Source organism: Parambassis ranga, chromosome 5 (assembly GCF_900634625.1).
Source record: "Parambassis ranga chromosome 5, fParRan2.1, whole genome shotgun sequence".
Taxonomy (NCBI): domain Eukaryota; kingdom Metazoa; phylum Chordata; class Actinopteri; family Ambassidae; genus Parambassis; species Parambassis ranga.
Window position 1 is genome coordinate 2,080,222 of NC_041026.1, and position 72,089 is coordinate 2,152,310.

General features: G+C 44.4%; 1 protein-coding gene and 2 long non-coding RNA genes across 4 annotated transcripts in view; 1 reads left to right on the forward strand and 2 right to left on the reverse strand.

Moving 5' to 3' along the window:
* Window positions 1-32,198: 32,198 nt before the first annotated feature.
* On the reverse strand, window positions 32,199-32,937 carry LOC114435298 (uncharacterized). The gene is made up of 3 exons (XR_003670575.1): window positions 32,802-32,937; window positions 32,641-32,720; window positions 32,199-32,505 (listed from the first exon to the last, which is right to left on the reverse strand). It is a non-coding gene; the product is annotated as an uncharacterized LOC114435298 (long non-coding RNA).
* Window positions 32,938-42,071: 9,134 nt separating this feature from the next.
* LOC114435288 (uncharacterized) lies at window positions 42,072-49,223 on the reverse strand. 2 transcript variants are annotated; one of them, XR_003670567.1, is made up of 4 exons: window positions 49,120-49,223; window positions 44,065-44,114; window positions 42,863-43,266; window positions 42,072-42,697 (listed from the first exon to the last, which is right to left on the reverse strand). It is a non-coding gene; the product is annotated as an uncharacterized LOC114435288 (long non-coding RNA). The 2 variants fall into 2 exon arrangements; XR_003670566.1 differs by having other exon boundaries at window positions 44,061-44,114.
* A 21,963-nt stretch (window positions 49,224-71,186) lies between these two features.
* LOC114435397 (uncharacterized protein K02A2.6-like) overlaps window positions 71,187-72,089 on the forward strand; it is a 3,197-nt gene continuing 2,294 nt past the window's right edge. The window contains 1 exon segment of the mRNA XM_028405053.1: window positions 71,187-72,089. This exon segment is cut by the window's right edge and continues 600 nt beyond it. Coding sequence (XP_028260854.1) covers window positions 71,200-72,089 — 890 coding nt within the window. The 5' untranslated portion in view covers window positions 71,187-71,199.

Here is a 72,089-nt window from a genome sequence, read left to right on the forward strand (position 1 = left end):
GCTCGTGGTTAAGCTGCACCGTCACACACAGCTGGAGTAAAGGGAGACCAGAGCACTTTCCTGTCCTTGCAGGGCGGCAGCTTTATTCTCTTATTCTTTACGCTGTACATATACTTCTTGTTAATAACTCACCCCTCTCTCAAGCTAAGAACTCTCATCTTCTCTCCCACTCCTACACACATACACTCTCCTGTATCCTGCACACTCACATACACACACCGCCACAGGTACACACATGTAAGGAGGTAATAACTTCTTCATTTACTTTTGATCCCATTATTTTCCCTGTATTATGTTGATTGTATGGTTTTTCCATGGGACAGTGGGGTTTTGGCGCCCTCTACAGGGCCCTTGCAGAGTTGGCAAGGGATACTCCACCCTTGTCACCAGTCTTACATGTGCTGTTCGCGTGGTAAGTCCGAGTCTAATAAGCTCTGCAGAAATTAGCAATTTACTTTGTTGTTTTGCTGTCATAAGTCCACATTCCTATTGTTATATGTTGTTGGAATAATAACCATAAGTTTCCTTTTAATGTTGGTTGCTAAGCGTTGTAAATTAAGCAGTCCGTTTGACAAGCTGTTAGCTGCTAGCTTAAATGCAGTAGCAGTGCTGTCTCGTAGTACAGCGCTATATGCTAACTTTGGGTTTATTTTTCAGTGTGTCACTGTGGAGCTTGTTAGAACTCTGGATACAAGATTTCTGTGTCCAGCCTGACCCTAATAAACGGCCTGTCGAGCCAAGAAAGAAGTTGGTTTTTGATTACACAACGCAGAAGAAAGTATACACCCACTACACACACGTAGGCTACTCACTGCCATCCTCTTAAGAAGGCATATACCACTCTCATAACACCCTGAACTGAACTAAAGCCCTGAAACAGTTTACATGTACACATAAACCGTATGCATGCATGCAATGAAGATGACGTCTTGGAAACGCAACACGATTCGTGACCAAGAAAAACGGATATAAATTTCTGAGTTTTTTTCTCACAAATTTGCTACTTTAATCTCAGAATATTAGCGCCCCCCCCCTTTCCAGGTCAGTATTTCTTTTTCTTAAAATGGCCCTAATATGCTGTCGTACATAACAGAGAATGCAGCTTCTCACCTTCAGCATGAGGAGAAGACAAAGTCTGAGTTGAAGGTCCAGGGTTAGTGTTCCTGATGTCATCCAATGTCTGCTGCAGGTCCTTCCTGGGGATCTTCCCTAAAATGTTCCAGGTGACCTGCACTGCATTAGGAATTCCATATGTCTGCTCCATCACAGTCACTGTTTCCAGCCTGTGTTCCTTTTGCAGGTGGCATGTTTTGATGGGTGCGTGGCCCTCTAGGCAGCCGGGCTGCTGCAGAAACCAGTTGAAGGTTTTGAACTCTTCATCTGTCAGATCTTGCAAAATGTTCAGAAGGTCCTCTGACGTCATCACAGCTTCCTGGAAAAGCCAGAGGACATCAGCAGCAGCAGTATGTATGAGATGAAGTGACACCATGTCAGATTAGCTTGCAGTGGGAAAACATTCAACAAGAGGCTGTCATTGCACAAAGAGATCTTCAACATGTCAACACAGTGACAGTGGCATAGATGAAGATGTTGACAGGGGTGGACAGCATCAGAGAGACAGCTCAGATTGTTCTGGGGGACAAAGTCAGAGAGGCCAGAGTGAGAGGGTTTGGGAGAAGAATGTTGAGAATGGAGCTGCCAGACAAGAGGAAGACCAAAGAGGAGATACTGCGTATGGATGTGCTAAGAGAGGACAGGAAGTTAGTTGGGGTGAGAGAAGAGTTTGCTGAGGATAGATGTATGTGGAAACAGAGGATTTGCTGTGGCGACCCCTCATGAGAACAGTGATGCGCCCCCTGCAGCTACAGACTCCACTGCTGCTGAGAAGGTGCCATGTACAGAAGCTGTGTGGGGAGGTCACATGCTGTAAGTGGAACAGTGCACACACACATTCAGTGTTTGCTTCAGAGTTCTGTCACTTCTCTCCATGTGTGAACATGTGAATAAATGAACATGTGTTCATGTGTGTTTCTGTCACAGTGTGAACAGACTGAGTGAAACACTGAGACCTTCCTCTGTAACAGTCTGTGGACTGTTTTCTATAGAAAGGACAAACACATGAGCAGCTACTGTCTGAGCTCTGAGGACTGACACACTTCTCCTCATGGCAAATATTAGATTCACATATTTATGAACCCTTGAAGAGAAAATGTTTCTTCTGATGAGTTTCAATCATCAATATGGATTCAAGAAAAATAAAACATGACAAATTGATGCATTTAAATGTTTTAGTTTTAGTAATAAGAATTATCTGAACTCAATTAACCGAGATGCACCTGAACGCACCATGAACAGTAAACCAACCAAACTTACGTAACGCGGCGCGCGGCTGTTGCGCAGCACAGGTGTGTTAAACCGGAAACAGACTGATCTGATAAAGTCAGAATAAAGCGACCTTTTCTCCGCTTGAAGCTTTGAACGAGTCGATCTGAGTTTCAGAGCAAATGAAGCTGCTGAACTTTACAGAGAGAACGATCAACAGAGACGCTTGTTGTTGGTTCCGCGTTTCAGGGACTTACTACAATAAAGATCCATCAGTTACAGGCAGTAAAGATCAATGAGGTGATCACACTGATGATTGATCAGATATCGACAGACTCACCTGCTGAATCAGTCCTGACTTCCAGAAGTTTCCACCTTCATGTGTGGAGCTGCTGGTTCTGCTGCAGTCTGTCTGTCACATCTGGTTGAAGTTTATCAGCTTTAACTTTAACACCCAGGAACTTGGTGCTCACCAAACAGGAAGTACGAGACACTGAAAACACTAAGATGAACATTACCTACAGCTCACAATGACACAATAACAGAACACAGGTTAACCCAGAGACCAAACCTAAGAGGACATAAAAACAATAAGACTGGAACAGAATCCAAGTCCTGACACTAATACACCGTCGTACAAACCAACATGACTTTTTCTATGTTCATTAAAAGTGTTTTATGTAAACTATATTTAATCATTATCAATTATATGCACATACATTTTTGTGTGTAGTCTGTTCCTCAGTTTATATTGAGTCATAAAACTTAGCTTCAAATATGCTCTGAATATCCATTTTACATTTACATTAGTCGTCCTTAACAAACGTATTCACAATGTTCACACAGTAACACACTTAAATAGTCAAAGATTCTTCATTTAACAGCAGTGTAGATAATACATATATATAAAACTTACAGAACGTCAGTTTCTCACACCAGTTGCTCTGTGGTCTGTGTCTCTGTACAACAAACCACTTCCTGTTGCATGTTCCTTATTTCAGCCCTGACACATCCTGAGCAGTGAAACCAGCCTGAACGTGCAGCATGAAGTGAACAACAGTCAGATCAGTCTGATGGATCATGTGTCACATTCAGACACATCACAGTGTAAACATGCAGCTTCACACACTGAAGCTTCATCTCTGTTGTTTCTCTGTGCTTGAAGGAGTCACACAGACACACTGTGCTGTCGCTGTGTCCTCACACTCCTTCCTCTGTTGTGTTACTGTTGATACAAACACATGTTAACAGAAAGAATAAAAACCAGCATGAGCTGCTGTGAGTGTGTTTATCTATTCATATTCACAGTCTGTAGTGTACAGAGGGGTTTAGGTCATTTCTATCATCATGTGTCGTTGTTCCTCTTTCTCAGAACGAGCATGCTGCTGTCAGTTTGACTTTTTAAAACACACAATCTGTGGTCTGTTATAAAGGTGTAAAAACTTTACAATTCCTGGATTTTATAGACTCAATGTTTTGACACACAAACACTCATTTCACTACATTATTTTGCACATGTCAAAGTTTTCTTTCAGCCAATCAGAGACAGTGTGTGTGTGTGTGTGTGTGTGTGATGAAGAACAGTGTAAGTTATATGTGTCAAACTCAAGGCCTGTGTGTGTCTGTGTCTGTGCGTATTGGGGCGAACTCCACTGTGGTGATCCAGAGACCAGAGAAGTGTAAACCCAGGGACTGTAGAGACGGTGGAGCTCTCTGTGACGTTACATTGATGTTAGACTGACCTTAAAGGAAACGCTGGGAGGAAGCTGTTGTCTACTTAAAGTTCCAGTAGATGGTTTTATTTGGTAGAATGGTAAAATTCTGTAGCTGTTTAACAACCTGTTAAAATCCACCAGAATGCAGGAAATGGCCTCTGGTAAATTAGGAGACTCAGGACTGAAGACTCTGGTCTGTATGTGTGTGATGTGAGGACAGCTTCTGGTTCTGGTTCTTCCAGCTGTGAGCTCACAGTCTCTGGTGAGTAAGTTAAAGCTGCTGTCTGCTGAGAACTGTCTGATTTCTGTTCTTCTGTGCTAATTAGTTTTACAGTTTTACATCATCTGTCGTATTCTAGCATTGAATAAAACAATATACTATTTGTGTTTCATCAGTTTGATTGGGCTCTCTTATCTGATAATGAAGACAGTCATTATATGTACATGTTCCACTCAGTTCTACTGATGATGATAGTTCATATTTCAGAGCTCCTTCTTCTGTCTCTTCCTCTCTTTGTGGAAGACTTTCCCATCAGGCTGTTCTCTCCACTTCAGGGTGACTCCAGTCACTCCTTTCTCCTTCAGTCTGTCCTGCAGCTGCAACACACACAGTAACAGGAAGATAAATCAGTGACTGAACATTAAATGAGCTGCATGTTTTTCTGTTTCTTTACCTGCACTGAGCACAGTGAACATTTCAAAAGATAAATGTTGGAGAGTTTGCAGACTGACCTTTTTCAGGAGCTCTGCTTTAGCAGCAAGGTCGTTCAGATCCACAGAGGAGTTCTCTGACTTTATCCTCACCTGAACCACTTCAAACACACGAGAGACAAAAACTGAGTGTGAGTTTGTTGTTGTTTTAAAGGTGTGACCTCACAACTTTAACAACGTACCTTTTTTATGAAGCTCTTCTTTTACAGGCTTCTTTTTTTTCTTTCTACGGTCTAAAACATTTTCCTTGTTTCCAGAACAGACAAATGGTAGTTGGGTGCCAGATTGCAGTAACCTCCATCTTCCTGATTTCTGCACAGCTGCAGCACCATACAATGCATTGTAGTACATATCAGTTATTTTTTCATCCCAGTACCTGAATGAAGAATTGCTGCGATCACTCCAATAAACATAAGGGTAGGAGATGCGACCACTCCATGCCTCCACTCCACTCGGAACCAACACATAGTCACTGCTGGACCAGCTATACGTCAGATACGTGTAGTTCTCCCTGCAGTACCTCCAAGCTCTGAACCAGCTCATTGATTGATTCACAAAAATATTCCTGTTTCCACCAGCTGTAGAAACAAAGTGTTGAGTTCTTTAATAAGGATGTACTCTACACATTATATACAGTACAGAATATATTGTGTGGGCAGCAGTGGCTCAGTGGTATAGCAGGGTTGTCCAGTAACCAGAAGGTTGGTGGTTGGTTGGTGTTGTGTGTCCTTGGGCAAGACACTTTACCTGCATAGCCTCCAGTGTACTCACTGGTGTATGGTGCTCTTTGCTGGGCTGCCTTAAGCAATTTCCCCATTGTGGGACTAATAAAGGTTTCAAATTGAATTGAATTGAATTTAAAATACATACATATGAACACACAGAATGCTGAATGTGTGCTGTGTACTCACCATCATAACAGAGGAATGGACGTTCCTCTGGGCAGTAAGTCCAGCCCCCTGATCCACTGTATGTGGTGAAATTACATACAGAGTACGCATAAGGTAAGAAAGATTTTGTGTCTGTTTGGTTTATCGTGTTCCAAACATCATCAGTGCCAATAGTAATTTACATAAAGGCCAATCCAGACTTCAGCACTGTAACCAGCAGATGAAGCTGTGTTGACAAGTTGTTCCATTTCTTCAGTGGTTTCAATAGTAGCCAGGTCTGTGTGGTAGTTTCTGCAGTAGGTCCGAGCCTCAGACCAAGTCTTATATTCATGAACAAAGTGGTACTGATGGACAAGACGAGAAGAGGAGAGGACGAGTCCCCCTGTGAGGAAATCAAATGTTTGAACATGTGAGGTGGCTCCAGATTAAAAAAGAGGATTTTATCCAATAGATTCTAGCGAACAGAAAGAGTTGACTGACCTGAGAGGAACAAGACAGCCAGCAGGATCCTCTCCATCATGAGGAGCTCTGTGGGCTCTCAGAGGAAACTCTGCTTTTATCAGCAAACATCAGGGAAAGTCCACACTGCTTCACTTCTCTGCCACACAGACACATTATTGTAGGTCTCCATATGCAAAAAGAACTGCAGTGGTTTTATGTAAATGTCTGCGTACAAGTCAGGTGTGCTGACAGTTCTCATGTGATAACAGTTGTTATCTGACAATCAGTGTGAGCACACTCATGATTATACAATAGGATGATTTCATTTACTGGAGTAAGATTAAAAGTAAGTAAAACATGAATAGACACAAGTTTTTTCATATGCAAGGACAAAAACTACAACCACCACACTTTTTATAAACATATTTTTATGAACATTTTTTGCAAAGCAGGTCTAGTACGGAAAAACATAGCACTATAAAATGCAGGTGATACAACCTGCAAACAATAAAAGAAAAAAAGGCAACATAGGCAAGATAAAGGTTCAGGAGTCCAAGGAAGACAGCCTAACATGTACTGTTGTGTGATTTCATGTCAAACTATAGCTCTTCGTCCCTTTTCCAGGTCAGATCTATAAGCCCTGACCTCATCCTACAAGGTGCAGTGGAAAGATAACACCGATGACAACATTTTTTCTGACTACACATCATGCACTGGTTTCCCAGCTTGATGCACACAGTCCAGCTGTAATATCTGTTTCATTGTATTCAATCCAAGTCATCAACGCTGCTGTTTTGAGTCTTAAAACAACAAAGCAAAGTGTCACAAGTCTCTTTGTTGGTCCAACGATCCCTGCACTTGTTATCAGAAGCTTTGTGTGGCATGACTTGATGATCAAGGTCCAAACTCATCCACGTTTGCATTTTTACTGTGAGGAGTTGTTTAAAGTTCTAATTGTTTAGGCTGGAAAGACACTATAGATTTATCTTAAGCTGCAGAAGGCTGTGAATGTGTTCAGCTGCAGTTTGAATGCAGAGCAGGAAGCAGGAAGCTGAGCTTAATTTATGGATATCTGTGGATTTTGTGAAATACAGACACTATCTGTATTCATCTCTGAAACAGGAGAGCAGCATAACAAATAGGAGAATTTACTATAAGCCAACAAACTGCACTGCAAAGGTCAGGGATCCATCAAACTGAGGGAAACTCGTCTTGTAATGTGTTGCAGGTTTTTGCCATCATTCTGTAATAATATTACAATAATCGTATTTGTGGTGTTCACAGGGTTTGGCATTAGTGATTGTAGTCATGGACAGATACATGGATGAATGGTTGAATGACAGAGGCTGGGAAACCCAGACACATGTGACTGTGGGGCTGTCATCAATTTGCAGTGTGGCAACAAATCACTACCATGATTTGACTTTAGTGAGGCTCCTTTATGATAACTGATAACTGATCCTGCTTCATCCTGCAGTGCAGGGTCACGGGGGGCTGGAGCCTATCCCAGCTATCTACAGGTGGGAGGTGGGGTACATCCTGGACAGGTCACCAGTCCATCACAGGGCAACATGCACAGATAAACAACCATTCACACTCAAACTCACACCTACAGGCAATTTAAAAGAGGTGGAGCAGCTGACCAGGTGGTGTGACAACCACAACCTGTACTTAAGTGTGGAGAAAACCAAGGAGATGATCTTGGACTTCAGAAGAGGCAGCAGTGAGCAGCCACCTCTGACCATCAAAGTTCCTCATGTTGCTGCCGACACCACCTGGTCTACCAACAACCATGCTCTCATCAGGAAAGCCCAGCAGCACCTCCACCTCCTGCACAGACTGAAAAGTTCCAAAACCCCTCCACACATCATGACAACCTTCTACTGAGGGACAATAGAAAGCATCCTGATCCACTGGTGTCTGTGGAGGCTCTCATTTCATCTTGGTGAAAGTAGCTGCACAGAGACAGTCTCCATACTGAATGCAGTCAAAGAAGCAAGAGTGAAGAATCTCATTGTAGTATCAATATGTGAATCCTATTTGATCTAAACAGCAGATTTAATCCAGTTCTTATGTAGCTTATGTATCTCACAGAGAATGGGGGCTGGACTGCTTCAACAACATCTGAAGTCTGTGTCTGTCCATGTTCTGTTTGTTTTCACTCTTTAGGGTTTAAACTAGTTTATAGTTTTATCTGAATACTGATGACGCTGCAGAAGGCTGCGAATGTGTTCAGCTGCAGCTTGAATGCAGAGCAGGAAGCAGGAAGCTTAGGTTATGGATATCAGGACAAACTGAAGAAGAACTTGTAATGTGTTGCAGGTTTTCTTATGTTTTGACTTTATTGAGGCTCCTTTATGTGACACATCATACATAGAAAAACAACCATTCACACTTAGACCTACGGGCAATTTAGAGTCACCAACTGAGACGCAGTTCATGAAATTATACATCACACTGAGCACAGGCTCCACCCCGGACTGTGTGCTCAGCCCACTCCTGTTCACGTCTCTGACTGCCAGGTTCAGCTCCAATCACATCATTAAATCATCAGATGATGCTGCTGTAAGTCTCATCACTAACAATGACGACACACTGTACAGAAAAGAGGTGGAGCAGCTGACCAGGTGGTGTGGCAACAACCACCTCACCTTGAATGTGGAGATGATCTTGGAATTCAGGAGAGGCAGCAGTGAGCAGGCTGCTGATGACACCACCTGGACTATCTAACATCAAAGATAAATCAGTCTGTGTGCTGTTATGCCGGGGGTTTCTTCCTGACGCGTCTCCTGTCCAGCGTGTCATAAATCACAGTCCAAACTTCATATGATTAATAAGTGCATTTTTATTCTGACACCATCATGTCCACTCAGATATTTGATCATTGATCCACATATAATTAACGAGAACCACTGGTTAACATGCTGAAATAAAATCAAATTTATCATGACACGCTACCTGAAAAAAAACTGTGTGCTTCCTCCGGCCAACAACCCTAAAATGATTACTTCCTACACACCTTATACCTTCACAACACCACGTGCTCCACCTTCTGGTCAAACAGGGGATTGACACATTTTAACCCAGACAGAGGTCAACCACAGTGGCTCCAGCACCATGTGCACCACTGCTCGCTGTGTCATGTGACATGACTGAAGGCTCAGCCACGTATGAAATGTACAGTGCAGATATACACTCTGAAAATACCATCATAGGTTATATGAGTGGCTAACCCTAACTTCAGTGTTTAACCCTTCATGTGCTGTTGATATCATTTCTTATTAATCACTCAATTAGTATCTTAGTTTCACCACTAACTGCATCGTATGTGGAGGGTTGTTGTTCTGAGACACAAGACTTCAGATTCTCTCTAAACACACAAAATAAAACTACAAAGACCATCAGCAAAACTCCTACTGTCAGTCCAATGATGAGTCCTGCTCGTCCTCCTGTGTCTGCTGGTGGACTCAGAGCTGGTCTGTCAGTGTGTGTCTGAGCAGCAGCTGCTGTAAAGGACAAAAATGTGAGTTGAGACTTGTTGATGTTTAAATGAACATGTGGACTGTTTGAATTGAACCTGATGCTGTCTGTCTGTACAGAATATTATATGTTACAGTTAGAAGAACAGAAATCAGACAGTTCTCAGCAGACAGCAGCTTTAACTTACTCACCAGAGACTGTGAGCTCACAGCTGGAAGAACCAGGACCAGAAGCTGTCCTCACATCACACACATACAGACCAGAGTCTTCAGTCCTGAGTCTGGACAGATGAAGTCTGATTCGTCCTTCTCTGAGGGCATCTGTGTCACTCTGGACTCTTCCTGAAAAACCTTCATCCACAGACTCTGAGAGCTCAACACCAGCATGGACCAGATACAGGACTGATTCTTTCTGTTTGTCTGAATGAGAACAGAGGACAGAAATGTCCTCAGTCTTAGTCTGAGTGTCTGTGTGGAAGGTCCACTCCAGTGTGATGTTGTGGTTCTCCTCTGCCTGATAGGAGCTCTGTGTCTCCTTCACTTCAAGTGCTGCTGCTGAGGAGGTGAGGATGAGGAGCAGCAGGATCATCTTCTCTCTGTGAGAGGACACAGAGGTGAAGAGTCATCAGGTTCAGTCAGTACGGCTACAACAACATCAATCTACAGTCTGACTGAAACTCACAGTCACACTCTGTGTCAGCTTTTACAGTCTGCACTGCTGCACACACACACCTCTGTCAGCAGGTGGCGCTGAAGGACAGTTACATGCTACGACTCTTATAAATGTAAACATCATAAATGTTCATGTTCAGAACAGACAGCAGCTCACATCAGGTCTGAAACATTCACTGGATTTACTTTGTTTCACTGTTACAACACACAGAGCTGCTGCGAGTGAAACTAAACCTGACCTCCTGTGTGCTGACACAACAACACTGCCATTATTTATAGAACACACCTCTGTGTAAATTGAAAGCAGTAACTTCAGCTGATCAGACAGAAGCACAAAGAGCAGAGGACAAGATCACAGTCTACCAATGATACAGCACAGCTGTCACTCAAAGTGGTCATGTTCATAATTATACATCCATGTAAAGCCTGACACATCAAAAACTAGCTAGAAAATTCTATTTTTTTGGAACTGAGATGTTTTTATATATATATAAATTATATATATAATTATACAGCTTAAGTCCTGATATAAATGAAACAATAATAAAAGGAAGGAAGAAACTTTTCAACAGAGAGCAGAATATTGATTTGAACCAGTAAACCTGTTTGTTTGTCAGAATCAGAATCGTGTTTATTGCCATGTAAGTGAAGGGGATTCACATTACTAGGAATTTGCCTTAGTGATTGGTGCATACAAAGAACATATAATAATTAACATGCAATAAGATAGAACTAAGATAAAATTAAGGTAAATAGACTAAAGTAAGGCTAAACTGACATGACATAACAGACACAATGAACAGAACATAAAATGAGTGGCGGTTGTACTGGCAAACATAGACCCTTATATGAACGAGTGGAACAGTGTAATAATGTCATAATGTAACAGGTACCACATGGGTCAGTGAGGTGGTACTAGTGTACAAGTAGTGCAAGATGAAGTAAACAGTGCAAATAGTCATCATTGTGCAGTGAATATACTAAAGTGACCTTGTGAAGTGACAGTGCAGAGCAGTGCATTAATTACAGTTCAACAGTCCAACAGCAAAGGGGACACTGTGTCAGCTTTTACAGTCTGCACTGCCGCACACACACACCTCTGCCGGCAGGTGGCGCTGAAGGACACATTCAGTCTGAACTTAGTGTGACAGTGTGGGACACTTCACATTCATTTAGAAGCTGTGGCAGCAGGTCTGTCTTCTGAAGAGTTGTTGGGCTCTTTCTTTGTTGTAGTCACAGCAAACACCATGTGAAGCTCACAAAGAATGTAATGATCGACCTCGACCACTTTCCAACTAACAAATAAATAAATAAATAAATAGAAGCACACACAGAACTTTAGAGGAAGAACAGATGCAGTCCAACAACACAGTTCTTCCTCCAAAACACAGCGCAGGTTTTACAAACTAATGACACAGAAAACAAATGAGATATTCAATCAATATATTTGATGGTGCTCACACTAAGCTTGTGTTTTTAAAGTCCTCAGACTGAGCTGTGACGATGTGCCTTTGTACTCACAGCCCTTCCCTGGATCCGCTTCATTGAGAGCATCTGCAGCTTCTCACTTCACTTGAATCCTCCAGTTATATACAGCGTGGACTGAACACATGTTTAGTTGATTTCTGTGGGCAGGGTTCTCCGGGCTGCCGGACATTCTGAGGAAACATGACCCAAAATACCTCCGACAGCGTCACATGCTGTGTGGGAAATGTGAAAAATGTCTGTAGCCCCAGTCACTGCCCCCAGAGCTCACTGATTGGACATGAAAATAGATCTCAGAGTTCCCCTCTGCTCTGGTCCTGCTCTGGTCCTGCTCTGGTTCTGCTCTGCCACTCCCACCAGCAGCAGAGTGCTGTAACAGATCCAGCAGAAACTAACAACACTCTTTACTGACCCCTGTCCAGATCAGTGAGACAGAGTGAGACAGCTGTCCTCTGCTCCTTCTTTGTCTTCCTGTCTCAGCCTGTGTTTGTAATAAAGCTGAAGACCTTTGAGCAGCTGTACACTTAGCTTAGCATTAGCTTTAGGTTTGGCAGCTGTATTGATGACCTGTATTGATCATCTGATTTGAGTGAGTGCAGAACATAGAGACATTAACAACAAACTGCTGCTGTCAGTGCAATGCTGAGTCCTGTCCATCCTTGTGGGACACACTGAGGGTCCCATATGGGCTCTAGAATTTCTCACTAAGAATTCGGACAGCAGTACAACCTGGTGGAGGCTCTATATAGGGCCATATACAGTGATTAGGGAGTGATCTCAGACTCAGCCCATAGCTTCCCTGCACGCCGGTGTGGAGCCAGCTGTGCACCGGCCTCGCTCCACCGACCAGAACCAAGCTCTCCAACCAGGTTTGTTCCTCCGTCCTGAATGCATGTCTGAGCCTTTACCCATCCTGCAGTCATGTGCTGCAATACCTGAAGGACTGGATCCTTCTCCCACAGCTCTGGGGCTCCCAGCAGTGGTGCAGCAGTTACTGCAGTGTATTCTGGCATGAGCAGCATCCAGCATGACGCGGCCCCCTGAACATTCAGTGAGTGTCTTCTTTCACTGACCGGAGCCATGCGCCCCCTGTTACATGACGAATCAAATGTCGTCCATGCAGTGGTGATTCCAGAGCCTCTGGGCACCCTAGGGGCCAAACCTGCAGACCTGAACGGGTTTGATGCTTGTTATGCTTTCTGTCTGTTCATGCTTCAGGAGGATGTGAGGACGCTCATTATGAGAAATATCAGAATAGCATCATTAACCCCTACATCCCCAGAAAACAATCAAGTCACATGACCTTGACGTCAGCAGTTTGTTTCTTAGTGTGGCACAGACGTGTCAGTGACTGAGGCTGCTACAACTACACACTGAGTCCATGAGAAACAGCCAAACCAAATCATCACTCATACCAACTCAGAGTCTTTATTAAGCAGAGTGGCACTTGTGGCGTGCATGACACTGAGACGAGGCACACCAGATGCCATGCATACTAAGTGTGAGTCCACGTTATAAAGACCCACACTTGTGCAAGTCTTTATCATCAGGTCTCTGAAACATTCACTGGATTTACTTTGTTGGTTCACTGTTTCACAACAACACACTCAGAGAGAGAGAGAGAGAGAGAGAGAGAGAGAGAGAGAGAGAGAGAGAGAGAGAGAGAGAGAGAGAGCGCTGCTGAAAGTGAAACTATTTTTGGATGATTCCAGGAACTCTGCAGCCATTTTGTTTGTACATCTGTACTGAACCTCCATGAGAGACCCCCAAACATCTGCTGCTGCCAGCAATGAGCTCAGATCATAGGTGCAGTCAGGGAGGAGCCTGAAGACAGAGCAGCATCCTGGCTGTGAACATGTGACACACAATAAACTGTCACCAGTCTGAACAGAACTGTGGGTCAATAGAAACAAAGCAGCAGTTCAGTGTGTGACCCACAGAGAGGAGCTGCAGACTGTGGCAGCTCTTTACAGTCACACAGCAGCAGTCTGCTGCAGTGACCTCTGACCTCCTGCTCTCATCATGTTCTCCTCTGAACCCACACAGCAGCTCATCCATTTCCTGTCAGCAGGTGGCGCCAGAGAGTCGAGAGTCAACAGAAGAAGCTCTGGAGCATGTTTGAGGACACGGACACTGAACAGTTAATTACAGTCTTTATTAGAGCACAGCAACATGCTGATTCAGCAGGTTCACAGCCTGAAAGAGTTAAAGGATGAGGAGGAGGAGGATGAAGAGACTGAAACACACAGAGAGGTCAGACTCTATAATCATGACGTGGTCTTGTTCCTGAAGTTAATGACATCAGTTATCTCCTCTTGCAGCACAAGAATAACACACTACATGTCAACACTTACTGTGCTGAACTTCTTACAGTGTAAATACTGTTGTATGACAGGGGTTAAATAAAGTATAAAAGATTTACAGTTCTTCATGTCAGAAAATAAAAGTGCAACAGTCTGAACACTGACATGCATCATAACAGGAGACACAGAGCTCACTGCTCTTATCATCAGTGCAAACATCAACACTAACAAACATTTTCACTGTTTGCTTCAATGTTTACTTTGAACTCCACCATCTTGTCTGAATGGTGAGTTCCTCATCAGCATGTAGTGTGTGAAATGTGCAGAGGAGACTGACAACAGCAACACAACACAGTACCTGAGTGGACAAGCTTAACTTCAGTGTGTAACCCTTCATGTGCTGTTGATGTCATTTCATATTAATTACTCAAGTGGTATCTTAATTTCATCAGAAGCAGCATCGTATGTGGTGGGTTGTTGTTCTGAGACACAAGACTTCAGTTTCTCTCTAAAAACAAAAAATGAAACTACAAAGACCATCAGGAGAACTCCTAGTGTCAGTCCAATGATGAGTCCTGTCCGTCCTCCTGGGTCTGCTGGTGGACTCAGAGCTGGTCTGTCAGTGTGTGTCTGAGCAGCAGCTGCTGTAAAGGACAAAAATGTGAGTTGAGACTTGTTGATGTTTAAATGAACATGTGGACTGTTTGAATTGAACCTGATGCTGTCTGTCTGTACAGAATATTATATGTTACAGTTAGAAGAACAGAAATCAGACAGTTCTCAGCAGACAGCAGCTTTAACTTACTCACCAGAGACTGTGAGCTCACAGCTGGAAGAACCAGGACCAGAAGCTGTCCTCACATCACACACATACAGACCAGAGTCTTCAGTCCTGAGTCTGGACAGATGAAGTCTGATTCGTCCTTCTCTGAGGGCGTCTGTGTCACTCTGGACTCTTCCTGAAAAACCTTCATCCACAGACTCTGAGAGCTCAACACCAGCATGGACCTGATACAGGACTGATTCTTTCTGTCTGGTTAAATGATAACAGTAGACATAAATGTCCTCAGTCTTAGTCTGAGTGTCTGTGGGGAACGTCCACTCCAGTGTGATGTTGTGGTTCTCCTCTGCCTGATAGGAGCTCTGTGTCTCCTTCACTTCAAGTGCTGCTGCTGAGGAGGTGAGGATGAGGAGCAGCAGGATCATCTTCTCTCTGTGAGAGGACACAGAGGTGAAGAGTCATCAGGTTCAGTCAGTACGGCTACAACAACATCAATCTACAGTCTGACTGAAACTCACAGTCACACTCTGTGTCAGCTTTTACAGTCTGCACTGCTGCACACACACACCTCTGTCAGCAGGGGGCGCTGTGTGACACATTCAGTCTGAGTGTAGTTAAATTACATTTACAGTATAAAGCTGCCCAGTCCAGTGTGTGATGGTGCTGTGGGCTTTAAGTGAAGAGAGGCTGCTAAATGATGATGATCAAAGGAATTAAAAAAACAATCCTGATCATACAATGATTATTCTTTTGCCTTTTAATTAGTTGATCATGATTAGCAGAATAATAATACACAATAAACATTTGTTAAGTAAATCAAGCTGAAACAAAAGTGCAAAACTGTAAAACTGTGTATGAAATGATAACTTCACCATCATGTCAGCGATGCTCCTTGTGACAGCCATGGCTGTTTATGAATCATGTAGGTTAAATATCATAATGAAGGTAATTTGATTAAAGTCTAACACATGTAGCCTAAATATGAAGAATAAAGATCCTTCTACAGGTACTAATTATACTAACCATACTGAAATACATATCATTATATAAACTTATATAATTACATTATTAGATATATTTTGTTATTTGAGAAAAACTAGATTTATTTCAGCTGGTGATATGATGACTGTTCAGTCATTCTGAGTGATTACTCAGTCTGAACTTTCACTTCTTTAACTCATCTACCTGGATATTCATGAGTGTTAAGCATCTGTCAGTCACCTCTGTCTGTGGTTCATGTTCGGAGATCTGCCTCTTCCTCCTCCCTCTGGTCTGCAGCTCGAGGTCTTTGGGCTCTGCTGCTTTATGTTTGTGTAAATGAGTTGTGTTTCCACAGCCGCAGGTCGCTTTCCTGCACAGTCGCTTTTTCTTCTTCCTCGTCTGTCGCTGTGAAATAACTCAGCGCCTGCGCACTGAGCAGACTGAGCAGACAAAAAGCATACTTTTTGCAGTATGTGGTCCATGTTCGCCTCTTCCTCCCCCGCCCTCCTCCACCACATCTGCGCAGTAGACGCCTGCGCACTGAGCAGAGTGAATTTACTGAGCGCTGTTTGCACCGCGAGTAAATACGAGTAAAGTTGCTGAAGGTATTAAGAGAAACTTCCAGAGAAATATCGATCTCATCACGCTAGTATCGAGTAATTACTGCTCAGAACTACCAAACATCATTGGAGGAGTTTAACGCTTTAAATGCCAGTTAGATTGCATGATGCAAATATTTAATGTAAAAATGCACCAAACAAGTTATTTTACAAGTTGGGAGGCTCAGGCATTATTTTATATCTGTCATGTCAAAGTTTAGCCAAAATATTGAGTTGGAGTTATTAGTGTTTGTATTGCAGCAGTTTTAAATGGTGTTTTCCACTTAGGTCCATTAACTCCTATTATAATACTACATTTTAATATCAGAGCCATAACAACATGGAATCATGCATTTCTTAATGTAAGGGTTTCATTTGTGAGGACATGTCAAAGTTCATGATCATAAATTCAGCTTCACATTCTTCATTTCACTGCTTCTAAGACAAAAACATGTTCTGACCTGAAATCACAGTCAGTGATTCAAATGAAAGTGAAACATCATCAACATTTAAAGCACAAAGTTGAAGCTGCTGTCACTTCCACACACTCTGCTTCTACACACAGCACAGACTCACTGAGGAACCAGAACCCAACAAGAACCCAGCATGTAGAGGCTGAGTGAATGTGGTGCTGAAGGTGTGGAGGTGGATCAGTGTGTCAGAGGAGACTCTGTAGAAGGACAGAGTGCCAGCAGGACAGTCCACATACACTGCTGCTCTGTGAGAGACAGAGGAGGAGGAGATGGATGTTTCTCTGTCATTGTGCCAGACACAGTAACCATCATCAGAGCAGATCAGACTCCAGGACTGATTGTTTCCTCCAAACATGCAGTCATAACTGTCTCCTTTCCTTCTGATTCTTCTGTAACTCACTGATATATAAACCACTCCTCTCCACTCGACCTCCCAGTAACAGCGACCAGTCAGAACATTTCTACACAGCAGCTGATCACACCAGTCAAATCTGTCTGGATGATCAGGATATGGCTCCTCCTCCTCCACATGTGTCACCTTCCTGTTGTTGTCAGACAGTTTGAGGTTTGTGTGCACTGAGTTTGTGTCGACTTCAAGTTGACAGAAATCTGATGGAGAGAAAAAGACACAGCTGCAGTTTATCATCTGACACATCTGATGGCTTCATTCTGTCTTTACTGACTGATGTGTTGTTCATTCATACAAAGTTTATCATCAGACTTTTTGTCACTAATGTTTGAATGAACAAACACACAACTATCAGCTTTGTGTTCAAACACAAACTGGATATTTGCAGCAATGTGAGTAAAGACAGACGACACATTTAGAACATGAGAAGAACAGCAGCATCAACTGTATCATTGGATAAAGAGCATCATCCAAAGCTCCTTCATCAGAGTCTGGAGGAGGATCTGGACTGAAAGACCAGACTCAGACCTCCTGATCTATCCTGATATTGTTCCACTGTTACTATTGTAAATACTTATTCCGCTTCTGTATTATTCTCCTTCTTCTGGACACATTTACAGCGGAACTAGTCCCACAGCTTTAATGTGAGGGACCTGAAACTTTTACAGGACGTCCGGCTAAACCGGGACACCTGTGCTATGACTTTTCTTTCCGTTCCGACGTACGGTTTTCACGTAAATCGCAAAAAACCAGTGGGCGAACGACATAGACGGTGAATGGGGAGAGAGAAAAATAAAGGAAAAAGTCACAAAACCAGGGAGGAGGCCGAAAACTGAGGGAGCCGTTTCCATGGTAACCGTAACAGGTGCTCTAACTGACTTCTCTAATTACATCATCAAAGATGGCCGCTCCCATTAACAATGCATTGGGTTCATTCAAACCAATGTAACTACACTGTATTGATCCATACAGAGGCAGACACACACACATACACTACCATACAGGAACATACACAACCACACACACATGCGCGTGCACACACACACACAGACACACACACAGATTTTCAAAATAAAAGCCTCCACATCATTACAGACCTTACTAGGCCTGGCAAACTACATACAAGCCACCCAGAAATATGCAGACACACACTATACACACCTGCCAACACACACACACACAAACATGGATTTTAACAATAAAAGACCTTGCACAATAACAGGATATGGCTGACGTGTAGATTTTCAAAATAAAACACTTAAACATGTTTTAACATGCATTAGGGAGTGCCCCCCCCCCCCCACACACACACACACTGATTTTCAAAATAAAAGCCTCTAATTCATTACACAGCTAACTAGCGCTAGCCACCCAAAAATTATACATCAAATCGACTGGCTCCGTCAGGACCACTACCCTCTGAGGTTTGGTAGCGATCGGATAAATGGTGTTTGAAAACATCCAGAAAAACTGCGATCAACCCTCCCCACAGGCATCAAAACACTGTCAAAACTTTGAAGCCATGGTGTTTGGGCATGCTTTCACACAGAACCTTCATTTAAAATGTAAAATGTAGATAAACATTAGACCTCTGACATATGAGTCCCCATGTCTGTGCCACTTTTTGTTTTGACAGGCAAGCCACTTAAGCTTTCACATATGCCGGTGATCAGGAATGAGGTTTGGTGGTATATAATGGGGCGGACCGGCAGCAGAGTGTGGGCGAGCGCGCATTGGCCCACTCAAAATTTCTTGTGAAATTTTCGAGGTTATATATACAATAGTTATTTCTATTTTCTTTCCTGTTTGGTTCTTCTGTCCTTATGTTCCTTTCTTTGGTTGGGATTGTTGGTGCATTATCATTGAGGGTTTTTCCTGTAGAACAGACCAAAAGTCCAGTTCATATGTTCACTGGGCCGAAGCCTCTGTCCTAAAATCAATAATGTCATAATATGCCACCAGTACTGTTGTCCACAGGATGAAATCACGCATTTAAAAATTATTATTATTTATATATATTTAACATTTCACCACAAGATGGCAGCAAACATGGTCAAACTCTCACCACCCTGTTTTGCCAGTGATCTGTGTTTTTTTTATTGCCCATTTCTAAAATGGCAAGTGTGAGTAAGAAAAGGAAGGTTGACAGCGAAGGCCGAAGTTTCAGGACAAGTGGAAATGGAAGAAGAATGTGAGGACAAGACATCTTGCACATTGAAACCTGTTTTGGAGCCAGACCTGCCCCCTTTACTGCAGCTGAGAGCCCAGTCTCTTCCTTCCAATCAGAGGTCCCTCCTTAATCGCGGGGGTTACGTTCCGAAAATAACCCGCAAAAGGTGAAATCCGTGAAGTAATCGGCTTTATTTTTTACAGTTATTCTAGATGCTTTAAGGCTGTGACCCCCTCACTACACACTTTATACTCCTTTCTCTCCTGTTCAAACACTGTCAGAGTTCAAGCCTTCATAGAAAATAAGTCCAGTGTTACAGAAAGAAACCAAAGCAAAAAAACAAAATAAAAGGAAATATAATAAATGAAGATTAAAAAAATGGTTTAGTGAAATGGAAGTTGTGGCGGCTGCACTAAAATGAATGATAAGTTAATGTGGTCTGTTCAGAGCTGTCAGTAAAAGCTTGTTTAACTGGTTTCGGCTGTCCCGCCTGACAAACGAAGAGATTGCTTTCAAAACACTATAAATCCAGAAAAAAGTGTTTTCTTTCCCAAAAAGGGTTTATATGAAACTTCTACTTTATGTTTCAAACTGTAATATATCATCATGAGTTTGTAATAACATCAAAAACTCAAATCTATATTTTGCTTTTAAACATTTATTAAACAATCAAATCTTTTTTCCACCCAAAAAGCTATAAATCCATTTCATCAAAAAACTAATTTTATGTATTTATATATGTATTTCTAATAATATTATTTCGCCGGCTGTCAGTTGATCCGCATGACAAAAGTTTTTCTCTTTAGTATGCGAACAGGAAATGGCCGGTATTTTCCCTCCAGCTGAGTTTCGGGATTCTGTATGGAAGGCTTCCACTTTTTTCCCATGGAAGAAACGAGGACTGCCTCATGGATACTGTCAAAGTTATTCATTTCACACAGCTAAAACACTCATTTAAAAGACGACTGGACATACTTTCTATCTACTGACAGGGCTCCGCCATGACAGTTGGAAAGCTGCCCCGTGATTGGTTGAATGGAAATGCTGCATTGTGCTGAAAATCAGGGCGTTTGTAGCAGATTGGGGAAAAAGGGAAGAAGCGGTGCAGGGAAACATGGCGGATAACGTGTTTTGTTACTAATTGATTAAAAACTTTAAACAGAGACCCCGTGTGAAACTTATTTTGGTGGTAACTCGTTTTCTTAAACATTGGCGTTTATCGCCCTAACCCTAACCCTAATAATGCTGCTCACAGCTCAGTGTCTCAGTGTCCTCACTCTTCAGTCCATCAGTCCAGTCTGACCCTTTGGATGAGATTCTTTGTGTCTGAGTCCTGCCTGCTTTTTGACTGTGGAGCTGTTTATTCCTGTGTTTGGACCTTTTCAACCCTTTTTGGTCTCTCATTGGATTTTGTCTTTTGTCTGCTTTGGTTGTCTCTGTTATGTCCCAGGCTGAGGGGAAACCCACACACAGCATGTCTGCACCTCGTCCCCACTCTCAGATCGGCAGCTACACAGGCTGGTTTCAGTGTTAGGCTGCAGGTCATGAACTCAGAGCTGAGCAGTGCCCCAAACAAACACAAAGACACTACAACACACTAAAGCTCCCTAACAAGAGAAAAAAGGAAAATGACAAAGCTGGAACCTAAAACTCCTGCTGGGGAGTAATAAACTCCAGTAAACACGAAAGAAATCCAACCGCCGAGGCTGCGCTACAACAGCTCTGATGGACTGATAGAACACTGACTCATGCACAATAACATGAGGAAAGACCGAGTCAAACTTACACTTCTTCAGCCCAGGTTTTAACCACTGCTCTCCACCATGCTCCACCCTGCAGGAAGAAACACAGTCAGAATGATTTTCTAACCAACATGAGTCCAAACTGCTGATCAACATGAAGCAGAGTTCCTCAGTTTGTCAGAGACACACAAACAGACTGAAACTCATCTGTGTCGACTCCAGAAGAGTCTCTCCTGATCTGCTCTGTGTTTATTCATGTCCTCCATTCTGTGAAATATTGCTCTCTGTCAGCGCTTTACTGTAAAATCCTCTTCATGCAGCAACAGTGTAGGTTTGATAACAGTGATAATATTGTAGTGTCTCACTGCTCTCTGTCTCTGACTGAAGGAACTCCTCCTTCTACCATTGTGTTGTTGTCTCCTCTGAAGCTTCACATATGGATTGTTTCAGGAACATTTGTTTGTGGAAATAATTCAGTGGTTCTTACAGCTGAGGAAGAACGTGTATAAAGAAAAGTGAAGTTAACATGATGGAAACTTAATGATGGAGGAAGATGAACATCAGGGATCAGTGATTATTTCTTCTCTGCAGTTTCAATCCATCCATCAACAGGATATATGAGCTAAACTGACAGACTGAGGAGGACTCATGCTCTGTGGTCTCTGTGTACCTGAGAGTGTCCAGACTACAATCTGGACTGTTGAGTAAAGCAGACAGCAGCTTCACTCCTGAGTCTCCTGGATGATTGTAGCTCAGGTCCAGCTCTCTCAGATAGGAGGGGTTGGAGGTCAGAGCCGAGACCAGAGAAGCACAGCCCTCCTGTGTGATCAGACAACCTGACAGACTGGAGGTACAAAACAGGTCATGAACTCAAGAAGAAAGAAGGGAAATCCAACAGATCTTCAACATGAACATGAAGCAGAATTTAACTGATGATCAAAAAGCTGGATCCTGACCTGAGAGTCTCCAGTCTGCAGTCTGGAGTCTCCAGTCCACGAGACAGCTGCTTCACTCCTGAATCCTGCAGGTCATTGTTATTCAGGTCCAGCTCTCTCAGACTAGAGGACTGGGAGCTGAGAACTGAGGACAGAGCTTCACAGCTTCTCTCTGAGAGGTTACAGCTGCTCAGTCTGAATGAAATGAAATGTGTACATTTAACACTACTGATTTTGATATTCATTGTAAAAGGTAGAGCAGTGTAGATAAAGACTATTAAGACTGACCTCAGAGTCTGAAGGCTACACCTCTCCAGAAAACCACCTAGGTGCTCCACATCCTGCAGATTGTTCTCACTGAGGTCCAGATATCTCAGCTGGGAGGGGTTAGCCTTCAGAGCTGAGCCCAGAGGTAGACAGCTGGTCTCTGACAAACCACAGCCACACAACCTAATAAGACAATACAAGACATTGATAGAGCCATTGATACCACTGATAATTTAATAATATGGAATAACATTAAAACATACAGATTACTGTTACTGGGATGGAAGAAAATAATTATTCATTGAATTACTGAGCAACATTTGAACATATGATTAGATCTGATTTGTCATCAGAGCAACAGTGACTGAAGGTACACATGTCTGTGGTCCTTTTCTGTTTGTCAGTCCTGACAGATGATTTAAAAACTGGACCTCAGCCTAATAATAACATTAACTGACCTAAGAACCTGCAGTATGCAGTGAGGACTGTCCAGTCCAGCACATAGCTGCTTCAGTCCTGAATCCTGCAGTTTGTTCCCGTTCATATCGAGCTCTGTCAGATGGGAGGGGTCGGACTTCAGAGCTGAGGCCACAACTTCCCAGTGAGTCTCTGAGAGGTTACAGTCAGAAAGTCTGTGATGACAGAAATATCAGAACATTATGAAAGGGACACTTTAAGTAGTAGCAGTGATCTCATTTGATCTGACTGTTTGACATGTAACAAAAACTCTGATCATTCTCATCACCTCATTTTGACAGTGTATTTCACTTTATTTCTCTGTTGTAGGTTCTTCCAGCTGATATTGCTGAGAAAGATAAATTCTTCTCTTTCATTCAGAGACTTTCAGGAGTTATTCTGTGTTGTGTGACATCCTGATTGAACTGTTTGTGTAATGGTATGTGTCTGCATGTTTGCATACCATGATGTTGTGCTGCAGTTTTTGCAGTCTTTGTATTTATGTTGTTTCTGCAGCACTTTGGCCACATACAGCTGTTTTAGCTACAAATAAAGACACATTTATTGTCCATTCATTTAACAGCTTCAAACAGAAACATAAAAAAAACTATGTTTTTTTACAGTAGAAGAACATCTGAGACAAAAACACAGCTGATGTGATGTGTCAATGAACACAAGGAGCCCTGTTAGAGAGAAACATACAGTGTGAATGTGTCTAAGAACTAAACCAATAATCTACACTGATTGGTCACATCTGGACTCACCTGAACTTTCTGCAGTTCCTCACAGCTGGAAGCAGTCTCAATCGTCCTTCTGTTGTTGTGTTGTACTTCATCAGGTCTAGCTCATCAAGAACCTCCTCTGACATCTGCAGCATGTAGGCCAGAGCTGAGCAGTGGATCTCAGAGAGTTCCTTCTCTGACCTATTCTCTGACTGCAGGAACTCTTGGATCTCCTGATGGACTGAGAGGTCGTTCATCTCCATCAGACAGTGGAAGATGTTGATGCTTCTGTCAGGAGACACCGTATGAGTGCGTCTCCGTTTCAGGTTGTTCATGGCTCTCTGGATGGCCTCTGAATAGTTTTCTGTCTCACCCAGCAGGTCTTCTAAGAGTCTCTGGTTTGACTGCAGAGAGAGGCCATGAAGGAAGCGAACCATCAGGTCCAGGTGGCCAGTTTCACTTTCCAGAGATTTCTTCATGACTCTGTCCAGGATGTCATCCAGAGATAACTTGTCTTTGTCACCGTCGTTGTCACCGTCGTTGTCACCCCTCAGGAAGTCTAGCAGCTCCTCAGTGTCCCCTTTGATGAAACAGTGTATGAGGTGGAAAGCAGCCAGAAACTCCTGAATGCTCAGGTGAACAAAGCAGAATGTTGTGTCTTTCTGTTTCCTTCTTCGCTCTTCCTTGAAGATCTCTGTGAACACTCCTGAGTACACTGAGGCTTTACTGAAATCGATGCCACACTCTTTCAGATCCTTCTTATAGAAGATTATGTTGCCCTTTTCCAGCTGCTGAAGAGCCAGTTTTCCTAGTGAAAAAATGCACTGACTGGACTCTGGTCCATATTTCTCTTTGGTCTGATTTACCTGAAACATCAGAAACTCTGCGTACATCTCAGTCAGGGTCTTGGGCAGCTCTCCTCCCTCTCTGGTTTCCAACATGTCCTCCAGAACTGTAGCAGTGATCCAGCAGAAGACTGGGATGTGGCACATTATGTGGAGGCTTCGTGATGTCTTAATGTGGGAGATGATCCTGCTGGCCTGCTCCTCCTCTCTGAACCTCTTCCTGAAGTACTCTTCCTTCTGTGGGTCAGTGAACCCTCTGACCTCTGTCACCACATCCACACACTTGATCTGTTTGGCTGCTGCCGGCCGTGTGGTTATCCATATGCGAGCGGAGCGCAGCAGTTTTCCATTGATGCGGTTTTTCACCAAGATATCGGTGGTGGTGGACTTAGTTACATCAACAGAGTGACAATCGTCAACATGAAGGTCCAGATGAAGGCGGCTCTCATCCAGTCCGTCAAACACAAAGAGAAGCTTGAACTCACTCCTGTCGTAGTTGCCGTTTCCTGATGATTCTAAAGCAGTAAAAATGCAATTAAGAGCCTTCTCTTTGATGCCCTTAGCCTCTGGGATACATTCATGAATGAGGTTTGCCAAACTGAACTGTTTTCCCATCAGTGGATTCAGCTGACGGAAGGAGAAGGGGAAAATGAGATGCACATCTTGATTGGCTGTTCCCCCAGCCCAGTCTAGAATAAACTTTTGCACCAGGAAGGTCTTTCCAATTCCTGCGACTCCGTTGGTGAGCACTGTTTTTACAGGTCTTTTTTTTCCAGAAGGATGTTGGAACATGTCTCTGGGTTTGACAGATGTCTCAGTGTCTCTGGGCCTCCAGGCTTTCTCGATCTGTTGGACCTCATGCTGTGTGTTGATGTGTATGTCACGGCCGGCTGTGATGTATAGCTCTGTGTAGATATCAACCAGACACTCTTTATCTTCTGCCCAGCCATCTTGTGCACACAGAAACCTGTCCTGGAAGTGGGATTGGAGTTTCTGTTGGTAATATGTGATGTGGTGTGGCTCCGGTACTGGAACCATCCCATCTGTCAAAGACAGTGAGTAGGTTAGTGTGTGTACACATACAGAAATTGAGCATTAACTTTTAGAGGCAGCCCAGTCTGTTCCTACAAAGCAATACAGATCCATCATTGTCCAAAACACGTCTCTGCTGCAGGTGAAACAACATGGCCGACACAAATGTGCCACTGTTCCACACCCATCTGAGCCAGAGCTGTGTTCTCATGAGAAACAGTAAAAGCTACAATCAGAACATCTTATCAGTGTGAATCAGGTTCCTCAGTCTCACTCTTCCTTTCATTACAGCTTAGTGCCCCCTGCAGTGCAAGCATGGAATCAGCAACACAGACCTGAAAGTGGCAAACTGTGTCTTCTACACATGTTTGGAATTATAAAAACAAACCTGAGGTGAAAACCAGCAAAACTTTATCTCTGTGCAGGTTGTCCGCAGGGTGCTGGAGGGTTCATGGGAGTTCGCCCAACCAGTCCACATGTGTTTTGTGGACTTGGAGAAGGCGTTCAACCGTGTCCCTCGCGGCATCTTGTGGGAGGTGCTCTGGGAGTATGGGGTCCGTGGCCCTCAGCTGAGGGCTGTTAGGTCCCTGTATGACCGGAGCAGGAGTTTGGTTCGCATTGCCGGCAGTAAGTCAGACCTGTTCCCAGTGCATGTTGGACTCCGGCAGGGCTGCCCTTTGTCACCGGTTCTGTTCATAATTTTTATGGACAGAATTTCTAGGCGCAGCAAGGGACCGGAGAGGATCTGGTTCGGGAACCATAGGATTTCATCTCTGCTTTTTGCGGATGATGTTGTCCTGTTGACTTCATCGAGCCGGGACCTCCAGTGTGCACTGGGACGGTTTGCAGCCGAGTGTGAAGCGGCTGGAATGAGAATCAGCACCTCCAAGTCTGAGGCCATGGTTCTCGACCGGAAAAAGGTAGTTTGTCCTCTCTGGGTGGGAGGAGAGCTCCTGCCCCAAGTGGAGGAGTTTGTCTATCTCGGGGTCTCGTTCACGAGTGAGGGAAAAATGGAGCGGGAGATTGACAGACGGATCGGTGCAGCTTCCGCAGTAATGCGGTCGCTGTACCGGTCTGTTGTGGTGAAGAAGGAGCTGAGCCGGAAGGCGAAGCTCTCGATTTACCGGTCAATCTACGTTCCTACCCTCACCTATGGTCATGAGCTTTGGGTAGTGACCGAAAGAATGAGATCGCGAATACAGGCGGCTGAAATGAGTTTCCTTCGAAGGGTGGCTGGGCGCTCCCTTAGAGATAGGGTGAGAAGCTCAGTCACCCGAGAGGAGCTCGGAGTAGAGCCGCTGCTGCTCCACATCGAGAGGAGCCAGCTGAGGTGGCTCGGGCATCTGGTTCGGATGCCTCCTGGACGCCTCCCTGGGGAGGTGTTCCGGGCATGTCCCACTGGGAGGAGGCCCCGGGGAAGACCCAGGACGCGGTGGAGAGACTATGTCTCTCGGCTGGCCTGGGAACGCCTCGGGATTCCCTCAGAAGAGCTGGAGGAAGTGTCTGGTGAGAGGGAAGTCTGGGTGTCCCTGCTTAGACTGCTGGCCCCGCGACCCGGCCCCGGATAAGCGGTGGAAGATGGATGGATGGATGGAGGTTGTACTGCTGCTCGTTTGATGTGTCCAATCAAAATGGAGGATGGTTTGTTATGTCACTGATAGTTATAGGACAAAAATCTACTGTATGAAAAAATAGCCCATGTGGGACAGGAAGTTTTCTGTCCACGTAGAGATAGTACGACGTTGTATTAGGGCCATTGTAAGAAAAAGAAATACTGACCCGGAAGAGGCGGGGGGCTAATATTCTAAGATAAAAGTAGCAAATTTGCTAGAAAAACTCAGAAATGTATGGGAAAACCTCAGATATTCATTCACATTAGGCTATAAAGTCGCAAATCTGGATAGACGTTGCTTGCTGTCATGGTCGCCGTGGAAAAGCTCATCAAGTTTTACTGTGGCAATGCTGTGAGAAAGATAACACCGTTGATAACCTTTCCTGCTTCAACCTCCCAACCGTAGTCAGGAGGCACAGAGGACGAGCTACGTTGCTCGTGGTTAAGCCCCACCGTCACACACAGCTGGAGTAAAGGGAGACCAGAGCACTTTCCTGTCCTTGCAGGGCGGCAGCTTTATTCTCTTATTCTTTACGCTGTACATATACTTCTTGTTAATAACTCACCCCTCTCTCAAGCTAAGAACTCTCATCTTCTCTCCCACTCCTACACACATACACTCTCCTGTATCCTGCACACTCACATACACACACCGCCACAGGTACACACATGTAAGGAGGTAATAACTTCTTCATTTACTTTTGATCCCATTATTTTCCCTGTATTATGTTGATTGTATGGTTTTTCCATGGGACAGTGGGGTTTTGGCGCCCTCTAGAGGGCCCTTGCAGAGTTGGCAAGGGATACTCCACCCTTGTCACCAGTCTTACATGTGCTGTTCGCGTGGTAAGTCCGAGTCTAATAAGCTCTGCAGAAATTAGCAATTTACTTTGTTGTTTTGCCGTCATAAGTCCACATTCCTATTGTTATATGTTGTTGGAATAATAACCATAAGTTTCCTTTTAATGTTGGTTGCTAAGCGTTGTAAATTAAGCAGTCCGTTTGACAAGCTGCTAGCTGCTAGCTTAAATGCAGTAGCAGTGCTGTCTCGTAGTACAGTGCTATATGCTAACTTTGGGTTTATTTTTCAGTGTGTCACTGTGGAGCTTGTTAGAACTCTGGATACAAGATTTCTGTGTCCAGCCTGACCCTAATAAACGGCCTGTCGAGCCAAGAAAGAAGTTGGTTTTTGATTACACAACGCAGAAGAAAGTATACACCCACTACACACACACGTAGGCTACTCACTGCCATCCTCTTAAGAAGGCATATACCACTCTCATAACACCCTGAACTGAACTAAAGCCCTGAAACAGTTTACATGTACACATAAACCGTATGCATGCATGCAATGAAGATGACGCCTTGGAAACGCAACACGATTCCGTGACCAAGAAAAACGGATATAAATTTCTGAGTTTTTTTCTCACAAATTTGCTACTTTAATCTCATAATATTAGCGCCCCCCCCCTTTCCAGGTCAGTATTTCTTTTTCTTAAAATGGCCCTAATATGCTGTCGTACATAACAGAGAATGCAGCTTCTCACCTTCAGTATGAGGAGAAGACAAAGTCTGAGTTGAAGGTCCAGGGTTAGTGTTCCTGATGTCATCCAATGTCTGCTGCAGGTCCTTCCTGGGGATCTTCCCTAAAATGTTCCAGGTGACCTGCACTGCATTAGGAATTCCATATGTCTGCTCCATCACAGTCACTGTTTCCAGCCTGTGTTCCTTTTGCAGGTGGCATGTTTTGATGGGTGCGTGGCCCTCTAGGCAGCCGGGCTGCTGCAGAAACCAGTTGAACGTTTTGAACTCTTCATCTGTCAGATCTTGCAGAATGTTCAGAAGGTCCTTTGACGTCATCACAGCTTCCTGGAAAAGTCAGAGGACATCAGCAGCAGCAGTATGTATGAGATGAAGTGACACCATGTCAGATTAGCTTGCAGTGGGAAAACATTCAAGGGAACAGTTCTATAGAGAACTGACGTTCAATAAAAAATCATCAGTTACAGGCAGTAAAGATCAATGATGTGATCACACTGATGATTGATCAGATATCGACAGACTCACCTGCTGAATCAGTCCTGACTTCCAGAAGTTTCCACCTTCATGCTGCAGTCTGTAATAAACCATAACTAAACATCTAAACCATAACACAGGGAACTTAATACAAAACTGTGATCATCAGCAGCTCAGTGAACACAAACACACAAAACAACACTGAAGATGAGAACACAATTATAAATAAATCATTTCAAAAATAAAAACACAACCTCCTCTCTGTCCTCACACTGACTCATAGTCCTCTTACCTCTGAGCTTTGGTCCGGCTCTCATGGTCCCCACACTTAGGTCTTTTAGAGGGAGGGACTCCCTCCTCTCTGTCCTCACACTGACTCATAGCAGAGCTCACACCTTCACACAAACACAGCAACATGACACAGAAACACACAGTCAGCATGTTGTTATTCATGCTTTATGTAGATGCTAACAGGCTAATCATGCTGTTAGTTTAGTATCAGAGCCTCAGACCAGGTTTTGCTCTCAGGCTTTTATTTTGGTGAGTCTGTAAACACACCAACATCTCTGATGCTGTTATTATTGAGGTCACATGCTGTAAGTGGAACAGTGCACACACACATTCAGTGTTTGCTTCAGAGTTCTGTCACTTCTCTCCATGTGTGAACATGTGAATAAATGAACATGTGTTCATGTGTGTTTCTGTCACAGTGTGAACAGACTGAGTGAAACACTGAGACCTTCCTCTGTAACAGTCTGTGGACTGTTTTCTATAGAAAGGACAAACACATGAGCAGCTACTGTCTGAGCTCTGAGGACTGACACACTTCTCCTCATGGCAAATATTAGATTCACATATTTATGAACCCTTGAAGAGAAAATGTTTCTTCTGATGAGTTTCAATCATCAATATGGATTCATGAAAAATAAAACATGACAAATTGATGCATTTAAATGTTTTAGTTTTAGTAATAAGAGTCATCTGAACTCAATTAAACGAGATGCACCTGAACGCACCATGAACAGTAAACCAACCAAACTTACGTAACGTGGCGCGCGGCTGTTGCGCAGCACAGGTGTGTTAAACCGGAAACAGACTGATCTGATAAAGTCAGAATAAAGCGACCTTTTCTCCGCTTGAAGCTTTGAACGAGTCGATCTGAGTTTCAGAGCAAATGAAGCTGCTGAACTTTACAGAGAGAACGATCAACAGAGACGCTTGTTGTTGGTTCCGCGTTTCAGGGACTTACTACAATAAAGATCCATCAGTTACAGGCAGTAAAGATCAATGAGGTGATCACACTGATGATTGATCAGATATCGACAGACTCACCTGCTGAATCAGTCCTGACTTCCAGAAGTTTCCACCTTCATGTGTGGAGCTGCTGGTTCTGCTGCAGTCTGTCTGACAGGAGCTCAAAAACCAAAGTCCACAGAAGCCACGCCTTTAAACCAGGACACGTGATTTAAAACATTAAACATTTTAAGCCACGCCTTTAAAATCACATCTGGTTCAAGTTTATCAGCTTTAACTTTAACACCCAGGAACTTGGTGCTCACCAAACAGGAAGTACGAGACACTGAAAACACTAAGATGAACATTACCTACAGCTCACAATGACACCATAACAGAACACAGGTTAACCCAGAGACCAAACCTAAGAGGACATAAAAACAATAAGACTGGAACAGAATCCAAGTCCTGACACTAATACACCGTCGTACAAACCAACATGACTTTTTCTATGTTCATTAAAAGTGTTTTATGTAAACTATATTTAATCATTATCAATTATATGAACATACATTTTTGTGTGTAGTCTGTTCCTCAGTTTATATTGAGTCATAAAACTTAGCTTCAAATATGCTCTGAATATCCATTTTACATTTACATTAGTCGTCCTTAACAAACGTATTCACAATGTTCACACAGTAACACACTTAAATAGTCAAAGATTATTCATTTAACAGCAGTGTAGATAATACATATATATAAAACTTACAGAACGTCAGTTTCTCACACCAGTTGCTCTGTGGTCTGTGTCTCTGTACAACAAACCACTTCCTGTTGCATGTTCCTTATTTCAGTCCTGACACATCCTGAGCAGTGAAACCAGCCTGAACGTGCAGCATGAAGTGAACAACAGTCAGATCAGTCTGATGGATCATGTGTCACATTCAGACACATCACAGTGTAAACATGCAGCTTCACACACTGAAGCTTCATCTCTGTTGTTTCTCTGTTGAAGGAGTCACACAGACACACTGTGCTGTCGCTGTGTCCTCACACTCCTTCCTCTGTTGTGTTACTGTTGATACAAACACATGTTAACAGAAAGAATAAAAACCAGCATGAGCTGCTGTGAGTGTGTTTATCTATTCATATTCACAGTCTGTAGTGTACAGAGGGGTTTAGGTCATTTCTATCCATCATGTGTCGTTGTTCCTCTTTCTCAGAACGAGCATGCTGCTGTCAGTTTGACTTTTTAAAACATACAATCTGTGGTCTGTTATAAAGGTGTAAAGACTTTACAATTCCTGGATTTTATAGACTCAATGTTTTGACACACAAACACTCATTTCACTAAATTATTTTGCACATGTCAAAGTTTTCTTTCAGCCAATCAGAGACAGTGTGTGTGTGTGTGTTGCTGATCAGCGTTCAGCTGTACAGAACCAGTGTGTTGTTGTTGTGTTAGTGTGTGTGTGATGAAGAACAGTGTAAGTTATATGTGTCAAACTCAAGGCCTGTGTGTGTCTGTGTCTGTGCGTATTGGGGCGAACTCCACTGTGGTGATCCAGAGACCAGAGAAGTGTAAACCCAGGGACTGTAGAGACGGTGGAGCTCTCTGTGACGTTACATTGATGTTAGACTGACCTTAACGGAAACGCTGGGAGGAAGCTGTTGTCTACTTAAAGTTCCAGTAGATGGTTTTATTTGGTAGAATGGTAAAATTCTGTAGGTGTTTAACAACCTGTTAAAATCCACCAGAATGCAGGAAATGGCCTCTGGTAAATTAGGAGACTCAGGACTGAAGACTCTGGTCTGTATGTGTGTGATGTGAGGACAGCTTCTGGTTCTGGTTCTTCCAGCTGTGAGCTCACAGTCTCTGGTGAGTAAGTTAAAGCTGCTGTCTGCTGAGAACTGTCTGATTTCTGTTCTTCTGTGCTAATTAGTTTTACAGTTTTACATCATCTGTCGTATTCTAGCATTGAATAAAACAATATACTATTTGTGTTTCATCAGTTTGATTGGGCTCTCTTATCTGATAATGAAGACAGTCATTATATGTACATGTTCCACTCAGTTCTACTGATGATGATAGTTCATATTTCAGAGCTCCTTCTTCTGTCTCTTCCTCTCTTTGTGGAAGACTTTCCCATCAGGCTGTTCTCTCCACTTCAGGGTGACTCCAGTCACTCCTTTCTCCTTCAGTCTGTCCTGCAGCTGCAACACACACAGTAACAGGAAGATAAATCAGTGACTGAACATTAAATGAGCTGCATGTTTTTCTGTTTCTTTACCTGCACTGAGCACAGTGAACATTTCAAAAGATAAATGTTGGAGAGTTTGAAGACTGACCTTTTTCAGGAGCTCTGCTTTAGCAGCAAGGTCGTACAGATCCACAGAGGAGTTCTCTGACTTTATCCTCACCTGAACCACTTCAAACACACGAGAGACAAAAACTGAGTGTGAGTTTGTTGTTGTTTTAAAGGTGTGACCTCACAACTTTAACAACGTACCTTTTTTATGAAGCTCTTCTTTTACAGGCTTCTTTTTTTTCTTTCTACGGTCTAAAACATTTTCCTTGTTTCCAGAACAGACAAATGGTAGTTGGGTGCCAGATTGCAGTAACCTCCATCTTCCTGATTTCTGCACAGCTGCAGCACCATACAATGCATTGTAGTACATATCGGTTATTTTTTCATCCCAGTACCTGAATGAAGAATTGCAGCGATCACTCCAATAAACATAAGGGTAGGAGATGCGACCACTCCATGCCTCCACTCCACTCGGAACCAACACATAGTCACTGCTGGACCAGCTATACGTCAGATACGTGTAGTTCTCCCTGCAGTACCTCCAAGCTCTGAACCAGCTCATTGATTGATTCACAAAAATATTCCTGTTTCCACCAGCTGTAGAAACAAAGTGTTGAGTTCTTTAAAAAGGATGTACTCTACACATTATATACAGTACAGAATATATTGTGTGGGCAGCAGTGGCTCAGTGGTATAGCAGGGTTGTCCAGTAACCAGAAGGTTGGTGGTTGGTTGGTGTTGTGTGTCCTTGGGCAAGACACTTTACCTGCATAGCCTCCAGTGTACTCACTGGTGTATGGTGCTCTTTGCTGGGCTGCCTTAAGTAATTTCCCCATTGTGGGACTAATAAAGGTTTCAAATTGAATTGAATTGAATTTAAAATACATACATATGAACACACAGAATGCTGAATGTGTGCTGTGTACTCACCATCATAACAGAGGAATGGACGTTCCTCGGGGCAGTAAGTCCAGCCCCCTGATCCACTGTATGTGGTGAAATTACATACAGAGTACGCATAAGGTAAGAAAGATTTTGTGTCTGTTTGGTTTATCGTGTTCCAAACATCATCAGTGCCAATAGTAATTTACATAAAGGCCAATCCAGACTTCAGCACTGTAACCAGCAGATGAAGCTGTGTTGACAAGTTGTTCCATTTCTTCAGTGGTTTCAATAGTAGCCAGGTCTGTGTGGTAGTTTCTGCAGTAGGTCCGAGCCTCAGACCAAGTCTTATATTCATGAACAAAGTGGTACTGATGGACAAGACGAGAAGAGGAGAGGACGAGTCCCCCTGTGAGGAAATCAAATGTTTGAACATGTGAGGTGGCTCCAGATTAAAAAAGAGGATTTTATCCAATAGATTCTAGCAAACAGAAAGAGTTGACTGACCTGAGAGGAACAAGACAGCCAGCAGGATCCTCTCCATCATGAGGAGCTCTGTGGGCTCTCAGAGGAAACTCTGCTTTTATCAGCAAACATCAGGGAAAGTCCACACTGCTTCACTTCTCTGCCACACAGACACATTATTGTAGGTCTCCATATGCAAAAAGAACTGCAGTGGTTTTATGTAAATGTCTGCGTACAAGTCAGGTGTGCTGACAGTTCTCATGTGATAGCAGTTGTTATCTGACAATCAGTGTGAGCACACTCATGATTATACAATAGGATGATTTCATTTACTGGAGTAAGATTAAAAGTAAGTAAAACATGAATAGACACAAGTTTTTTTCATATGCAAGGACAAAAACTACAACCACCACACTTTTTATAAACATATTTTTATGAACATTTTTTGCAAAGCAGGTCTAGTACGGAAAAACATAGCACTATAAAATGCAGGTGATACAACCTGCAAACAATAAAAGAAAAAAAGGCAACATAGGCAAGATAAAGGTTCAGGAGTCCAAGGAAGACAGCCTAACATGTACTGCCGTTTGATTTCATGTCAAACTATAGCTCTTCGTCCCTTTTCCAGGTCAGATCTATAAGCCCTGACCTCATCCTACAAGGTGCAGTGGAAAGATAACACCGATGACAACATTTTTTCTGACTACACATCATGCACTGGTTTCCCAGCTTGATGCACACAGTCCAGCTGTAATATCTGTTTCATTGTATTCAATCCAAGTCATCAACGCTGCTGTTTTGAGTCTTAAAACAACAAAGCAAAGTGTCACAAGTCTCTTTGTTGGTCCAACGATCCCTGCACTTGTTATCAGAAGCTTTGTGTGGCATGACTTGATGATCAAGGTCCAAACTCATCCACGTTTGCATTTTTACTGTGAGGAGTTGTTTAAAGTTCTAATTGTTTAGGCTGGAAAGACACTATAGATTTATCTTAAGCTGCAGAAGGCTGTGAATGTGTTCAGCTGCAGTTTGAATGCAGAGCAGGAAGCAGGAAGCTGAGCTTAACTTATGGATATCTGTGGATTTTGTGAAATACAGACACTATCTGTATTCATCTCTGAAACAGGAGAGCAGCATAACAAATAGGAGAATTTACTATAAGCCAACAAACTGCACTGCAAAGGTCAGGGATCCATCAAACTGAGGGAAACTCGTCTTGTAATGTGTTGCAGGTTTTTGCCATCATTTTGTAATAATATTACAATAATCGTATTTGTGGTGTTCACAGGGTTTGGCATTAGTGATTGTAGTCATGGACAGATACATGAATGAATGGTTGAATGACAGAGGCTGGGAAACCCAGACACATGTGACTGTGGGGCTGTCATCAATTTGCAGTGTGGCAACAAATCACTACCATGATTTGACTTTAGTGAGGCTCCTTTATGATAACTGATAACTGATCCTGCTTCATCCTGCAGTGCAGGGTCACGGGGGCCTGGAGCCTATCCCAGCTATCTACAGGTGGGAGGTGGGGTACATCCTGGACAGGTCACCAGTCCATCACAGGGCAACATGCACAGATAAACAACCATTCACACTCAAACTCACACCTACAGGCAATTTAAAAGAGGTGGAGCAGCAGGTGGTGTGACAACCACAACCTGTACTTAAGTGTGGAGAAAACCAAGGAGATGATCTTGGACTTCAGAAGAGGCAGCAGTGAGCAGCCACCTCTGACCATCAAAGTTCCTCATGTTGCTGCCGACACCACCTGGTCTACCAACAACCATGCTCTCATCAGGAAAGCCCAGCAGCACCTCCACCTCCTGCACAGACTGAAAAGTTCCAAAACCCCTCCACACATCATGACAACCTTCTACTGAGGGACAATAGAAAGCATCCTGATCCACTGGTGTCTGTGGAGGCTCTCATTTCATCTTGGTGAAAGTAGCTGCACAGAGACAGTCTCCATACTGAATGCAGTCAAAGAAGCAAGAGTGAAGAATCTCATTGTAGTATCAATATGTGAATCCTATTTGATCTAAACAGCAGATTTGATCCAGTTCTTATGTAGCTTATGTATCTCACAGAGAATGGGGGCTGGACTGCTTCAACAACATCTGAAGTCTGTGTCTGTCCATGTTCTGTTTGTTTTCACTCTTTAGGGTTTAAACTAGTTTATAGTTTTATCTGAATACTGATGACGCTGCAGAAGGCTGCGAATGTGTTCAGCTGCAGCTTGAATGCAGAGCAGGAAGCAGGAAGCTTAGGTTATGGATATCAGGACAAACTGAAGAAGAACTTGTAATGTGTTGCAGGTTTTCTTATGTTTTGACTTTAATGAGGCTCCTTTATGTGACACATCATACATAGAAAAACAACCATTCACACTTAGACCTACGGGCAATTTAGAGTCACCAACTGAGACGCAGTTCATGAAATTATACATCACACTGAGCACAGGCTCCACCCCGGACTGTGTGCTCAGCCCACTCCTGTTCACGTCTCTGACTGCCAGGTTCAGCTCCAATCACATCATTAAATCATCAGATGATGCTGCTGTAAGTCTCATCACTAACAATGACGACACACTGTACAGAAAAGAGGTGGAGCAGCTGACCAGGTGGTGTGGCAACAACCACCTCACCTTGAATGTGGAGATGATCTTGGAATTCAGGAGAGGCAGCAGTGAGCAGGCTGCTGATGACACCACCTGGACTATCTAACATCAAAGATAAATCAGTCACTGCGTGCTGTTATACCGGGGGTTTCTTCCTGACGCGTCTCCTGTCCAGCGTGTCATAAATCACAGTCCAAACTTCATATGATTAATAAGTGCATTTTTATTCTGACACCATCATGTCCACTCAGATATTTGATCATTGATCCACATATAATTAACGAGAACCACTGGTTAACATGCTGAAATAAAATCAAATTTATCATGACACGCTACCTGAAAAAAAACTGTGTGCTTCCTCCGGCCAACAACCCTAAAATGATTACCGTATTTTCGCGACCATAAGGCGCACCGCATTATAAGGCGCAGTGTCAGTTACACGGTCTATTTCTGTCCTCAGCGCATACACAAGGCGCACCGTACTATAAGGCGCAGGTTACGCTAAAACATACCAGTACGTAAATTCAGTAAAAACCGGCTGGATATCAGTGAGGAGCCGGTGCAGCCTCTCTCTCAACGGTGGCAGCGACAGAGAAACAGCATGTGTGTTTCTATGGGCAGAGCAGTGGCTGCTGCTGAATGCCTGTTGTGATTCCAACTTTATCTTTACACACCTTATACCTTCACAACACCACGTGCTCCACCTTCTGGTCAAACAGGGAATTGACACATTTTAACCCAGACAGAGGTCAACCACAGTGGCTCCAGCACCATGTGCACCACTGCTCGCTGTGTCATGTGACATGACTGAAGGCTCAGCAACGTATGAAATGTACAGTGCAGATATACACTCTGAAAATACCATCATAGGTTATATGAGTGGCTAACCCTAACTTCAGTGTTTAACCCTTCATGTGCTGTTGATATCATTTCTTATTAATCACTCAATTAGTATCTTAGTTTCACCACTAACTGCATCGTATGTGGAGGGTTGTTGTTCTGAGTCACCAGACTTCAGATTCTCTCTAAACACACAAAATAAAACTACAAAGACCATCAGGAGAACTCCTACTGTCAGTCCAATGATGAGTCCTGTCCGTCCTCCTGGGTCTGCTGGTGGATTCAGAGTTGGACTCAGAGCTGGTCTGTCAGTGTGTGTCTGAGCAGCAGCTGCTGTAAAGGACAAAAATGTGAGTTGAGACTTGTTGATGTTTAAATGAACATGTGGACTGTTTGAATTGAACCTGATGCTGTCTGTCTGTACAGAATATTATATGTTACAGTTAGAAGAACAGAAATCAGACAGTTCTCAGCAGACAGCAGCTTTAACTTACTCACCAGAGACTGTGAGCTCACAGCTGGAAGAACCAGAACCAGAAGCTGTCCTCACATCACACACATACAGACCAGAGTCTTCAGTCCTGAGTCTGGACAGATGAAGTCTGATTCGTCCTTCTCTGAGGGCGTCTGTGTCACTCTGGACTCTTCCTGAAAAACCTTCATCCACAGACTCTGAGAGCTCAACACCAGCATGGACCAGATACAGGACTGATTCTTTCTGTTTGTCTGAATGAGAACAGAGGACAGAAATGTCCTCGGTCTTAGTCTGAGTGTCTGTGTGGAAGGTCCACTCCAGTGTGATGTTGTGGTTCTCCTCTGCCTGATGGGAGCTCTGTGTCTCCTTCACTTCAAGTGCTGCTGCTGAGGAGGTGAGGATGAGGAGCAGCAGGATCATCTTCTCTCTGTGAGAGGACACAGAGGTGAAGAGTCATCAGGTTCAGTCAGTACGGCTACAACAACATCAATCTACAGTCTGACTGAAACTCACAGTCACACTCTGTGTCAGCTTTTACAGTCTGCACTGCTGCACACACACACCTCTGTCAGCAGGTGGCGCTGAAGGACAGTTACATGCTACGACTCTTATAAATGTAAACATCATAAATGTTCATGTTCAGAACAGACAGCAGCTCACATCAGGTCTGAAACATTCACTGGATTTACTTTGTTTCACTGTTACAACACACAGAGCTGCTGCGAGTGAAACTAAACCTGACCTCCTGTGTGCTGACACAACAACACTGCCATTATTTATAGAACACACCTCTGTGTAAATTGGAAGCAGTAACTTCAGCTGATCAGACAGAAGCACAAAGAGCAGAGGACAAGATCACAGTCTACCAATGATACAGCACAGCTGTCACTCAAAGTGGTCATGTTCATAATTATACATCCATGTAAAGCCTGACACATCAAAAACTAGCTAGAAAATTCTATTTTTTTGGAACTGAGATGTTTTTATATATATATAAATTATATATATAATTATACAGCTTAAGTCCTGATATAAATGAAACAATAATAAAAGGAAGGAAGAAACTTTTCAACAGAGAGCAGAATATTGATTTGAACCAGTAAACCTGTTTGTTTGTCAGAATCAGAATCGTGTTTATTGCCATGTAAGTGAAGGGGATTCACATTACTAGGAATTTGCCTTAGTGATTGGTGCATACAAAGAACATATAATAATTAACATGCAATAAGATAGAACTAAGATAAAATTAAGGTAAATAGACTAAAGTAAGGCTAAACTGACATGACATAACAGACACAATGAACAGAACATAAAATGAGTGGCGGTTGTAATGGCAAACATAGACCCTTATATGAACGAGTGGAACAGTGTAATAATGTCATAATGTAACAGGTACCACATGGGTCGGTGAGGTGGTACTAGTGTACAAGTAGTGCAAGATGGAGTAAACAGCGCAAATAGTCATCATTATGCAGTGAATATACTAAAGTGACCTTGTGAAGTGACAGTGCAGAGCAGTGCATTAATTACAGTTCAACAGTCCAACAGCAAAGGGGACACTGTGTCAGCTTTTACAGTCTGCACTGCCGCACACACACACCTCTGCCGGCAGGTGGCGCTGAAGGACACATTCAGTCTGAACTTAGTGTGACAGTGTGGGACACTTCACATTCATTTAGAAGCTGTGGCAGCAGGTCTGTCTTCTGAAGAGTTGTTGGGCTCTTTCTTTGTTGTAGTCACAGCAAACACCATGTAAAGCTCACAAAGAATGTAATGATCGACCTCGACCACTTTCCAACTAACAAATAAATAAATAAATAAATAGAAGCACACACAGAACTTTAGAGGAAGAACAGATGTAGTCCAACAACACAGTTCTTCCTCCAAAACACAGCACAGGTTTTACAAACTAATGACACAGAAAACAAATGAGATATTCAATCAATATATTTGATGGTGCTCACACTAAGCTTGTGTTTTTAAAGTCCTCAGACTGAGCTGTGACGATGTGCCTTTGTACTCACAGCCCTTCCCTGGATCCGCTTCATTGAGAGCATCTGCAGCTTCTCACTTCACTTGAATCCTCCAGATATATACAGCGTGGACTGAACACATGTTTAGTTGATTTCTGTGGGCAGGGTTCTCCGGGCTGCCGGACATTCTGAGGAAACATGACCCAAAATACCTCCGACAGCGTCACATGCTGTGTGGGAAATGTGAAAAATGTCTGTAGCCCCAGTCACCGCCCCCAGAGCTCACTGATTGGACATGAAAATAGATCTCAGAGTTCCCCTCTGCTCTGGTCCTGCTCTGGTTCTGCTCTGGTTCTGCTCTGCCACTCCCACCAGCAGCAGAGTGCTGTAACAGATCCAGCAGAAACTAACAACACTCTTTGCTGACCCCTGTCCAGATCAGTGAGACAGAGTGAGACAGCTGTCCTCTGCTCCTTTTTTGTCCTCCTGTCTCAGCCTGTGTTTGTAATAAAGCTGAAGACCTTTGAGCAGCTGTACACTTAGCTTAGCATTAGCTTTAGGTTTGGCAGCTGTATTGATGACCTGTATTGATCATCTGATTTGAGTGAGTGCAGAACATAGAGACATTAACAACAAACTGCTGCTGTCAGTGCAATGCTGAGTCCTGTCCATCCTTGTGGGACACACTGAGGGTCCCATATGGGCTCTAGAATTTCTCACTAAGAATTTCGGACAGCAGTACAACCTGGTGGAGGCTCTATATAGGGCCATATACAGTGATTAGGGAGTGATCTCAGACTCAGCCCATAGCTTCCCTGCACGCCGGTGTGGAGCCAGCTGTGCACCGGCCTCGCTCCACCGACCAGAACCAAGCTCTCCAACCAGGTTTGTTCCTCCGTCCTGAATGCATGTCTGAGCCTTTACCCATCCTGCAGTCATGTGCTGCAATACCTGAAGGACTGGATCCTTCTCCCACAGCTCTGGGGCTCCCAGCAGTGGTGCAGCAGTTACTGCAGTGTATTCTGGCATGAGCAGCATCCAGCATGACGCGGCCCCCTGAACATTCAGTGAGTGTCTTCTTTCACTGACCGGAGCCATGCGCCCCCTGTTACATGACGAATCAAATGTCGTCCATGCAGTGGTGATTCCAGAGCCTCTGGGCACCCTAGGGGCCAAACCTGCAGACCTGAACGGGTTTGATGCTTGTTATGCTTTCTGTCTGTTCATGCTTCAGGAGGATGTGAGGACGCTCATTATGAGAAATATCAGAATAGCATCATTAACCCCTACATCCCCAGAAAACAATCAAGTCACATGACCTTGACGTCAGCAGTTTGTTTCTTAGTGTGGCACAGACGTGTCAGTGACTGAGGCTGCTACAACTACACACTGAGTCCATGAGAAACAGCAGAACCAAATCATCACTCATACCAACTCAGAGTCTTTATTAAGCAGAGTGGCACTTGTGGTGTGCATGACACTGAGACGAGGCACACCAGATGCCATGCATACTAAGTGTGAGTCCACGTTATAAAGACCCACACTTGTGTGCAAGTCTTTATCATCAGGTCTCTGAAACATTCACTGGATTTACTTTGTTGGTTCACTGTTTCACAACAACACACTCAGAGAGAGAGAGAGAGAGAGAGAGAGAGAGAGAGAGAGAGCTGCTGAAAGTGAAACTATTGTTGATGATTCCAGGAACTCTGCAGCCATTTTGTTTGTACATCTGTACTGAACCTCCATGAGAGACCCCCAAACATCTGCTGCTGCCAGCAATGAGCTCAGATCATAGGTGCAGTCAGGGAGGAGCCTGAAGACAGAGCAGCATCCTGGCTGTGAACATGTGACACACAATAAACTGTCACCAGTCTGAACAGAACTGTGGGTCAATAGAAACAAAGCAGCAGTTCAGTGTGTGAAGAACAGAGAGGAGCTGCAGACTGTGGCAGCTCTTCTACAGTCACACAGCAGCAGTCTGCTGCAGTGACCTCTGACCTCCTGCTCTCATCATGTTCTCCTCTGAACCCACACAGCAGCTCATCCATTTCCTGTCAGCAGGTGGTGCCAGAGAGTTGTTTCATGAGAACAGAAGAAGCTCTGGAGCATGTTTGAGGACACGTACACTGAACAGTTAATTACAGTCTTTATTAGAGCACAGCAGCATGCTGATTCAGCAGGTTCACAGCCTGAAAGAGTTAAAGGATGAGGAGGAGGAGGATGAAGAGACTGAAACACACAGAGAGGTCAGACTCTATAATCATGACGTGGTCTTGTTCCTGAAGTTTATGACATCAGTTATCTCCTCTTGCAGCACAAGAATAACACACTACATGTCAACACTTACTGTGCTGAACTTCTTACAGTGTAAATACTGTTGTATGACAGGGGTTAAATAAAGTATAAAAGATTTTCAGTTCTTCATGTAAGAAAATAAAAGTGTAACAGATACTTTGAACTCCACCATCTTGTCTGAATGTCCCTCATCAGCATGTAGTGTGTGAAATGTGCAGAGGAGACTGACAACAGCACCACAACACAGTACCTGAGTGGACAAGCTTAACATCAGTGTTTAACCCTTCATGTGCTGTTGATGTTATTTCATATTAATTACTCAGTATCTTAATTTCACCAGAAGCAGCATTGTATGTTGTGGGTTGTTGTTCTGAGACACAAGACTTCAGTTTCTTTCTAAAAACAAAAAATGAAACTACAAAGACCATCAGGAGAACTCCTACTGTCAGTACAATGATGAGTCCTGTCCGTCCTCCTGTGTCTGCTGGTGGACTCAGATCTGGACTCAGAGCTGGTCTGTCAGTGTGTGTCTGAGCAGCAGCTGCTGTAAAGGACAAAAATGTGAGTTGAGACTTGTTGATGTTTGAATGAACATGTGGACTGTTTGAATTGAACCTGATGCTGCCTGTCTGTACAGAATATTATATGTTACAGTTAGAAGAACAGAAATCAGACAGTTCTCAGCAGACAGCAGCTTTAACTTACTCACCAGAGACTGTGAGCTCACAGGAGGCTAAGCGGGTCACTGCAGCTATTGTCACTTCACACACATACAGACCAGAGTCTTCAGTCCTGAGTCTGGACAGATGAAGTCTGATTCGTCCTTCTCTGAGGGCGTCTGTGTCACTCTGGACTCTTCCTGAAAAACCTTCATCCACAGACTCTGAGAGCTCAACACCAGCATGGACCTGATACAGGACTGATTCTTTCTGGTTGGTTAAATGATCACAGTAGACATAAATCCCCTCAGTCTTAGTCTGAGTGTCTGTGGGGAACGTCCACTCCAGTGTGATGTGGTGGTTCTCCTCTGCCTGATAGGAGCTCTGTGTCTCCTTCACTTCAAGTGCTGCTGCTGAGGAGGTGAGGATGAGGAGCAGCAGGATCATCTTCTCTCTGTGAGAGGACACAGAGGTGAAGAGTCATCAGGTTCAGTCAGTACGGCTACAACAACATCAATCTACAGTCTGACTGAAACTCACAGTCACACTCTGTGTCAGCTTTTACAGTCTGCACTGCTGCACACACACACCTCTGTCAGCAGGTGGCGCTGAAGGACACATTCAGTCTGAGTGTAGTTAAATTACATTTTACAGTATAAAGCTGCCCAGTCCAGTGTGTGATGGTGCTGTGGACATTAAGTGAAGAGAGAGGCTGCTAAATGATGATAATAAAATAAAAAAAACAATCTCTATTTTTGCTGTGTTTTAACTGATAAATCTAGCTGACAGCCAGCAAAGTGTTCCTACTTTATCAATCAATCAAAACTTTATTTATAAAGCAGCTTTCATACAGAATTGTTATGAGCGGTGTAAAAGGAGGACCCAAATGCAGGTGAAGTTAAGCACTGAAGGCGAGCTTTATTCAAAAGACAAGGTAACGCTTCATCTGAACACTAGGGAGGAGCTGGTAATCAGGGAGGAGGCTAGAGGAGGAGAGAGGGAAGGACTGAGGAGCAGAGAACAGCAGGGAAGACAAGAGGAGCAGAGAAAGAGGAAACAAATCTCAAAAATACTAATAAATAACAAAAGGGATAAACAGTATGAATACAAAACAAGGAACACACACAGGATCATAACAAGAATACTGTAACACAAAGTGTTTTACAGACATAAATCAATAAGACCCCCAGATACACACTTGTACTTGTATACAGTAAATAAGTACAGGATAGAAAGATAAAAACATACAGACCAAGGAGACGCCGTCGTTACTTCCAGCAAGGTTTGCAATGTGAGGACACACTGAGGAAACACACACCAGAGAAATCCATGAAATCACACAATAAAACAAACAAACAAACAATAAGACTAAAAATGAGCTGAAAGTACTTACTGCATAACATAAATAAATAATTAAGTTAAACCACATAATAAAACAATAAAATCATAACTAGAAGTAAACAGTTATGAATGTAACATAACTAACTAAAAGTTAGATAAAATGTCCACACAGCTGCTGCCCTCAGGTTCTCAGGCTGGCTGTTCCTGGAGACCTGTGGGAGACAGAGCAGCTGTAGTCTAGTGATGGAAGCATTCCAGGTAGCGTTTCATTTCTGTTGGCGTCAGCAGTTTTTATGTGTTTGCATTTTAAACACAGCTCCTCTTACTGCGGAGACATGTCAGATCTCGAGTTTCAGCATTTTGGAACAACTTCTGACACTGCATCGATGAGGCTCTCTCCTCCTTCCTACGCTGCCACCCACAGGCCTGGCGTAGTCATGGCGGCTCTTGGGAGCGTGTTTGTGTGGGTTATTGTAAACGGAACTTGACGATGTGTGCACAATGTTATTTTGGAAAGCGGAGGGAAGGAAATATTCTTTTTTCAAAATACCTGGCTGTGTAAACGGAGTCTCACATTAAAACATTTTCTAAATGGCACCTCTGCCCTAAACGTTTCGTCCAGGGCGTTACACCTGCATCAGGTATCATACACAAACGATTTCATCCAAGCACTGAACTGCTACAGTAGAATTTTTTATCACTATCACATTATAACGAGATAAGTGTACAAGCAGAGCGGCAGAACTCGACTTGTTCTGTAGTTCGGTTCTGCACAGCTTCTGTACCTATGTTTATTTTTTATTTGCTTTAATAATAATTATACTGTTTATTTCTACTGTCAAGAGAGATGTTGAGAATTTATTTATAGGGAAGGAGGAAAATCTAGTTGTCTAGTTAATGAATTAGTTAAATCGAAATATACATAAGTGATGGATAACCAGTTAAAGGTATACAGTAGAGTTGATTTAAATCTTTAGTTAGAGTGTAGAATAATATTTATAGGTATTAGACTGTTTGAGAGTATTATACTTCATTACCCATAATGCTCTAGGAGCTCCCTTCCATGGACCGCCACCTTATCGTGGTGGAGGGGTTTGAGTGCCCAGATGATCCTAGGAGCTATGTTGTCGGGGGCTTAATGCCCCCAGCAGGGTCTCCCAAGGAAAACAGGTCCTGGGTGATGGGCCAGACTAAGAGTGGTCCAAAAACCCCTTATGAAGAAAAGTCAAAGAAGGACCGTGACGTCGCCCGGTATGGCGCAGCTGGGGCCGGGCTCAGCCCGAAGGAGTGACGTGGGGCCGACCTCCCATGGGCCCACCACCGGTGGGAGGAACTGTAAGGGGCCGGTGCATAGTGGATTGGGTGGCAGTCGAAGGCGGGGGCCTTGGCGGCCTGACCACTCGACACAGAAACTGGCTCTGGGGACATGGAGTGTCACCTCGCTGGGAGGGAAGCAGCCTGAGCTTGTGCGGGAGGCCGAGCGGTACCGACTAGATATAGTCGGGCTCGCCTCCACGCACAGCTCGGGTTCTGGAACCCAACTCCTTGAGAGGGGTTGGACTCTCTTCCATTCTGGAGTTGGGGAGAGGTCTCTCACTGTGGTTTTGGCATATGCGCCGAACAGCAGTGTAGAGTACTTGACCTTCTTACAGTCTCTGGGAGGGGTGCTGGATGGCGCCCCAACCGGGGACTCTGTCATCTTGCTGGGAGACTTCAACACCCACGTGGGCAGTGACAGTAACACCTGGAGAGAGGCGTGATTGGGAGGAACTGCCTCCCTGACCTGAACCCGAGTAGTGTCTTGTTATTGGACTTCTGTGCTGGGCATGGTTTGACCATAACGAACACCATGTTCGAGCACAAGGTTGTCCATCCGTGCACCTGGCACCAGGACACCCTAGGCCGGAGGTCAATGATCGATTTTGTAATCGTGTCATCTGATCTTCGACCGTGTGTTTTGGACACCCGGGTGAAGAGAGGGGCTGAGCTGTCAACTGATCACTACCTGGTGGTGAGTTGGATCCGTTGCTGGGGGAAGAGGCTGGACAGGCCCGGCAGGCCCAAACGTACTGTGCGGGTAAGTTGGGAGTATTTGGCCGAACCCTCTGCTAGTGAGATCTTCAACTCCCAGCTCCAGGAGAGCTTCACCCAGATTGAGGGAGGTTGGGGACATTGAGTGGACCATGTTCTCCACCTCCATTGTCGATGCGGCTGTACGAAGCTGTGGCCGCAAAGCCTCCAGTGCCTGTCGCGGCGGCAATCCCCGGACCCGGTGGTGGACACCGGAGGTCAGGAATGCCATCAAGCTGAAGAAGAAGTCCTATCGGGCCTGGTTGGCTTGTGGGACTCCAGAAGCAGCTGACAGGTACCGGCAGGCCAAGCGTGATGCAGCGAGGGCAGTTGTAGAGGCAAAAACTCGGGCCTGGGAGGAGTTCGGGGAGGCCATGGAGGAGGACTATCGGTCAGCCTCAAAGAGATTCTGGCAAACCATCCGGCACCTCAAGAGGGGGAAGCAGTACTCTGCCAACACTGTATTCAGTGGAGGTGAGGGTCTCCTCAATCCCCCCAACACGCCTTGCGTTATGGAAGCCGAGGCTGATGACTCAGTGGTGGACTCATTTATCACCTGTGCTGAAGTTGCCGAGGTAGTCAAAAAGCTCCCCAGTGGCAAGGCACTGGGGGTGGATGAGATTCGTGGAAGGCTGGACAAGCTCTATACCCACTGCAGGGTGCTGGAGCGTTCGTGGGAGTTCGTACATCCACACGTGGTAGAAACCATAAGCTCCTCACTCTACGTGGATGACTATATTGCAAGTGCATGTGAGGTGACTGAAGCCCATGCTGTAACCACAGCAGCAAAGAACATTATGTCAGCTGCAGGAATGGATCTATGTAAATGGATGACACATTCTCCTGAGCTCAAAGAAAAATGGCAAGAGAGCTTGATGGACTGCACTACAGAACCAGAAACACACGGATCAGTGCTGAAGGTACTGGGCTTAGTGTGGAGACCACCAACTGATGACTTTGTGTTCGACCTCAGAGGGCTGCTTATCATTCTGAAAGAAAGAAAAAACACCAAACGAAGTGTTCTCCTGTCCTCTGCTCGGATTTTCGATCCTCTGGGATTTTTGACACCCTTCACCATCAGGATAAAGTGTCTCTTTCAAGAAATGCAGAAGAGAGGGCTTGAGTGGGATAAGGAATTACCACCTGATCTGACAAAAACATGGCAGCAGTGGTGTTCAGAGCTTCCTCAACTGCACCAGCTGTCAATCCCACGGTGGTACAGAACACACCTGCAGCCACAGAACAGAAAGGATTTAAAACTACATGTATTCTGTGATGCCAGTGAAAAGGCCTATAGCGCAGTTGCTTATCTACAGGGAGAAACGAAGGTCCAGGGTGGCCCCTCTCAAAACAATGACCCTGCCCCACGCCTGGAGCTGATGGGAGCTGTAATAGCAGCCAGGCTCGGGAGCACCCTCATAAAAGCACTGCAGATGGACAGGAGGCAAATCAGACTGTGGACAGACTCAATGATTGTGCTACACTGGATCCAAAGTTCTGCTCACAAGTGGAAACAGTTTGTATCAAACAGGGTGACAGAAATCCAGTCTCTAACCGACCCACAGTCATGGTCACACTGTAAAGGTAAACTGAACCCAGCTGACCCTCCTTCCAGAGGTCTAACTGTACAGGACCTGCAGCAGAGTGCATTGCCCATCTCTGACCATTCAGAGAACACTCAGGATGCTGTTGAAGAAGATTTTTTTTTAATTTTAGATACTTTAGTAATCCCAGAGGGAAATTGTTTAAGGCTGCTGCCAAGCAGTGTCATAAAATGACTAGCAAGGTGCGCCACAGGCTAGGGTGAAGTGTCTTGCCCAAGGACACACAACATGACTTAGGGAGGGAGGAGTTATGAGGTGAACGCTGAACTCAGTCCCAAGTATCCAGTTGCTGTACAGCTGGTTCATCAGAACACAGAGCTCTTAAAACCTGTCTTATGTCTGGAAAGATACAGTAAGCTTAGTAAAACAGTAAAAGCTGTGTTCAGAGTGACAGCCTGGATAAAGAGGTTTATCACCAACACACGCTCCAGCACAAAAATGTGTGGTGAACTGAGAGCAGAAAAACACTGGATTAAGATAACTCAGACTCAGAGTTTCAGCCCTGATATTGCTCTCCTGAAAGCAGGAAAAAGACCCAACACCGATTCCAAAATCTGAGAGCTGAAGCCGTTTCTGGATGAAGCATTCTCACTTCTCATACAGACAAAAGCACCCATGGATTCTTCCCAACAACCACCAATACACAGAAATGTTGGTGCAGGATCAACATGAGAAGATGATGCACTCAGGTGTATGAGACACTTTAGTGCAAACCAGAGAGAAATACTGGATTTTGAGGGCACGGCAGATAGTCAAGAGAGTTGTGTACTTTGCAAGAAATTCAAGGCAAAGGCTGGACAACAGACTACTGCACCACTACCAAGGGACAGAACAACAGTCACCACCATTTGAGGTCACAGGTGTGGACTTTGCAGGCCCGCTTTATGTGCAGGAACAGAGCTCTAGGAAAAAAAATCAAACATTGCACTGTTCACCTGTATATGTTCTGATATGAGTGAGCAGCGAATAGTTTAGGATCGGGTATGTGAGTGATATGTCTCCTTAAGAGGACCGCGCAGTGACGTGTGTGCGTGTGTGTCTGTGGGAGTGGGAGAGAAGAAGAGAAAGCTGTTAACCCGAGAGGAGTGATTTATTAACAAGAACATGTGCTACAGCGTGAAGAAAAGAGAATAACCCTGCCGCCCTGTAAGGACAGGAAAGGGGCTGTGTCGCAACGCAGCTGGAGGGGGGCAGGGTCCTCCACGTGGTTCTTGGCTCAACAACTCCTCCCATGTCTCTTTCGAGCCTTCTTCCTATCAGAATCCGTGCTGTTTGAACATATGTGTTCTTACCTTGTGTCCGTGTGCAGCCGACTGGAACCACTGAAAATAAACAAACAGAAAGTGGACAGACCGGTTCTGAACCAGGCATCATGGTTTCCACCGCATGGGAGAGGGAGTGTTTCCTACATGACCTCCTCCAGTCTCTGATTGGCTGATCTCTCACGTCATCGGCTCCTTTAAAAACTCTCTCTGCTTTCTGTGAAACGACTTTCTGCAACATTTAAGGCGACAGATAAACAGCGTGACCTGTGAATGGGACTTTCTTTAGTTTCAGCTCGTCTATATTAAAGTTTTTGAAGTTTTACGTCGTGACGTGATTACGTCATAAAGGATTCTACTGCTGCGTGAATATTGAACGTTGACCAATAAAAACAGTTCAGACTCTGATCTGAACCCCAAAGGTTAAAGTGTATTGATCCCACAGAGGAATGGATTTTAACATATATGTAGATGGTAACACTGATGTATTCAAACTATATATACAATATAATCTGATGTGAACATGTGATCCAGCTTCAGCAGGACCTCTGAATCACTGCTAAGGGGGACGGAAGACACTAACGCTTTGTCGGTTTTCTCTGTTTGAGTTGGTCATCAGAGTTCAGCTGTACAAAAACTCAAGGTAGGAGCCAGAGTGTTGTTGTGTTTGTGTGTGTGATGAAGAGCAGGGTAGGTTTGTATAGAAGTGTGGAAGCAAGGTGTTTGTACAGAATGAGTTTGTGTGTTTTCCTTCTGCAAGAAAGAAGGAAACAGCCACGGTGGGTGTGTTTTGTGCAAAACAGGCAGCGCTGTGGCTAAAGAGTAACCACTCACTAAGGACTGTGAGACTACAGTGAGGAGACTTTCTGTTTCTGTGCTGGACACCATGATCACTGCAGTCTAATCACAGACAGCTGTCAGTGCTGCACACCAAGAACCAACATGTTCCTGTGTTCACACTCTTTTACCTGTTACAACCTGATCTGATGCTTCCTGTCACATGGAGTTCTGATGATCAGCTGTTTTTCAGCTGCTATCTAATGTGCTACAACATATGAATTTGTCTCTGAGAGATGTTGCAGAGAAGAGTCCACAGAGACACATGAGGAGAGCTGCAGCTGACGTTGTCATGACGACGTGTTCCAGAGGGTCTCGTCTTCTGAGATGTCTTCTTCAGTTCAAATCAAACATGGACCATCAGAGTAACATGTAAGTAACAGAAGAAGAATGTCTGCTCCTGTTGCTGCTCCTGTGAGTCTAATGTGGAGTCCTCTCTGTGCTTTACAGGAAACATGATGATCATATCAAAGGACTCCTGCTGTGCAGCTCTGAGTCCTGTCTGTCCTCCTGTCTCTGCTGGGGGACGTCAAGGGGACAGACAGACAGCAGCTGATCACAGGTTTCTGTCAGCAGGTGGCGCCATTGGACAGACTGATGTGTTTTCATGTCTCACACTCACATCAGTTCATGTTGGTTTTTATTCTTTTTGTTAACATGTGTGAAGCAGTTTGTATCGACAGTAACACAACAGAGGAACAATATGAGGACACAGTGACACAGCACAGTGTGTCTGTGTGACTCCTTCAAGCACAGAGACACAACAGAGATGAAGCTTCAGTGTGTGTGAAGCTGCATGTTTACACTGTGATGTGTGTGAATCTGTTAGAGATATATTCTCTATGGGGATCAATCATTTTAATCTGAATCTTTCACACTTTTAATATCTGTGTTTGTTTCCCTTTGATTAACATGATGTGTTTTCAGTGTACAGTGTTCACACACACACACTGTGGGGATCAGAACTTTTTGGATCAACGTTCAAAAACCAGTTTCAATATTTACGCAGCAGTAAAATCCTTCATATCTGCCTCCAACTGTTTTATGCAAATGAGCAGCGGCCGGCACGTCACGACGTCTCCTTAAATAAACCTGTCAATACGTCAACAGTAAATTCCTGATTTTATCATAAATACAAGAAAGGGGAAAAATACTAAAGCAGTTTCAGCTGATGTCCACTTCACTTTTTTACTTTTTCAAATATATAAAATATTTTTTCAAAGATGTGTCATTCACTCATAAGTATTATATTTTCTTTGTGTCTTTGCTTCTTTTTAACGTCCCGGGCAGGAGCAGGTGAGTGATCGCAGTTCCGCCGACGTCACAGGTTGAGGAAAAAAAAGAGCAATCGGGCAGTTCAACACAAATTTTAGAATTGAAATGTAAATGTTTCTGATCCATCACCAGAACACTGGGAAACACATTTACTACCCTTTGTGTCATCAGGGACAAAAATGTCCGCTTCTAAAAACTGCTATAAAAACTGAACAGATTCATATTTTTCTGCATAAATATGTGAAACAGCTTCAGGACTGCTCAGAACTACCAAACATCATTGGAGGAGTTTAACGCTTTAAATGCCAGTTAGATTGCATGATGCAAATATTTAATGTAAAAATGCACAAAACAAGTTATTTTACAAGTTGGGAGGCTCAGGCATTATTTTATATCTGTCATGTCAAAGTTTATCCAAAATATTGAGTTGGAGTTATTAGTGTTTGTATTGCAGCAGTTTTAAATGGTGTTTTCCACTTAGGTCCATTAACTCCTATTATAATACTACATTTTAATATCAGAGCCATAACAACATGGAATCATGCATTTCTTAATGTAAGGGTTTCATTTGTGAGGACATGTCAAAGTTCATGATCATAAATTCAGCTTCACATTCTTCATTTCACTGCTTCTAAGACAAAAACATGTTCTGACCTGAAATCACAGTCAGTGATTCAAATGAAAGTGAAACATCATCAACATTTAAAGCACAAAGTTGAAGCTGCTGTCACTTCCACACACTCTGCTTCTACACACAGCACAGACTCACTGAGGAACCATAACCCAAAAACCCAAACCCAGCATGTAAAGGCTGAGTGAATGTGGTGCTGAAGGTGTGGAGGTGGATCAGTGTGTCAGAGGAGACTCTGTAGAAGGACAGAGTGCCAGCAGGACAGTCCACATACACTGCTGCTCTGTAAGAGACAGAGGAGGAGGAGATGGATGTTTCTCTGTTATTGTGACCGACATAGTAACCATCATCAGTGCAGAGCAGACTCCAGGACTGATTGTTTGCTCCAAACAGGCAGTCAGCACTGTGTCCTTTCCTTCTGATTCTTCTGTAACTCACTGATATATAAACATCTCCTCTCCACTCGACCTCCCAGTAACAGCGACCAGTCAGAACATTTCTACACAGCAGCTGAGGAAACCTGTCAAATCTGTCTGGATGATCAGGATATGGCTGCTCCTCCTCCACATGTGTCACCTTCCTGTTGTTGTCAGACAGTTTGAGTTCTGTGTGCACTGAGTTTGTGTCGACTTCAAGTTGACAGAAATCTGATGGAGAGAAAAAGACACAGCTGCAGTTTATCATCTGACACATCTGATGGCTTCATTCTGTCTTTACTGACTGATGTGTTGTTCATTCATACAAAGTTTATCATCTGACTTTTTGTCACTAATGTTTGAATGAACAAACACACAACTATCAGCTTTGTGTTCAAACACAAACTGGATATTTGCAGCAATGTGAGTAAAGACAGACGACACATTTAGAACATGAGAAGAACAGCAGCATCAACTGTATCATTGGATAAAGAGCATCATCCAAAAGCTCCTTCATCAGAGTCTGGAGGAGGATCTGGACTGAAAGACCAGACTCAGACCTCCTGATCTATCCTGATATTGTTCCACTGTTACTATTGTAAATACTTATTCCGCTTCTGTATTATTCTCCTTCCTCTGGACACATTTTCAGCAGAACTAGTCCCACAGCTTTAATGTGAACGACCTGAAACTTTTACAGGACGTCCGGCTGTACCGGGACACCTGTGCTATGACTTTTCTTTCCATTCCGACGTACGGTTTTCACGTAAATCGCAAAAAACCAGTGGGTGAACAACATAGACGGTGAATGGGGAGAGAAATGGAAGAAGAATGTGAGGACAAGACATCTTGCACATTGAAACCTGTTTTGGAGCCAGACCTGCCCCCTTTACTGCAGCTGAGAGCCCAGTCTCTTCCTTCTCATCAGAGGTCCCTCCTTAATCGCAGGGGTTACGTTCCGAAAATAACCCGCAAAAGGTGAAATCCGTGAAGTAATCGGCTTTATTTTTTACAGTTATTCTAGATGCTTTAAGGCTGTGACCCCCTCACTACACACTTTATACTCCTTTCTCTCCTGTTCAAACACTGTCAGAGTTCAAACCTTCATAGAAAATAAGTCCAGTGTTACAGAATGAAACCAAAGCAAAAAAGCAAAATAAAAGGAAATATAATAAATGAAGATTAAAAAAATGGTTTAGTGAAATGGAAGTTGTGGCGGCTGCACTAAAATGAATGATAAGTTAATGTGGTCTGTTCAGAGCTGTCAGTAAAAGCTTGTTTAACTGGTTTCGGCTGTCCCGCCTAACAAACGAAGAGATTGCTTTCAAAACACTATAAATCCAGAAAAAAGTGTTTTCTTTCCCAAAAAGGGTTTATATGAAAACTTCTACTTTATGTTTCAAACAGTAATATATCAAAAACATCAAAAACTCAAATCTATATTTTGATTTTAAACATTTATTAAACAATCAAATCTTTTTTCCACCCAAAAAGCTATAAATCCATTTCATCAAAAAACTAATTTTATGTATTTATATATGTATTTCTAATAATATTATTTCGCCGGCTGTCAGTTGATCCGCATGACAAAAGTTTTTCTCTTTAGTATGCGAACAGGAAATGGCCGGTATTTTCCCTCCAGCTGAGTTTCGGGATTCTGTATGGAAGGCTTCCACTTTTTTCCCATGGAAGAAACGAGGACTGCCTCATCAATACTGTTAAAGTTATTCATTTCACACAGCTAAAACACTCATTTAAAAGACGACTGGACATACTTTCTATCTACTGACAGGGCTTCGCCATGACAGTTGGAAAGCTGCCCCGTGATTGGTTGAATGGAAATGCTGTGTTGTGCTGAAAATCAGGGTGTTTGTAGCAGATTGGGAAAAAAGGGAAGAAACGGTGCAGGGAAACATGGCGGATAATGTGTTTTGTTACTAATTGATTACAAAGCTTTAAATAGAGACCCCGTGTGAAACTTATTTTGGTGGTAACTCGTTTTCTTAAACATTGGCGTTTATCGCCCTAACCCTAACCCTAATAATGCTGCTCACAGCTCAGTGTCTCAGTGTCTTCACTCTTCAGTCCATCAGTCCAGTCTGACCCTTTGGATGAGATTCTTTGTGTCTGAGTCCTGCCTGCTTTTTGACTGTGGAGCTGTTTATTCCTGTGTTTGGACCTTTTCAACCCTTTTTGGTCTCTCATTGGATTTTGTCTTTTGTCTGCTTTGGTTGTCTCTGTTATGTCCCAGGCTGAGGGGAAACCCACACACAGCATGTCTGCACCTCGTCCCCACTCTCAGATCGGCAGCTACACAGGCTGGTTTCAGTGTTAGGCTGCAGTTCATGAACTCAGAGCTGAGCAGTGCCCAAACAAACACAAAGACACTACAACACACTAAAGCTCCCTAACAAGAGAAAAAAGGAAAACCAATGACAAAGCTGGAACCTAAAACTCCTGCTGGGGAGTAATAAACTCCAGTAAACACCAAAGAAATCCAACCGCCGAGGCTGCGCTACAACAGCTCTGATGGACTGATAGAACACTGACTCATGCACAATAACATGAGGAAAGACTGAGTCAAACTTACACTTCCTCAGCCCAGGATTTAACCTCTGCTCTCCACCATGCTCCACCCTGCAGGAAGAAACACAGTCAGAATGATTTTCTAACCAACATGAGTCCAAACTGCTGATCAACATGAAGCAGAGTTCCTCAGTTTGTCAGAGACACACAAACAGACTGAAACTCATCTGTGTCAACTCCAGAAGAGTCTCTCCTGATCTGCTCTGTGTTTATTCATGTCCTCCATTCTGTGAAATATTGCTCTCTGTCAGTGCTTTACTGTGAAATCCTCTTCTTGCAGCAACAGTGTAGGTTTGATAACAGTGATAATATTGTAGTGTCTCCCTGCTCTCTGTCTCTGACTGAAGGAACTCCTTCTACCATTGTGTTGTTGTCTCCTCTGAAGCTTCACATATGGATTGTTTCAGGAACATTTGTTTGTGGAAATAATTCAGTGGTTCTTACAGCTGAGGACATTCATAAGTAGGGCATCATTTTGTATTTGATCTGCACTGAGTGTGACTGAAAATCAGTCTGTATGTATTTTGATATGAAGAACGAGTATAAAGAAAAGTGAAGTTAACATGATGGACACTTAATGATGGAGGAAGATGAACATCAGGGATCAGTGATTATTTCTTCTCTGCAGTTTCAATCCATCCATCAACAGGATATATGAGCTAAACTGACAGACTGAGGAGGACTCATGCTCTGTGGTCTCTGTGTACCTGAGAGTGTCCAGACTACAATCTGGACTGTTGAGTAAAGCAGACAGCAGCTTCACTCCTGAGTCTCCTGGATGATTGTAGCTCAGGTCCAGCTCTCTCAGATAGGAGGGGTTGGAGGTCAGAGCCGAGGCCAGAGAAGCACAGCCCTCCTGTGTGATCAGACAACCTGACAGACTGGAGGTACAAAACATGTCATGAACTCAGGAAGAAAGAAGGAAAATCCAACAGATCTTCAACATGAACATGAAGCAGAATTTAACTGATGATCAAAAAGCTGTATCCTGACCTGAGAGTCTCCAGTCTGCAGTCTGGAGTCTCCAGTCCATGAAACAGCTGCTTCACTCCTGAATCCTGCAGGTCATTGTTATTCAGGTCCAGCTCTCTCAGACTAGAGGACTGGGAGCTGAGAACTGAGGACAGAGCTTCACAGCTTCTCTCTGAGAGGTTACAGCTGCTCAGTCTGAATGAAATGAAATGTGCACATTTAACACTACTGATTTTGATATTAATTGTAAAAGGTAGAGCAGTGTAGAAAAAACTATTAAGACTGACCTCAGAGTCTGCAGGCTACACCTCTCCAGAAAACCACCTAGGTGCTCCACATCCTGCAGATTGTTCTCACTGAGGTCCAGATATCTCAGCTGGGAGGGGTTAGCCTTCAGAGCTGAGCCCAGAGGTAGACAGCTGGTCTCTGACAAACCACAGCCACACAACCTAATAAGACAATACAAGACATTGATAGAGCCATTGATACCACTGATAATTTAATAATATGGAATAACATTAAAACATACAGATTACTGTTACTGGGATGGAAGAAAATAATTATTTATTGAATTACTGAGCAACATTTGAACATATGATTAGATCTGATATGTCATCAGAGCAACAGTGACTGAAGATACACATGTCTGTGGTCCTTTTCTGTTTGTCAGTCCTGACAGATGATTTAAAAACTGGACCTCAGCCTAATAATAACATTAACTGACCTAAGAACCTGCAGTATGCAGAGAGGACTCTCCAGCCCAGCACATAGCTGCTTCAGTCCTGAATCCTGCAGTTTGATCCAGTTCATATCGAGCTCTGTCAGATGGGAGGGGTCGGACTTCAGAGCTGAGGCCACAACTTCCCAGTGAGTCTCTGAGAGGTTACAGTCAGAAAGTCTGTGATGACAGAAACAAGAACATTATGAAAGGGACACTGTAAGTAGTAGCAGTGATCTCATTTGATCTGACTGTTTGACATGTAACAAAAACTCTGATCATTCTCATCACCTCATTTTGACAGTGTATTTCACTTTATTTCTCTGTTGTAGGTTCTTTCAGCTGATATTGCTGACAAAGATAAATTCTTCTCTTTCATTCAGAGACTTTCAAGAGTTATTCTGTGTTGTGTGACATCCTGATTGAACTGTTTGTGTAATGGTATGTGTCTGCATGTTTGCATTCCATGATGTTGTGCTGCAGTTTTTGCAGTCTTTGTATTTATGTTGTTTGTGCAGCACACATACAGCTGTTTTAACTACAAATAAAGACATGTTTATTGTCCATTCATTTAACAGCTTCAAACAGAAACATAAAAAACACTGTTTTTTTTACAGTAGAAGAACATCTGAGACAAAAACACAGCTGATGTGATGTGTCAATGAACACAAGGAGCTCTGTTAGAGAGAAACATACAGTGTGAATGTGTCTAAGAACTAAACCAATAATCTACACTGATTGGTCACATCTGGACTCACCTGAACTTTCTGCAGTTCCTCACAGCTGGAAGCAGTCTCAATCGTCCTTCTGTTGTTGTGTTGTACTTCATCAGGTCTAGCTCATCAAGAACCTCCTCTGACATCTGCAGCATGTAGGCCAGAGCTGAGCAGTGGATCTCAGAGAGTCTCTGCTCTGACCTATTCTCTGACTGCAGGAACTCTTGGATCTCCTGATGGACTGAGAGGTCGTTCATCTCCATCAGACAGTGGAAGATGTTGATGCTTCTGTCAGGAGACACTTTATGAGTGCGTCTCTGTTTCAGGTTGTTCATGGCTCTCTGGATGGCCTCTGAATAGTTTTCTGTCTCACCCAGCAGGTCTTCTAAGAGTCTCTGGTTTGACTGCAGAGAGAGGCCATGAAGGAAGCGAACCATCAGGTCCAGGTGGCCAGTTTCACTGTGCAGAGATTTCTTCATGACTCTGTCCAGGATGTCATCCAGAGATAACTCGTCGCCGTCTTTGTGACCGTCGTTGTCACCCCTCAGGAAGTCTAGCAGCTCCTCAGTGTCCCCTTTGATGAAACAGTGTATGAGGTGGAAAGCAGCCAGAAACTCCTGCATGCTCAGGTGAACAAAGCAGAATGTTGTGTCTTTCTGTTTCCTTCTTCGCTCTTCCTTGAAGATCTCTGTGAACACTCCTGAGTACACTGAGGCTTCACTGAAATCGATGCCACACTCTTTCAGATCCTTCTTATAGAAGATTATGTTGCCCTTTTCCAGCTGCTGAAGAGCCAGTTTTGCTAGTGAAAAAATGCACTGACTGGACTCTGGTCCATTGTTCTCTTTGGTCTGATTTACCTGACACATCAGAAACTCTGCGTACATCTCAGTCAGGGTCTTGGGCAGGTCTCTGGTTTCCAACATGTCCTCCAGAACTGTAGCAGTGATCCAGCAGAAGACTGGGATGTGGCACATGATGTGGAGGCTTCGTGATGTCTTGATGTGGGAGATGATCCTGCTGGCCTGCTCCTCCTCTCTGAACCTCTTCCTGAAGTACTCCTCCTTCTGTGGGTCAGTGAACCCTCTGACCTCTGTCACCACGTCCACACACTTGATCTGTTTGGCTGCTGCCGGCCGTGTGGTTATCCATATGCGAGCGGAGCTCAGCAGTTTTCCATTGATGAGGTTTTTCACCAAGATATCAGTGGTGGTGGACTTAGTTACATCAACAGAGTGACAATCATCAACATGAAGGTCCAGATGAAGGCGGCTCTCATCCAGTCCGTCAAACACAAAGAGAAGCTTGAACTCACTCCTGTCGTAGTTGCGGTTTCCTGATGACTGCAGAGCAGTAAAGATGTAATGAAGGGCCTCCTCTTTGATGCCCTTAGCCTCTGGGATACATTCATAAATGAGGTTTGCCAAACTGAACTGTTTTCCCATCAGTGGATTCAGCTGACGGAAGGAGAAGGGGAAAATGAGATGCACATCTTGATTGGCTGTTCCCTCAGCCCAGTCTAGAATAAACTTTTGCACCAGGAAGGTCTTTCCAATTCCTGCGACTCCGTTGGTGAGCACTGTTTTTATAGGTCTTTTTTTTCCAGAAGGATGTTGGAACATGTCTCTGGGTTTGACAGATGTCTCAGTGTCTCTGGGCCTCCAGGCTTTCTCGATCTGTTGGACCTCATGCTGTGTGTTGATGTGTATGTCACGGCCAGCTGTGATGTATAGCTCTGTGTAGATATCAACCAGACACTCTTCATCTTCTGCCCAGCCTTCTTGTGCACACAGAAACCTGTCCCGGAAGTGGGATTGGAGTTTCTGTTGGTAATATGTGATGTGGCGTGGCTCCGGTACTGGAACCATCCCATCTGTCAAAGACAGTGAGTAGGTTAGTGTGTGTACACATACAGACATTGAGCATTAACTTTTAGAGGCAGCCCAGTCTGTTCCTACAAAGCAATACAGATCCATCATTGTCCAAAACACGTCTCTGCTGCAGGTGAAACAACATGGCCGACACAAAAGTGCCACTGTTCCACACCCATCTGAGCCAGAGCTGTGTTCTCATGAGAAACAGTAAAAGCTACAATCAGAACATCTTATCAGTGTGAATCAGGTTCCTCAGTCTCACTCTTCCTTTCATTACAGCTTAGTGCCCCCTGCAGTGCAAGCATGGAATCAGCAACACAGACCTGAAAGTGGCAAACTGTGTCTTCTACACATGTTTGGAATTATAAAAACAAACCTGAGGTGAAAACCAGCAAAACTTTATCTCTGTGCAGGTTGTCCGCAGGGTGCTGGAGGGTTCATGGGAGTTCGCCCAACCAGTCCACATGTGTTTTGTGGACTTGGAGAAGGCGTTCGACAGTGTCCCTCGCGGCATCTTGTGGGAGGTGCTCTGGGAGTATGGGGTCCGTGGCCCTCAGCTGAGGGCTGTTAGGTCCCTGTATGACTGGAGCAGGAGTTTGGTTCGCATTGCCGGCACTAAGTCAGACCTGTTCCCAGTGCATGTTGGACTCCGGCAGGGCTGCCCTTTGTCACCGGTTCTGTTCATAATTTTTATGGACAGAATTTCTAGGCGCAGTGAGGGACCGGAGAGGATCTGGTTCGGGAACCATAGGATTTCATCTCTGCTTTTTGCGGATGATGTTGTCCTGTTGACTTCATCGAGCCGGGACCTCCAGTGTGCACTGGGACGGTTTGCAGCCGAGTGTGAAGCGGCTGGAATGAGAATCAGCACCTCCAAGTCTGAGGCCATGGTTCTCGACCGGAAAAAGGTAGTTTGTCCTCTCTGGGTGGGAGGAGAGCTCCTGCCCCAAGTGGAGGAGTTTGTCTATCTCGGGGTCTCCTTCACGAGTGAGGGAAAAATGGAGCGGGAGATTGACAGACGGATCGGTGCAGCTTCCGCAGTAATGCGGTCGCTGTACCGGTCTGTTGTGGTGAAGAAGGAGCTGAGCCGGAAGGCGAAGCTCTCGATTTACCGGTCAATCTACGTTCCTACCCTCACCTATGGTCATGAGCTTTGGGTAGTGACCGAAAGAATGAGATCGCGAATACAGGCGGCTGAAATGAGTTTCCTTCGAAGGGTGGCTGGGCGCTCCCTTAGAGATAGGGTGAGAAGCTCAGTCACCCGAGAGGAGCTCGGAGTAGAGCCGCTGCTGCTCCACATCGAGAGGAGCCAGCTGAGGTGGCTCGGGCATCTGGTTCGGATGCCTCCTGGACGCCTCCCTGGGGAGGTGTTCCGGGCATGTCCCACTGGGAGGAGGCCCCGGGGAAGACCCAGGACGCGGTGGAGAGACTATGTCTCTCGGCTGGCCTGGGAACGCCTCGGGATTCCCCCAGAAGAGCTGGAGGAAGTGTCTGGTGAGAGGGAAGTCTGGGTGTCCCTGCTTAGACTGCTGCCCCCGCGACCCGGCCCCGGATAAGCGGTGGAAGATGGATGGATGGATGGAGGTTGTACTGCTGCTCGTTTGATGTGTCCAATCAAAATGGAGGATGGTTTGTTATGTCACTGATAGTTATAGGACAAAAATCTACTGTATGACAAAATAGCCCATGTGGGACAGGAAGTTTTCTGTCCACGTAGAGATAGTAAGACGTTGTATTAGGGCCATTGTAAGAAAAAGAAATACTGACCCGGAAGAGGCGGGGGGCTAATATTCTAAGATAAAAGTAGCAAATTTGCTAGAAAAAACTCAGAAATGTATGGGAAAACCTCAGATATTCTCTGACATTAGGCTATAAAGTCGCAAATCTGGATAGACGTTGCTTGCTGTCATGGTCGCCGTGGAAAAGCTCATCAAGTTTTACTGTGGCAATGCTGTGAGAAAGATAACACCGTTGATAACCTTTCCTGCTTCAACCTCCCAACCGTAGTCAGGAAGCACAGAGGACGAGCTACGTTGCTCGTGGTTAAGCCCCACCGTCACACACAGCTGGAGTAAAGGGAGACCAGAGCACTTTCCTGTCCTTGCAGGGCGGCAGCTTTATTCTCTTATTCTTTACGCTTTACATATACTTCTTGTTAATAACTCACCCCTCTCTCAAGCTAAGAACTCTCATCTTCTCTCCCATTCCTACACACATACACTCTCCTGTATGTACTCTCTAGAGGGCCCTTGCAGAGTTGGCAAGGGATACTCCACCCTTGTCACCAGTCTTACATGTGCTGTTCGCGTGGTAAGTCCGAGTCTAATAAGCTCTGCAGAAATTAGCAATTTACTTTGTTGTTTTGCTGTCATAAGTCCACATTCCTATTGTTATATGTTGTTGGAATAATAACCATAAGTTTCCTTTTAATGTTGGTTGCTAAGCCTTGTAAATTAAGCAGTCCGTTTGACAAGCTGTTAGCTGCTAGCTTAAATGCAGTAGCAGTGCTGTCTCGTAGTACAGCGCTATATGCTAATTTTGGGTTTATTTTTCAGTGTGTCACTGTGGAGCTTGTTAGAACTCTTGATACAAGATTTCTGTGTCCAGCCTGACCCTAATAAACGGCCTGTCGAGCCAAGAAAGAAGTTGGTTTTTGATTACACAACGCAGAAGAAAGTATACACCCACTACACACACACGTAGGCTACTCACTGCCATCCTCTTAAGAAGGCATATACCACTCTCATAACACCCTGAACTGAACTAAAGCCCTGAAACAGTTTACATGTACACATAAACCGTATGCATGCATGCAATGAAGATGACGTCTTGGAAACGCAACACGATTCGTGACCAAGAAAAACGGATATACATTTCTGAGTTTTTTTTTCTCACAAATTTGCTACTTTAATCTCAGAAGATTAGCGCCCCCCCCCTTTCCAGGTCAGTATTTCTTTTTCTTAAAATGGCCCTAATATGCTGTCGTACATAACAGAGAATGCAGCTTCTCACCTTCAGCATGAGGAGAAGACAAAGTCTGAGTTGAAGGTCCAGGGTTAGTGTTCCTGATGTCATCCAATGTCTGCTGCAGGTCCTTCCTGGGGATCTTCCCTAAAATGTTCCAGGTGACCTGCACTGCATTAGGAATTCCATATGTCTGCTCCATCACAGTCACTGTTTCCAGCCTGTGTTCCTTTTGCAGGTGGCATGTTTTGATGGGTGCGTGGCCCTCTAGGCAGCCGGGCTGCTGCAGAAACCAGTTGAAGGTTTTGAACTCTTCATCTGTCAGATCTTGCAGAATGTTCAGAAGGTCCTCTGATGTCATCACAGCTTCCTGGAAAAGTCAGAGGAACAGACTGAGTGAAACACTGAGACCTTCCTCTGTAACAGTCTGTGGACTGTTTTCTATAGAAAGGACAAACACATGAGCAGCTACTGTCTGAGCTCTGAGGACTGACACACTTCTCCTCATGGCAAATATTAGATTCACATATTTATGAACCCTTGAAGAGAAAATGTTTCTTCTGATGAGTTTCAATCATCAATATGGATTCATGAAAAATAAAACATGACAAATTGATGCATTTAAATGTTTTAGTTTTAGTAATAAGAATCATCATTGAATTAAACGAGATGCACCTGAACGCACCATGAACAGTAAACCAACCAAACTTACGTAACGCGGTGCGCGGCTGTTGCGCAGCACAGGTGTGTTAAACCGGAAACAGACTGATCTGATAAAGTCAGAATAAAGCGACCTTTTCTCCGCTTGAAGCTTTGAACGAGTCGATCTGAGTTTCAGAGCAAATGAAGCTGCTGAACTTTACAGAGAGAACGATCAACAGAGACGCTTGTTGTTTGTTCCGCGTTTCAGGGACTTACTACAATAAAGATCCATCAGTTACAGGCAGTAAAGATCAATGAGGTGATCACACGGATGATTGATCAGATATCGACAGACTCACCTGCTGAATCAGTCCTGACTTCCAGAAGTTTCCACCTTCATGTGTGGAGCTGCTGGTTCTGCTGCAGTCTGTCTGACAGGAGCTCAAAAACCAAAGTAAGTCCACAGAAGCCACGCCTTTAAACCAGGACACGTGATTTAAAACATTAAACATTTTAAGCCACGCCTTTAAAATCACATCTGGTTCAAGTTTATCAGCTTTAACTTTAAGAACTGCAACAAAATAATAACAATGTATTAAAATCTGTCGCTGTTGTGTATCAACCAGCAAACAGTCATTGAAACGGGCATGTTCAACAACCAACAGTGAAAGAGATCGGCCTGTACGGGGATCGAACCGGCGACCTTGGAGTTCTTAGCGCCACGCTCTAACCAGCTGAGTGACGAACTTCAGTCCTAATAAAAACATTCCCTGACCGGGACAACAGACCTCTCAGGTCATCTGTCTGAATGTGTTTGGATGACAGCAGGGGGCCAAGTTGTTGTTTCACCCTCTGAAACTCTTCAGTAAGATGTTCAGATCAGTGGGTCCAGGCTTCACACTTCCTCCATGTTTCAGTACATTCATATCAGAACACACAAAGACTGCGTGAGCCTCGTTTCTATGAAGTGAAGGTGCACAGAGCCCTTTGCCCACAGATCACTCACTTTTTATGTCGGTAAAGTTACCGCTGTTGGCTCATGTGCGTCATTACGCACAGCTCTCTGTCACTGTGCAGACTTTGTTGAGTCCCCTGTTGTGTGACGCTGCATGAAGGAACAACGATCACATGACGTCAGAAAGCGGCCGCAGGTTATCATGACTGTAAACAGTCACATGATGAAACAACAGAGTGCTGAGGCTGCAGCTCTGAAGTGTGGAGCTGAACTAGAGCTTCTGTTATTCAGCAGTGATCTGCTCATTAACGGTCTGCTGCTCCATGTACAGCAGCCTCCCTGTTGTTGCTCTGTCTGTGTCTGTTTACATGACAACAGCTGTGACACAAACAGAACAGTGATGGACTTTATTCAACCTGCTCAGCGAGAGAAGCAGCGAGCAGCTCTGATAGAAGTCTGTCTGCACCATCATCAGGGTCTGATGCTGCTGCAACAGCCGGACTCTGGGACAAAGTGACGTCAGCAGATGTCGGTTTGTCCTCTGAGTCTCTGAAGCAACATGCGGCTCAGCTGGAAAACAGCTTCTGATGGAGCTCTGATAGTCTGACTTCATCTCTGAGAGGAAGAAGAGGGAGAAGCCGCTGCGCAGCCGCGGACTCTCTCCAGCAGCAAAGTGCAGAGATCATCAGAGCTCCACATGAGCTGAACATGAAGAGACACAGTCCGCTAGCAGCTCCTTCACTGTCGGCCTGCAGCGCTGCTCCCACACTCATCTGGACTCTTTCATCCACACAGAAAACACGAGCGGAACATTCAGCCTGCAGAGGAGCTGCCTTGGATTGAGTCTCCGCGGTTCTTATGGTGTGTTCAAGGACCGCCTCTCAGCTGATCATAACTACACTCTGACTGTGCTTGTGTTGCAGCTACGAACTGAACATGGCAGAAGAAGCTCCAGCTCCAGCCGCCGCTCCGGCCGAAGCGCAGAAGAAGAAGGTCTCCAAGCCGAACAAGTCCGGCCCCAGCGTCAGCGAGCTCATCGTGAAAGCTGGGGCCGCTTCCAAGGAGCGGAGCGGCGTGTCTGCAGCCGCCCTCCAGAAGGCTCTGGCTGCCGGAGGATACGATGTGGAGAAGAACAAGTCCCGCGGCAAGAGCCCAGAACCCCCACTCAGAGAGCTCATCCTCACTGCCCGTTCAAACAGGACCTCTGTGATCATGCTGCTGCACACTGCACAGCTCCACCTGGTTCACTGGGGTTAGTTTGTTAGTGTTAGTTCATGTGTTTACTTATATACTAAAGCAGTAATAAACCTATATTTATTAAGTCAAAGTCAAAGTCAGCTTTATTGCCAAATCTGCTATATGTGCTGGACATACAGAGAATCCAAATTGCGTTACTCTTCACTCCACAACATATAACATATAACTAAAAACTAAAGATAAATGTAAAAAAATGTACCTACAATGAGGCACACACAAAATACAAGGCACAAAGTGAAGGCACGATGCAGTGAGAGTGCAAAAGATGTATAGTGCAAGACATGCAGTTGGCATAATGTGAACAGGAGTGGTTTAAGTTATAACAGCTTATTGAGAAGTATGAGAGTGCAAAAGATGTAATGGTGCAAGACAGTTTTTCAGGAAGAGTCCAGAGTGACAGAGGATTCAAGTAGTCAGTATTTTTTGTACTCGAGTATTAAAAGTAAAACTAGTCTCTTTACTTATGTAGATAGAGGGAATGGTGCAGAACATCAAACAGTCATAATAACCATAACGACAGTCAAACACCCACCAGGCTCTGTGGAGTCAAAATAAGTAATTCTCCTTTTGCACAAAGATCTAATATTTATCAAAGAACAACTGTTTCCAGTCCATAGCTCACATTCACCATAACATACAGCCGTGCTGAACCTGATGACTCTTCACCTCTGTGTCCTCTCACAGAGAGAAGATGATCCTGCTGCTCCTCATCCTCACCTCCTCAGCAGCAGCACTTGAAGTGAAGGAGACACAGAGCTCCTATCAGGCAGAGGAGAACCACAACATCACACTGGAGTGGACGTTCCCCACAGACACTCAGACTAAGACTGAGGACATTTATGACCTCTGTTCTCATTTAACCAAAAAGGTATCAGTCCTGTATCAGGTCCATGCTGGTGTTGAGCTCTCAGAGTCTGTGGATGAAGGTTTTTCAGGAAGAGTCCAGAGTGACACAGACGCCCTCAGAGAAGGACGAATCAGGCTTCATCTGTCCAGACTCAGGACTGAAGACTCTGGTCTGTATGTGTGTGATGTGAGGACAGCTTCTGGTTCTGGTTCTTCCAGCTGTGAGCTCACAGTCTCTGGTGAGTAAGTTAAAGCTGCTGTCTGCCGAGAACTGTCTGATTTCTGTTCTTCTAACTGTAACATATAATATTCTGTACAGACAGACAGCATCAGGTTCAATTCAAACAGTCCACATGTTCATTTAAACATCAACAAGTCTCAACTCACATTTTTGTCCTTTACAGCAGCTGCTGCTCAGACACACACTGACAGACCAGCTCTGAGTCCAACTCTGAGTCCACCAGCAGACACAGGGGGATGGACAAGACTCATCATTGGACTGACAGCAGGAGCAATTGTACTGATTGTCTTCATGGTTTGGTTTTTCGACAAACAACAGAAATCTCAGATCAACAGTCCTCCTGCTCCAACAGGACTTCTGTGAAGAGTCATTTGAACTTGACCTTCAGCTCCCACAGACAGCTCACATTCAGACTCTCTTCCTTCATCAACACTGTGAGTGTGTGAAGACCTCCTCTTCCTCTTCCTCGGTGAGCAGCAGAGATCCAGCTGCTAACAGCTGTCTGAGCTGAGAACACTGTCATCTGCATCCCAATCATAGCGTAGCAAGAGATTTAAAAGTCTCTGTCTCTTCTCCAGCTGTCTCCCGATCGAATCCGGCAACCCTCCTCCACCCCAAGCACCTCCCCATCCTCGCAGTTCAAGGTCTCCCCTCTCCTGCTTCTACACCACCACCAGGTCTAGACCCGGGGGGGTCTTCGGATCAGCGGCCTCTCTGCTCGAGCTTTCCCCCCTTTCGGACATGGTCCTCACAACGGGGTCTAGGACGCCAATGCACATTCACAATTATTGTATAAATAAATTCTTTCTCATTCAGTTCGCCGAGTCTCTCATGATTGAAATATGACAGAGTCAAGAAAAAGAGAACTCTGGAATGTTTCACTTCGTCATGTAGATGACCAGGGCTTGTTGTCACACTTTTTACACTCTGTTACATATCTTAAAATTAGTTCCTCAGTCTTCCAGGACAAAGTCTTGGGCATAGATTAAGTATTCATTTCATGTTGATATCTCTTTTCTGTGCAGGCTTATCAGCATTTAAATAGGGGGTGCACACATGTGACCTGCTGCCCCAGTGGGTACGCTGTCAGACATGTTTGGCATAAATAAAACAAGAACACTTCACTTTAATTAATATTCCAAATTAAATTTAGCTAGAAAAAGTTCAATTACCTAATCAATGAACTTGAATAAAAATTGTCCAACTTCACCTCCTCAGTGACCTCAGTGTCACGTCAGGTGCTGTGCTGCCATTTCTTGTTTTTCTTGTGTGATTCCTGATCATTTCTTCTCCTGTGAGTTTCTTTGTTCACAAGTTGATCAACCACTAACCAGCAGATTCTCTGTGTCTAATACTGCATATACTCATGTAGTGTGACAAGTTGGCCCAAACAGCCATGTTTGCTAATATTAGCCCTATTTTTTGTCAGGGATTGTAAGATGGCGGACACAAATGCAGACAAAGCCGGAGGTGAAAGCAAACTCAATTCCTTTAATGCAAGCCAGGGTTTGGTACACAGGTGATCAGTCAATGTAAACAAAGGTGCAAAAGGCAAAAGCGTAGTACCACAGTCCAAGCGGGGTCAAACACAAAGAATCCAAAAACTCAGGGCTGAAAGCTGAAACACCAAATTACTCACACAAACTACTGGCTGAAGAAAGGCTGGATCACTTGGATTACTCCCAAAACAAACTGGCAACAAGAGGGAGGAAACTCAAAGACTTTATACACAGGGGGCGGGAAGACAATAGGACACAGGTGAGGCACATTATGGCGGAGCAGGTAATCAACGGGAGGAGGGAACACACACAAGGAAGAGGAAGTCAAAACACCAGAAGTGTGACAAAAAGTCCCGGTCTGCCCTACATCTGCTTTCAGGACTCGTGTCAAAATCAGACATTGTTTTCAGTCATATATACAGAAATATAGAAAATTCATTGGGGTTCACAAACTGTCAAGCAGCACTCTCAGAAGATCAGAACTCAGACAGTTCTAAGCTTTAACTTACTCACCAGTGATGTTGAGTTGACAAGAGTCAAAGCCAGAACCAGAAGCTGTCCTCACTTCACACACATACAGACCAGAGTCTTCAGTCCTGAGTCTGGACAGATGAAGTCTGATTCGTCCTTCTCTGAGGGCGTCTGTGTCACTCTGGACTCTTCCTGAAAAACCTTCATCCACAGACTCTGAGAGCTCAACACCAGCATAGACCAGATACAGGACTGAGGTTTTACGACTAGCCATCAGGTCACAGAGGACAAAAATGTTTCTGGTGGTGTCCTCAGCAGGGAACGTCCACTCCAGTGTGATGGTTCTCCTCTGCCTGATAGGAGCTCTGTGTCACCTTCACTTCAAGTGCTGCTGCTGAGGAGGTGAGGATGAGGAGCAGCAGGATCATCTTCTCTTCTCAGTTTGACTGTAAGTCCTTAAAATCACAAAGAAAGAAGTAAAGTCCACCAACATGTCTTTACGAAGAATTCCAGCATGTTTCAGAAATGAAAAATGTGTCAGCTTTGTTTTCCTGTGCTGAACGTCTGAATGCTCACAAGACAAATGCGGAACATGGTTAGTTCTTCTTTTTTGACCACAGGCCACAGATCAGTTTTGTCATGTGCAGTGCAGACCTTAACAGGTCTCACTTCTCCCTCGGTCCCTTTTGTTTGGTCTGCTGCAGCTGATGCAGCCTTCTCCCGTCTCAAGACCTTGTTTTGCTCCGCGCCTGTCCTGATTCAGCCAAACCCCTCCAACCAGTTTATAGTAGAGGTTGACACCTCTAATCATGGGGTAGGGGCGGTCCTTTCACAAAAGTCTGAAAAAGATAATTGTTGCAACCCTGCGCGGTGGCCCGGCCTGGTGAGGGATGTCAAGGAGTTTGTGGGAGCCTGTGCCGTCTGTGCCCAAGGGAAAACCAGCAACCAGCCACCCGCCGGGGAGTTGCAGCCGCTCCCTGTGCCCAGCTGACCATGGTCACATATTGCAGTGGATTTGGTGACTGGGTTACCCCCTTTTAACTGAGAGACATAAAACACGGGAACGGGAGAAACCACGATTCTCACTATTGTGGACCGCTCTTCTAAGACTGCCCACTTTGTGGCTCTCTCTACGTTGCCTTCTGCTGCCGAGACCTCACAACTAATGATAAAACATGTCTTCCGTTTACATGGGCTCCCGCAGGACATCGTCTCTGATCGTGGCCCCCAGTTCATCTCTCATGTCTGGCGGGCCTTCTGTACAGCCTTTGGCACCTCCGCCAGCCTCTCCTCAGGGTTCCACCCCCAAACCAACGGCCAGAGTCAAGAAAACTCTCTCACAGATTCATCAGACCATTTGAAATCATTAAGATCATCAACCCTGTGGCTGTCAAGCTCCGCCTCCCCAGAACTCTCCGGATTCACCCCTTGTTTTACGTCTCTCAGTTGAAACCCTACACCACCAGGCATCCTTCTCTGAGGGCGTCTGTGTCACTCTGGACTCTTCCTGAAAAACCTTCATCCACAGACTCTGAGAGCTCAACACCAGCATGGACCAGATACAGGACTGATACTTTTTTGGTTAAATGATAACAGAATACATCAATCCCCTCAGTCTTAGTCTGAGTGTCTGTGGTGAACGTCCACTCCAGTGTGATGTTGTGGTTCTCCTCTGCCTGATAGGAGCTCTGTGTCTCCTTCACTTCAAGTGCTGCTGCTGAGGAGGTGAGGATGAGGAGCAGCAGGATCATCTTCTCTCTGTGAGAGGACACAGAGGTGAAGAGTCATCAGGTTCAGTCAGTACGGCTACAACAACATCAATCTACAGTCTGACTGAAACTCACAGTCACACTCTGTGTCAGCTTTTACAGTCTGCACTGCTGCACACACACACCTCTGTCAGCAGGTGGCGCTGAGGGACACATTCAGTCTGAGTGTAGTTAAATTACATTTTACAGTATAAAGCTGTCCAGTCCAGTGTGTGATGGTGCTGTGGGCTTTAAGTGAAGAGAGAGGCTGCTAAATGATGATTGTAGTAACTGTGGAAAATGGGGTTAATTGTATAATTGCCTGCCTGTCCACTAGGTGGGGTTGGTAGACTTGTTACTAGTTGGTTGTAAACAGAAGAGAAGAAGAACTGAAGCCAGTAGTTAAGAAAGAGTCACTGTGCTGTGTGTACACAAGAGACGTGTGTCACTGTTGTGAGAGATAAAATAAATCTTGCCCTGTTCACCAAGAAGTCTCCCGTGAGTTACCACATAATTGGCGACGAGGATAAAGTTACAGCCGACGCCCGTGGGACATGGACGGATGAGTAAGACTGTTAAGTTGCTGCAGCACGATAAGAAGCATGGCGGCTATGGTAGGAAGCACCGCTCCTTTTGATGGCCAAACCCAGACGTGGGAGGAATATTGTGAAGTGCTCCACCATTTTTTTGATGCTAATGAGATTGCTGATGCAGGTCGACGCAAAGCTATTTTGCTCAGTGCAGTGGGCAGTCAGACTTACAGCCTCATGAGAAACTTAGTTAGTCCGGCAAAGCCAGGAGACAAGACGTTCGATGAACTCGTAAAGTTGTTAAAGGACCATTTCAACCCCAAACCCAGCGAGATTGTGCAACGTTTCAAGTTTAATTCAAGAAACAGAAAGTATGGAGAAACAGTCATGGAATATGTTGCTGTACTGAGGAAATTAGCACAGGACTGCAACTATGGAGACAAGTTAGCAGAAATGTTACGTGACAAACTGGTCTGTGGCATCGGGGAGGACCGTATACAACGTCGACTGTTGTCAGAGCCTGACTTGACCTTCGACAAGGCACTGAAGCTCGCCCAGGCCATTGAAACAGCCAATAAAGATGTAAAGGATTTACACTCTATGGAAGTTGCATCATCTCACATAAGGGCACCTCAAGCAGTGCACAAGATGTCAACAAAGCAGATAGCGGTAGGCAGCAGCATCAGCATAAGGCTTGCTACAGATGTGGAGGTGATCAGCACAGGGCAGGAGACTGTAAGTTTATTAAAGAAACCTGTCACAAGTGTGGTAAAGTAGGACATCTTCAGAAAGTGTGTAGGTCCAAGGGCTCGACTAGTGATTCAAAGACTAGAAGGGGTGGAGTACACACAGGCAAGCAGGGGAGAATTCAGGGAGCGAATTATGTAAGTCAAGAGAACAAGGACAAAGATGGTGTTGATACAGATGAAGTCATGTTCACACTGTACAAAATAGATGAACTGGATGTACCTGCAGAAGAGCCATTTATAGAGACGTTGACAGTAAATGGGATAGACACACAGTTCGAGATGGACTCAGGTTGTGGGGTTACAGTAATGAACCACTCGGTATTCAAAACCTTAGGGGGAAAAGAGACACCAAAGCTACGCCCATGTCGAGTGAGACTCCGTACATATACGGGACATAGAGTAAAAAGTTTGGGAGCAGCTGTGGTTAAGGTGCAGCACAAAAGCCTAGTGAAAGACTTACCGGTGGTAGTTGTAGCAGGTTCAGGCCCCAGTCTGGTAGGTAGGTACTGGATTAGGAGGCTAGGGTTACAGTGGAGCTCAGTACTCAAGGTCCATCACGTCCAGGAAGAGACCCCAGAGGAGGTGCAGGGGAGCACGGAACCCCAAACTTACCAGGGAAAAGAAGAGATCTTGGAGGAAGTACTGGAGGACTTTAGTGTAGTCTTCAAAGAGGAACTGGGGAGTTTCAAAGGCCCGCCAGCAAAAATATATGTGGACAAGGAAGCAGCGCCCAGGTTTTTTAAAGCCAGGCCAATCCCATATGCCATGAGAGGAAGAGTTGAGGCTGAACTCAACCGTCTTCTAACCCAGGAGGTTATTGAACCTGTAAAGCATGCTGAGTGGGCAGCGCCTGTGGTCCCGGTGTTAAAACCTGATGACACAGTAAGACTGTGCGGGGATTACAAATTGACTGTAAATCAGATCTCCAAACTGGAACAATACCCAATCCCCAGAATCGAGGACCTGTTTGCTACACTTTCAGGTGGACAGAAGTTCACCAAGTTGGATATGAGTCACGCCTATCATCAGATTCCCTTAGATGAGGAAGCCAAGAAGTATGTGACTATAAATAC